This window comes from Artemia sp. Qi Xiang Cuo, chromosome 21, assembly GCF_049724085.1.
Source record: "Artemia sp. Qi Xiang Cuo chromosome 21, ASM4972408v1, whole genome shotgun sequence".
In the NCBI taxonomy this organism is placed as follows: domain Eukaryota; kingdom Metazoa; phylum Arthropoda; class Branchiopoda; order Anostraca; family Artemiidae; genus Artemia; species Artemia sp. Qi Xiang Cuo.
Genome location: NC_142814.1, coordinates 23,679,508 through 23,749,420, shown reverse-complemented (window position 1 = coordinate 23,749,420; position 69,913 = coordinate 23,679,508). Strand labels below are relative to the sequence as shown.

The 69,913-nt window shown below is 35.7% G+C and overlaps 1 protein-coding gene across 2 annotated transcripts; it reads left to right on the top strand.

Annotated features, from left to right (window-relative positions):
• Positions 1 to 12,226: 12,226 nt before the first annotated feature.
• Positions 12,227 to 48,525, top strand: LOC148939357 (uncharacterized). 2 transcript variants are annotated; one of them, XM_089106792.1, is made up of 4 exons: positions 12,227 to 12,375; positions 32,450 to 32,641; positions 34,746 to 35,066; positions 46,839 to 48,525. In XM_089106792.1, exons 1-4 carry the CDS (start codon positions 12,373 to 12,375, stop codon positions 47,010 to 47,012), a joined length of 690 nt encoding a protein of 229 aa, XP_088962918.1. In that variant the 5' UTR covers positions 12,227 to 12,372; the 3' UTR covers positions 47,013 to 48,525. The 2 variants fall into 2 exon arrangements, with proteins under 2 accessions (XP_088962918.1, XP_088962919.1); XM_089106793.1 differs by lacking the exon at positions 46,839 to 48,525 and adding an exon at positions 45,138 to 45,189.
• Positions 48,526 to 69,913: the final 21,388 nt, after the last annotated feature.

Here is a 69,913-nt window from a genome sequence, read left to right as displayed (position 1 = left end):
TGTTGGGGCATTTTTGCTGACTTGACATTGACCTTCTAATTTTTTGAGTTTACTTTGTACTTTGTTTTTGTTTTTAACGTTCTTAAGTATTTGACATTGACTCTTTTATAATTTTCTGTTGTTGTTTGATTGTTTGTTTTTGTGGTTCTTTTTTGCTGTATTTGACGCTAAAGTGCGAATTCGGCCCTTTTGGGCTTGTGATAGCCATTTTTCAGCAATAAATCTTATCTCATCTTATTTGAGGGCAACTAACCCCCCTCTCACGCACACTTTTCCCCAAACACATCCAATCAAAATTTTGAGATAGCCATTTTGTTCAACGTAGTTGATTTCCGGATAGAAAATATATTTTTGAAATATATTTATTTATTTTATAAATATATTTTAAGGTCTGGAAATTATGTCTTTGAGGATGACAACTCCCCCACAGCCCTCAGGGCAAGGGTTTTAAGTTATGCCCTGGAGGCATATAAGGTTTTTATAGAAGGAGTTGTCGTAGAAACTTCAAAACAGGCTCATTCGATTGGAAAGTAAAGGACTAGTGCCCTTTTTAATAGTCGAAAATGATTGGAGGGCACCTAGCCCCTCCCCACCGCCATCATTACCCCCAACACGTCTAATCAACATTTTGAGATAGCCATTTTGTTCAGCGTAGTTGATTTCGAAGTAGAAAAAATATTGTTGAGGAGGACAATCCCCCACAACCCTCAGGGCAAGGGTTTTAAATTATGCCCTGGGGGCATATAAGGTTGTTATAGAAGTCAGTGTCGTAGAAACTTCAAAAAAGGCTCATTCGATTGGAAATTCAAAGGGATAGTGCCCTTTTTAATAGTCAAAATTGATTTGAGGGCAACTAACCCCCATCTCACGCCCACCTTTCCCCCAAATACATCCAATCAAAATTTTGATACAGTCATTTTATTAAACGTAGTTTTAAGTTCTGGAAATTAGGTCCTCAGGGCAAGGGTTTTAAGTTATGCCCTGGGGGCATATAAGGTTTTTATAGAAGGTGTTGTCGTAGAAACTTCAAAACATTCGATTGGAAATTATAGAGCTAGTGCCCTTTCTAATCTTCGAAAGTGATTGGAGTGTAACTAGCCCCCCCCCCCCCCAACGCCCATCATTTCCTCAATCACCTCCAATCAAAATTTTCAGATTATCATTTTATTCAGCGTTGTTGATTTCAAGATAGAAAATATATTTTTGAGGAGGAAACTCCCCCACAACCCTCAGGGCAAGGGTTTTAAGTTATGCCCTGGGGACATATAAGGTTTTTATAGAAGGAGTTGTCGTAGAAAATTCAAAAAATGATCATTCGATTGGAAATTAAAGGGCTAGTGCTTTTTTTAATAGTCGAAAATGATTGGAGGCCAACTAGCCCCCCCCCCACGCCCATCATTCCCCAAACATATCCAATTAAAATTTTGAGATAGCCATTTTGTTCAGCGTAGTTGATTTCGAAATAGAAAATATATTTTTGAGGAAGATACTCCCCCACAACCCTCAGGGCAAGGGTTTTAAATTGAGCCCTGGGGGCATATAAGGTTGTTATAGAAGGCGTTGTCGTAGAAACTTCAAAACACGCTCATTCGATTGGAAATTAAAGAGCTAGTGCCCTTTTTAATAGTCGAAAGTGATTAGAGTGTAACTAGCCCCCTCCCCCCCTATGCCCATCATTTCCCCAAACACATCGAATCAAAATTTTCAGATAGCCATTTTGTTCAGGGTAGTTGATTTCCAGATAGAAAATATATTTTTGAGGAGGACACTCCGCCACAAACCTCAGGGCAAGGCTTTTAAGTTATGCCCTGGGGGCATATAAGGTTTCTACAGAAGGAGTTGTCGTAGAAACTTCAAAACATTCGATTGGAAATTATAGAGCTAGTGCCCTTTCTAATCTTCGAAAGTGATTGGAGTTTAACTAGCCCCCCCCCCCAACGCCCATCATTTCCTCAATCACCTCCAATCAAAGTTTTCAGATAGTCATTTTATTCAGCGTTGTTGATTTCCAGATAGAAAATATATTTTTGAGGAGGACACTCCCCCACAACCCTCAGGGCAAGGGTTTTAAGTTATGCCCTGGGGACATATAAGGTTTTTATAGAAGGCGTTGTCGTAGAAACTTCAAAAAAGGCTCATTCGATTGGAAATTAAAGGGCTTGTGCTTTTTTTAATAGTCGAAAGTGATTGGAGGCCAACTAGCCCCCCCCCCACGCCCATCATTCCCCAAACATATCCAATCAAAATTTTGAGATAGCCATTTTGTTCAGCGTAGTTGATTTCCAAATAGAAAATACATTTTTGAGGAAGATACTCCCCCACAACCCTCAGGGCAAGGGTTTTAAGTTGAGCCCTGGGGGCATATAAGGTTGTTATAGAAGGCGTTGTCATAGAAACTTCAAAACACGCTCATTCGATTGGAAATTAAAGAGCTAGTGCCCTTTTTAATAGTCGAAAGTGATTAGAGTGTAACTAGCCCCCTCCCCCCTACGCCCATCATTTCCCCAAACAAATCCAATCAAAATTTTCAGATAGCCATTTTGTTCAGCGTAGTTGATTTCCAGATAGAAAATATATTTTTGAGGAGGACACACCCCCACAACCCTCAGGGCAAGGGTATTAAGTTATGCCCTGGGGGCATATAAGGTTTTTATAGAAGGCGTTGTCGTAGAAACTTCAAAACAGGCTCATTCGATTGGAAATTAAAGGGCTAGTGCCTTTTTTAATAGTCGAAAGTTATTGGAGGGCAACTAGCCCCCCCCCCCACGCCCATTATTCCTCCAAACACATCCAATCAAAATTTTGAGATAGCCATTTTGTTCAGCGTAGTTGATTTCCAGGTAAAAAACATATTTTTGAGGAGGAAAATCGCCCACAACCCTCAGAGCAAGGGTTTTAAGTTATGCCCTGGGGGCATATAAGGTTGTTATAGAAGGCGGTGTCGTAGAAACTTCAAAACATTCGATTGGAAGTTAAAGAGCTAATGCCCTTTTTAATATTCGAAAGTGATTGGAGTTTAACTAGCCCCCCTCCCCCCCCCACGCCGATCATTTCCCTAAACACATCCAATCAAAATTTTGAGATAGCCATTTTGTTCAGCGTAGTTGACTTCCAGATATAAATATATTTCTGCGGAGGATACTCCCCCAAAACCCTCCGGGCAAGGGTTTTAAGTAATGCCCTTGGGGCATATAAGGTTTTCATAGAAGGCGTTGTCGTAGAAAATTCAAAACAGGCTCATTCGATTGGAAATTAAAGGGCTAGTGCCCTTTTTAATAGTCGAAAGTGATTGGAGTGTAACTAGCCCCCCTCCCCCCACGCCCATCATTTCCCCAAATACATCCAATCAAAATTTTCAGATAGCCATTTTGTTCAGCGTAGTTCATTTCCACATAGAAAATATATTTTTGAGGAGGACACTCCCCCACAACCCTCAGGGCAAGGGTTTTAAGTTATGCCCTGGGGGCATATAAGGTTTTTATAGAAGGCGTTGTCGTATAAACTTCAAAACTGGCTCATTTTATTGGAAATTAAAGGGTTAGTGCCCTTTTTAATAGTCGATTATGATTGGAGGGCAACTAGCCCCCAAAGCCCATCATTCCCCCAAAAATATCCAATCAAAATTTTGAGATAGCCATTTTGTTTATCGTAGTTGATTTTCATATAGAAAATATATTTTGGAGGAGGATACTCCCCCACAACCCTCAGGGCAAGGGTTTTAAGCTATGCCCAGGGGGCATATAAGGTTTTTTATAGAAGGCGTTGTCGTAGAAACTTGAAAACAGGCTCATTCGATTGGAAATTAAAGGGCTAGTGCCCTTTTTAATAGTAAAAAGTGATTAGAGTGTAACTAGCCCCCTCCCCCCCCCGCGCCGATCATTCCCCAAACACATCCAATCTCAAAATTTTAAGATAGCCATTTTGTTCAGCGTAGTTGATTTCCAGATAGAAAATATATTTTTGAGGAGGACATTCCCCGACAAACCCTCAGGGCAAGGGTTTTAAGTTATGCCCTGGAGGCATATAAGGTTTTTATAGAAGGCGTTGTCGTAGAATCTTCAAAACAGGCTCATTCAATTGGAAATTAAAGGGTTAGTGCCCTTTTTAATAGTCGAAAGTGATTAGAGTGCAACTAGCCCCCCTCCGTCCCCGACACCCATCATTTCCCCAAACACATCCAATTAAAATTTTGAGATAACCATCTTGTTCAGCGTAGTTGATTTCCAGATAAAAAATATATTTTGAGGAGGACAATCCCCAAGAACCCTCAGGGCAAGAGTGTTAAGGTATGCCCTGGGGGCAAATAAGGTTTTTATAGAAGGCGGTGTCGTAGAAACTTCAAAAAAGGCTCATTCGATTGGAAATTAAAGGGCTAGTGCCCTTTTTAATAGTCGAAAATGATTGGAGGGCAACTAGCCCCCTCCCCTCCCGCCCATTATTCCCCCAAAAACATCCAATCAAAATTTTAAGATAGCAATTTTGTTCAGCGTAGTTGATTTCCAGATAGAAAATATGTTTTTAAGGAGGACACTCCCCCACAACCTTCAGGGCAAGGGTTTTAAGATATCACCTGGGGGCATATAAGGTTTTTACAGAAGGCGTTGTCGTAGAAACTTCAAAGAAAGCTCATTCGATTGGAAATTCAAAGGAATAGTGCCCTTTTTAATAGTCGAAAGTGATTAGAGGGCAACTGGCCCCCCATGCCCATCATTCCCCCAAACACATCCAATCAAAATTTTGAGATAGCCATTTCGTTCAGTATAGTTGATTTCCAGTTAAAAAATATATTTTGAGGAGGATAATCCCCCACAACCTTAAGGGCAAGGGTTTTAAGCAATGCCCTGGGGGCATACAAGGTTTTTATAGAAGGTGTTGTCGTAGAAACTTCAAAACAGGCTCATTCGATTGGAAATTAAAGAGCTAGTGCCCTTTTTAACAATCGAAAGTGATGGAAGGGCAACAAGCCCCCCTCACGCCCGTCATTCCCCCAAACACATCCAATCAAAATGTTTAGATAGCCAGTGTGCTCAGCGTAGTTTTTTTCCACATAGAAAATATATTTTTGAGGAGGACATTCCCCCACAACCCTCAGGGCAAGGGTTTTTAGTTATGACCTGTGGGCATATAATGCTTTTATAGAAGGTGTTGTCGTAGAAACTTCAAAACAGGCTCATTCCATTGGATATTCAAAGGGCTAGTGCCCTTTTTAATAGTCAAAACTGATTAGAGTGTAACTAGCAAACCCTCCCCCCCACGCCAATTATTTCCCCAAACACATCCAATCTCAAAATTTTGAGATGGCCATTTTGTTCAGCGTAGTTGATTTCCAGATAGAAAATATGTTTTTGAGGAGGACATTCCCCTACAACCCTCAGGGCAAGAGTTTTAAGTTATGCCCTGGGGGCATATAAGGTTTTTATAGAAGGTGTTGTCGTAGAAACTTCAAAACACGCTCATTCGATTGGAAATTAAAGGGCTAGTGCCCTTTCTAATAGTCGAAAGTGATTGGAGTGCAACTAGCCCTCCCCCCTCCCTCCCCAGACACCCATCATTTCCCCAAACACATCCAATTAAAATTTTTAGATAGCCATTTTGTTCAGCGTAGTTGATTTCCAGATAGAAAATATATTTTGAGGAGGACAATCCCCAACAACCCTCAGGGCAAGGGTTTTAAGTTATGCCCTGGGGGCATATAAGGTTTTTATAGAAGGCAGTCTCGTATAAACTTCAAAAAAGGCTTATTTGATTAGAAATTAAAGGTCTAGTGCCCTTTTTAATAATAGAAACTGATTGGAGGGCAACTAGCCCCGCCCCCGCCCATGATTCCCCCATAAATGTCCAATCAAAATTTTGAGATAGCCATTTTTTTCAGCGTAGTTGATTTCAGGATAGAAAATATGTTTTTGAGGAGGACACTCCCCCACAACCCTCAGGGCAAGGGTTTTAAGATATGACCTGGGGGCATATAAGTTTTTTAAAGAAGGCGTTTTCGTAGAAACTTCAAAAAAGGCTTATTCGACTGGAAATTCAAAGGAATAGTGCCCTTTTTAATAGTCGAAAGTGATTGGAAGGCAACTGGCCCCCCCCATGCCCATCATTCCCCCGAACACATCCAATCAAAATTTTGAGATAACCATTTTGTTCAGCGTAGTTGATTTCCAGATATAAAATATGTTTTGAGGAGGACAATCCCCCACAACCCTCAGGGCAAGGGTTTTAAGTTATGCCCTGGGGGCTTGTAAGGTTTTTATAGAAAGAGTTGTCATAGAAATTTCAACAAAGGCTCATTTGATTGGAAATTCAAAGGGCTATTGCCCTTTTTAATAGTCAAAAGTGATTTGAGGGCAACTAACCCCCCTCTCATGCCCACCTTTTCTCCAAACACATCCAATCAAAATTTTGAGACAGCCATTTTATATGACGCAGTAGGTTTTAGGGTTATGCAGTGAGGCGATACCCAAACTCTTGTTAGTAGTTATTTTTATTCGATTCAAACTTGATTTGCATATTCAATTTTAGTTTCACTCGTTTTAAGATTTATTCATTCATTTACATTAATATATATTGTATGTTTGTTCGCATTGATTGTTATTTAATTTCTGTTCGTTTTAAGTTTCATTTATACTTTAATAGCAAAATATTTGTTTTCGTTTTTAAGCTTAATTTTCATATTCAATCTAAGCATTACTCGCTTTAAGATCTATTTATTCATTTATATTATTACTTGTTGTATGTTTTTAAGCTACCTAACTTAACCTAACCTAACCTAACCTAACTTAACCTAACCTAACTTAACCTTACATAACCTAAACTAACCTAACCTAACGTTACCTTACGTAACGTAACCTTACCTAACCTCTGGCCGTTTTGAGTTTTAATTTTAACAGGTATTTGTATCTCCTGAGGTTAAGTTTAAAATGGCCTTTACTTTTCTTTGAAAAACTTATTTTTCGGGAAGTTTTTTTAAACTAATTATTAGTAAAGACGGCGGGAGCAGTGAAGATGTTAAAACTGGAATAGCCAAGGCTAAGGGTGTCTTTTCACAGTAAAAAAAAGTTTGGAAGAATATGAAGATCAGTCTGCAAACCAAGGATATTGGAAGCCGTTGTGATGGCAGTGGTCAAATACGGCTCTGAAGCATGGGTGCTCCACGCATGATGTTTTCCAGAGAAATTGCCTGCGGAATATTCTGGGGACCAGACTGATTGACCGTTTTTCAAACAGTAGGCTGTACGAAAATAGGGGTTCAATGCCGCTATAGTGAGAGAAAGGTTGAGATGGCTAGGGCACGTTCTGCAGAGATTGTCAAATCTCTGCGATGACAGCGATGACAGATTGTCAAACATTGTCCTTTTCGGCCAACCGTCTAGGGCTAAATGGGAAGGTCCTCTGCGGTTGGGGTGGGAGGATGTTATAATTAAAGATTCAAAGGAAATTAAAACTTCCTGGGAGGGTGTAAAGAGGGAGGCTTTGAAGATATTGGGATGGATGAGGAGCGAGCGTAGCTGTGTAGGCTTCAGGTGGCTTGGTGCTGCGATGAGTTCTTAGCAGTAGTAGTAAGTTTAATGTTATCCTTCAAAACTACAAACCCGAGGAGAATTACCTGATTTTCGAAAAAGGGGGAAAGATCCCTTAAAACTAAGGAATCTTATTCAAAATCTCACCATCAGGTTCAGTATATCAGAGAACCCTAGTGTAGAAGTTTTTTGTTCTTCCCACAGGTGAGTGTATCAAGCCAATTGTCCTAGAAGATCGGGCGAGATCTCATTTTAAAGGAAATTTGAAATTCTAGTGCCCTTTTTAAATGACCAAAAATATAGGAAGGAAACTAACCACCCGCCTACGCCTCTTTGTCCCTCAAAGTTGTCTGATACAAAAGTTTGAGATTACCATTGTATTCAAAATACTTGAAATGTCCAATAACTATGCTTTTGGGGATAACAAGACCCCTCACAGCCCTGAGGAGAGGGCTGCAGGTTAGGAAAATCACCCATTGTTTATACATAGTAGCCTATTTGTTCATGGGAAGTATACAGATATTTTAGGGGCACCTTCCTACGGGGAGAATTAATCGTTAGGGGAGGGGGGGGGGAGGTCTCCGGAGGTGGACTTTCCATGGGAAACTTTACTCGGGGGTAATTTTCTAGAATTCATATACGAAATTCGGTTTATTTTTTTACTTTCTCTTTGGTGACTTAATCTTATATGTGGAGATGTTCTGAGGAAATTATCAGGGGAAAATTTCAGCAGGGTTGGAATATTCTTGGGGACTTAGCTGTGGGGGGGGGGGTATTCCGCGTAAGAAATTCTCCATTGGGGAGTTATCACCAGGCAATGGGGGGGAGGATTTCCGGGATAACGTTCTACATAGGGGATGGGGGATTCTGGCATTACTTAAAAAAAACAATCCGGAAAAAAAAATAAAAAGAGATCTTTTTTGAAATGAAAGGATGGTAAGGAGAATTTTTCAGGCGGAATTATCCGCAAGGAGTTTTCTCGCGGGAGTCAACAAGGGGCAATTTACCGGGAGGGAGGCTGTCGGAGGAGTTTTCTTTTTTTTTTGGGGGGGGGGTTCCATGTAGAGGGATGCAGATTTCCCAGTATTATTTGAAAAACGACAAGAAATAAAATAATAATAAAAAAAAAGGTTATTTTGAATTGAAAGCAAGGAGGAACCTTAAAAATTAAAATGAACAGAAATTATTCCATGATATAAAAGGGGATGCCCTTCTTCAATAACCCACTCTTTACGCTTAAGTTTGACATTTTGTCCCAATTCCTTAAGAGCAACTCATGAAACACAAGGGCCGTTTAATTAGAAACAGAAGCCTTTTTAAAAGTACTGAAAAACTTCAGCGTAAAAAGCGGAGCATTGATGTGGGTGGGTGGGGGGCTTTTTTGTATCCAGAATAATTTCTGTCCGATTTAAGTTTTAACACTTTTCCTTACTTTCAGTAAAAAAAGAAAAACTTGTTTTTTTAGCTCTTGAAAGATAGGAACGGGGCCCTAATTAGTGATAAGAAAATTGTTTAAGAGAGGTGGGCAGAACATTTTGAGAATTTGCTAAATTTTGACAAAGATATAGGAAAAGATATGGCAAAAAATGAAAAAGTTTGTGACACTTTGGATATGAAAGCAATCTTTACTTAAAATAATCTTTAACCAGGATTAATTACAGTTATCTTAGTTATTATGGTAATTTTCTTTCCGTTTTGTTGTTGCTGATGTTTTGATAAATCAAAGCAAATTGCTCAAAATAAAGATTGTTCTCAATAAAGTGCAAACGAAGCTATCAAGGAGGCACACTTGTGCCTCTATAAAGAGGCGACCCACCACAATCTTAAGCGGTTTCAGGTCCTAGAGGTCGCAGAGAGACGGCGGTAACCGCATTTTGTAGCTCAAGCTCAAACTAAAAAAACTTGCAAAATTTCATCCTCCTCCGACTTTATCTTCATGGGGTAAACTGGGCCGGAAGTTTCGACCCTCCCACCACAGCCCCCCTTTAACGTTGTCCGATTGGGCTGAAATTTAGAGGTTAAGATTTCCTAGGGCCCGGGAGCTTATCCTCGAAATTTCAGCTCAATCCAATCACTCCTTCCCTGTTTTCAAAAAACCAAATATAGCCACTTAAAATTCATTTCTCTTTTTTTTTCTTATCCACGCCTACAGGCCACAGTTGGCAACTGAACGCCTCGCTCTTTACGATAAAGTTTGACTTAATCACAACTCTTTTTTTTAAACAATAAAAACTTTAGCGTACAGTGCGAGGCGTTGCGGAGGGCACAGCCCCTTTCATATACGGAATAATTTCTGTTCGTTTTAAGTTTTAATGTCGCTCCTTACTTTCAGTTTAAAAAACTTTTTTTTTTTTTAATGGCTGCTAACGCGGGGGTTTGGGGGGGCGGCCCCCCCCCAACTGTGCCTCCTAATCCCTGTACGTTTTAAGGTTCGACCTTTTAACTCAGCCTCTTTAACTCTTTAGAAAACGTAGTTTTTTTCAAATAATAGCCTTAATAAGGCATAATATATAAGGATATTATATAAGGGATACTATCTCTGCTCCAGTGTGTGGTTATCTCTGTTCGTCTAAGGTTTGATTTGATTATTAATTATAATGTTTTGCTTCTTTCTTTTTTTATCTAATTCATTTATAGATACTGATTTCTGTTCATTTTTCTATTTGACTTGATTTCTGCTCGTCTGTGATCTCATATAGCTCTTTACTTTTCTTTGAAAGTTTTCTTTTATAGATATGTTTCCAATTTATCACCATGTAAAAGTTTCAATTTATTACTCCACCAGACACTTCAGCTATATATAGCTGTTATAATCCTTCTGTCTAAAACAAAGGGCGTGTTCTCGGTCCAACGAAAAGTTAATAATATTTAATAAAAATTTAATTAAATTAAAATTACTATTTGAATTTATTTCTGCTCATCTGTGATCTCATGTACCTCTTTACTTTTCTTTGAAATTTTTCTTTTATAGATATTTTTCCAATTTATCACCATGTAAAAGTTTCAATTTGTTACTCAACCTGACATTTCAGCTATGTATAGCTGTTATAATCCTTCTTTCTAAAACTAACTGGGTGACCAACGTAGCGGACTTGCAATCCTAAATCCGTAGGCGCAGGGGTTTAAGTCTTGGCGTCGCTAATTGTTTAGTTTAGAATAGTGTTCAGCGTTGTGACTTTGTAAGTTCATCCAGAGACCTCCCAGCTCAAATGGGTGCACGGCGAAATCCAGGGAAAATACGGGAAGCGTAGAATGATTTGCCTCCAGCCACGCATTGAACTCTCAGCTGAAGGGAGAGAATCAGGAGGTAGGTATATGCGCTATGTGGACCATTGTCTACATGCGAAAATATTTTTTTAACTTTCTTTCTAGATTAATAAATATAATTTGCTGCATAGAAATCTCTAAGATTTTGACATTTCTGCTTTCTAGATCATATGAATCATATACATTTTCTTCGTTGCATATAATGTCTAAATTTCTCGCTTTTGTTGAATTAATTTATTATAACTATTCAATTACAATAATTAACATTGTGTTTAATTATTTGTAAATTTTTTATTCTAAAAATTTCAATGAAAAACCTGTTGACCGATGCAAGAAAATCGTTGGTCAATTCTCGCCACGCCGCTTTGTTTATGGATGGTATTAATCAAAAACACATCGATAAAATATAGTATTTATAATCATCCTATTTATAATCAATTTACTTCTGCAGAAAATTAGCGGTTAAGATATGCCATGTTTCGACAAATTCAAAAACTTCGTAAAAAAATTTTGAATTCTGATTTTAAAATATCATCCTAGTTCTTTTTGTTTTCCGGTTTTACCCTATGTTTAGGGTAAAACCGGTCTCCACAGGGCATAACTGGTGTCCACAGGGCCCAGTTTGAATTGTAGATAGGGTGACATGCGATGCTACACTTATATTTTTGTTCAATTTTGGGATAACTTTTTTTGTGTTCTCATGAGCTGCTGATAGTTTCTAAGTCAGGTCAAAAGAATGCCCTTTTCCTTGAAACTAATTAAAATACAACATTTTCTGGTGGAAGCAAAATCGCTTGATTTCTTTTCTGAAAAGAGCAGCCTTGATTTCCGGACTCAAAATCTCTAAAAAACGTGTCTATCAATGACTATAGCCTTTTCCCTGATTGTTTTAATATCTGTTCTTTACTGAAATTGTGCCTGCGCAAAGTCGAACTGATGACTACTAGGATTTTCATTTGCATTTTTTTTTCATCGTTGCATAACTGGTTAGATAACAGGTCTTGTAGTACAATATAATTTCAGCTATACAGCTGCGATTATTTGTGCAAATAAATATTTCTTTTTCTCTCTTATAAGGGCTTAGATTTTGTAATTATATCTTTTAAAGTATTTTTTTTATGTCTTCTAAGCGTTCTCACTGGTGCCTGGATCCTTCCAAACTTGAAACTTGACTGCAGCCCTGCCTCCTGCAGAAAAGAAAAGGCACCGTAGTCTACTAAACGTGACCTTGATTATCATTCCTATATACAGTCCGGGTTTGATGTATGTGACGCAATCTAAATTAAAGGCTAAACATAAATTATTCCAAAAATCAATTGAACCGAAACAAAATATCATCTCAAGGCGTGTTACGAAAAAAGCCATTTCAATTCAAACCCAAGGAACCATGACAGTATAATGGGAAGTGACATGGTAACATTTTTATTCAAAGTTTTATCGATGTTACTGTGTTAAGCGCTATTGAGAAAGAACAATTTTTCTATCACGGAATCTTCTAATTACGCTTATAATTGTTTGCTTTGTAACCCAAGGATTTTCTTGTTATTTTTAGTGCTGTTTTGAAGGTTTAGTTTACCACTCGGGAAGTATGGTAAGTTGTTTTCTGCATTATAAATATCTGCTCTTTTTTTATGATGTAATAAAACAACAAATTTTCAAATAAAAGTAAGGAGCGACGTAAAACTCAAAACGAACAGAGACTCTTTTGTATGTGAGGGGGGCTATCCTCTTCACCTCGTTCCATACGCTACAGTTTATAGCTGTTTAAAAGTGCTTCTTATTCCAATTTAACGGCCCCACGTGTTTGAGAAGTCATTCTTAAGGAGTTGGGACAAAAAGTCAAGCTTTAGCGTAAAGAGCAGAAGGGAGAGGGAAGAGGGTTCAGAATACGGGCAGCTTTCATCATGCAAAGTAGTTTATGACCTTTTAAGTTTTAGTGTCACTTCATACTTCCATTAACAAAAAGCGTTTTATTCAATTTAATTTTTTTTTATTATTTTTTTTTATTCATTTGATATCTGATCGTTTTTCAAACCATGCCCAGGCCTTTCTAAGGGTTCCATTGTAACTGAACCACCGTGTAACTGAACCCCAAGCAACTGAACCACTGTAACTGAACCACCATGCAACTGAACCCCCGTGCAACTGAACCACCGTGCAATTGAACCACCGTGCAACAGAACCCCCGTGCAACTGAACCCTCGTGCTACTGAACCCTCATGCAACTGAACCTCCTTTAACTGAACCCTCGTGCAACTCAACCCCCGTGCACCTCAACACCATTTAACTAAACCCCCGCGTAACTGAACCACCATGTAACTGAACCCCCGTGCAAGTGAACCACCGTACAACTGAACCACCTTGCAACTGAACCACCGTGCAACTTAACCACCGTGCAACTTAACCACCGTGCAACTCAACCACCGTGCAACTGAACCCTCGTGTAACTGAACCCTCGTGCAAATCAACCACCTTACTTACATTGAGTAAAACACAAGTTAGAATCTTTAGATGTTCAACCTTGTTGCAATTGCTTGCTTTTTTAAGTCTTTGTATAAATTACTGTCAAGATGATTTATAAAAAAAGCTCTGCTTTGTTGTCTCAAAAACAAAGAAAATCGGACATCACAAACTCTTAAATCCAGGTTAATTTCTCTTTTTTATGTCTGTTAATGGGGGTTCCCTTCACCCTGTCCCTTTCTACGGGTCTAAGCGTTTTCCCCTCTGCCCCGCAGAAAAAGTCCCCTCTTCTACACCTGAGAACCTTATCACCGTGAAAATACCCCCCTTGCGGAAATTATGATTTTAAAGATGTAAAAATCTTCTTTGAGTCGTGTTATTTTTCATTTTAACTTAGAAGTTCCAAGGGGAGTGTCAAAGAAGAATTTATATGTGCATCTTGCCCACCCCTCCTCCGTGCAAATACTTTCTTCTCATGAAATATCCTCCAGAAAACCCCCACACAAAAAAGTTCCGTATGTTTCCCAATGACAAATACTATCTGTAAGCAATAGACAAATCAAAAAGCTTAAAAAGGAACTGAAACTCCTGCAATGGGGTTATCTGATTGTTTTGTAGCTGGGAAGAGAGGAATATACCTCTAAGGATGCAGTTTGACGCCAAAACATCTCAGCTCTCATTCAGCCTTCAAATAAATACAGAATTATCTCTAAGGGAGAGATGAAAGGAGGACTGAGGTAGAAATTGTTTGATCGTCCCCCGGCATTTCTAGCATTTTTTATAAGCCGAAAGTGATTGGAGACTAACCAACCGCAAGAGGTATTTTTTGGGGGGGGATTTTCCACGGGTAGGTATTTTCTGGGAGGGGGGTATTTTCTTTGAGGTGTTATTTTCATCGGGGTATTTTCCTTAAGGGATGTTTTTGCGGGGGGGGGGGGGATAAACGGCGGCTCTCACCGTCTACATACTGTAATTTTATTTTCCCACTTTGCTTATTTTGTTGTTTTCATTTTGTGGTATTTTCTACGCTCGTAGTTGTTTATCGTTTGGTTTGAAGAAGGTTAATTACTTGCTTCTATGGAGCCGACACAAAAGCTACTTTCTCCTTGTGTTTGGAACCCTTTGGTTTGATTTTTTTTCTTACGTAGATGAATCAGGTCTTTCCTGAACGATGAGTAATAAGAATCTGTGCTGAAAATGTCGGAACTTTGAGAATTTAGATAACAAAAAAATCACTTTTTGTTGCGCCTTCTTTAAATTAATTAAAAATATTCTTTCGAAAAACAATTTTTTAAATAAAAATAAAGACCCATATTAAACCAAAGACTAGCATAAATAAATTCCTATAATAATTCAAACCCAAAATGATAAGAAATTACGGTACTGTTTCGCTTAATGGCACACAACGGCAATAGATAGTCGAATGAATGCCGTGATGGAGACCCGTAAGCGGGTAATTGTTATCTAAATTAATTAAAAAGAACTTTAAGAAAAATAAGTGTTTCAAAGAAAAGTAAAGGTCATTTTGAACTTAAGCTCAGCAGATACAAATACCTGTTTATATTCTAACTCAAAACGACCAGAAATTACTATTAAAGAATAAATGAAACCCAAAACGAACAGAAATTAAATAAACAATCATAGCAAAAACATACAACAAGCAATAATATAAATGAATAAATAGATCTTAAAGTGAGTAATGCTTAGATTGAATATGAAAATCATACTTAAAACGAAAAAAAATATTTTCATATTGAAGTATAAATGAAACTTAAAACGAACAGAAATTAAATAAACAATCAATGCAAACAAACATACAATATATATTAATGTAAATGAATAAATAAATGTTAAAACGAATGAAACTTAAATTGAATATGCAAGTCAAGCTTGAAACGAAACAAAATCACTGCAAACAAGAGTTTGGGTATCACCTCCTTCTCTCACTGTAAAAGTCTAAAACCTACTGCGTCATTGGTGCTATACTGAACACCAATTTTATGACAAATATTTTCTTTTGTACTTAATATAGAAAATAAACATTGAAATTATAGTAACATTTTAAACTGCTGAGCTTTCAGCAATTATTATCATTATACATCAAATATTCAGTTTAATTTATTAGCTCTTTTTAAAGTTGTTCAAGACGAATATAGTAAAAGCCTACTGCGTCATTGGCGCTTAACTGAAAATTATATTACATTACAAATATTTTCTTTTCCAGTTCTTACAGCATTGAAAATAAAAATAAAATTATAGTGAAATAAATTCTTGAACTGATGGATCTTTCAACAATTAATATCATTATACAACAAATATTCAATTTGATGTTGTTTATACTTTCAAAGACTGTTCAAGACGCATATAGTTTTCAGTAAAGCGCAAATGACGCAGTAGGTTTTAGACTTTTACCGTGAGAGAAGGAGGTCATACCCAAGCTCTTGTTTGTAGTGATTTTTGTTCGTTTCAAGCTTGATTTGCATATTCAATTAAATTTTCATTCGTCTTAAGATTTATTTAGTAATTTAAATTAATATATATTGTATGTGTATTTGCATTGATTGTTTATTTAATTTCTGTTCATTTTAAGTTTCATTTATACTTCAATAGGAAAATATTTTTTAGTTTTAAACTTGATTTTCATATTCAATCTAAGCATTACTCGCTTTAAGATCTATTTATTCATTTATATTATTACTTGTATGCTTTTTGCTATGATTGTTTATTTAATCTCTGTTCGTTTTGGGTATCATTTATTCTTTAATAGCAATTTCTGGTCGTTCTGACTTTGAATTTTAAAAGGTATTTATATTTTCTGAGCTCAAGTTTAAAATGGCCTTTACTTTTCTTTGAAAAACTTATTTTTCGGAAATTTTTTTTGAAATTAATTTTTGTTCGTTTTTGATTGCAAAAAGTTTCAAGCTTTTAAAAATTCCTTATTTCAAATCAAACTTAAAAAAAAATCAAATATTCATCAAAGTATCAAAACTGGTATCAAAGAAACAATATCAAAGTGAAAAAATTGATTTGTGTCAATCTCGGAGTTTTTATTATCTGATGTTTGAACTAATTTTAACAAAATGGCTATCTCAAAATTTTTATCGGATGGGTTTGGGGAAAAAGCGTGTTGGGGGGGGGGGGCTAATTAACCTTCGGTCTCTTTTGACTCTTAAAAAAGTGAACTAGAACGTTCTATTTTCAATCAAATGAGCCCTCTCTGAAGTTTATACGAGTATCCCTTCTATAAGAACCATATATATCCCCAGGGTATAACTTACAGCGCTTGTCCCTGGGCCCTGGGGGGTGGTGTCGACCCCGGAGTTTTAATATCTGATGTTTGAAATATTTTTAACAAAATGGTCACCTCAAAATTTTTATCGAATGGGTTTATGCATCCGATAAACCCAACGGTGTGGAGGGCGGGAGGGTCTAGTTGCCCTCCAAAATTTTTTCACTCTGAGAAAATGAACTAGAACTTTTAATTTCCATTCAAATGAACCATCTTGGAAGTTTTTACGAGCATCCCTTTCATAAGAATCACATACAGCCCCAGGACATAGCTTACAATGCCTGCCCCCGGGCCCTTGGGGGACGTGTCTACACTGGGGTTTTTGTTATCTGACCTTTGAACTATTTTGAAAAAAACGGCTCTCTCAAAGTTCTTATCGGATGGGTCTGAGGAAAATAGGGCGTGGAGAGGGGGGCTAGTTGCCCTCCAATCTCTTTTTACTCTTAAAAAGTGAAAGAGAACTTACAATTTCCAATCATATGAGCGTCCTCCGAAGTTTATACGAGAATATCTTCCATAAAAACCATATATGCCCCCAGAACACTACTTACAACGCCTGCCCCGGGCCCTGGGGGGGGGGGTTGTGTCGACACAGGAGTTTTTGTTATATGATCTTTGAACTATTTTTAACAAAATTGCCGCCTCAAATTTTTTTTATCAGATGTATTTGCGGAAAAGAGGCTTGAGGGGGGCAGTTGCCCTCCGATCACTTTCGACTCTTAAAAAGGGCACTAGAACTCTCGATTTCCAATCGAATGAGCCCCCTTTGAAGTATATACGACGACCTCTTCTATATGAAGTGCCTCTGGGAAAAAAAATAAATGGTGTATGAAGGGAAGCTAACTGCCCTCCAATCACTTTTGACTCTTAAAAAGTGAATTACAACTTTCAATTCCCAATCAAATGAGCTTTCTATGAAGTTTATACGAGTATCACTTCCATAACAACCATATATGCCCCCAGGGCATAACTTACAACGCTTACCCCCGGGACCTGCGGGGCTGTGTCGACACCGGAGTTTTTGTTATCTGAACTTTGAACTTTTTTAACAAAATGTCTATCTCAAAATTTTATCCGATGCATTAAAGGCGTGGAGGGGGGGGGGTTAGTTGCCCACCCATGTCTTTTGACTCTTAAAAAGTGAACAAGAACTTTCAATTTCCAATCAAATGGGCCCTCTCCGAAGTTTATACGAGCATCCCTTCCATAAGAACTATATATGCCCCTAGAGCATTACTCATAACGCCTGCCTCCGGGCCCTGGGGGGTTGCATCGACACAGGAATTTTTCTTATCTGACCTTTGAACTATTTTTAATGAAATGGATATTATAAAATTAGTATCGGATGGGCTTGGGGAAAAAAGGATGTGTGGGGGGGGGGGCTAGTTGCCTTCGGATAAAGTGATCGGCGGGCTTCCACCCCACCCTTTTTTTCCCCAAACACATCCGATCTAAATTTTGAGACGGCCATTTTATTTAAAACAGTTCAAAGGTTAAATAACTATACCATAGTTATATAACTACGGTTCATAACCCTCTGGTACAATGGCTGTAAGTTATACAAGTTGCCTATTGTTAACATATAAGTTTTTTTTTATAAAGAAAAGATGGCATGTTTGATCCTATAAATAAAAAAAAAAAGCATGCAGGATTAAGGTTAAACCTTAGGGAAATGTCAAGAAGAATGCCAAACACAATCAGATAGCATTTTTTCCTTTACTGTTTGTGAAAAAGAAATACCAGCAATATTAACAATGGCTGATGGTATCAGCTATCACATTGTTTGGAAAATACTTAGGAGCATCTTCAACTATATTAAGAGGTACAATGTGCATCCAGTTTTAAAAGACGTTGTATCTGCAATGTGTCGAGAACAGCTAAGGGTATAAACCTGAGGATATGAAGTTAAAACTTTCAGGGCAAGTTGAAGGATTGTTGAAAAAAAGGCCGGAGTGCAACCAGTACCCCTCCCATGTCCTTTTTAGTGGCAATTTACTCAAGGAAATCTGATCAAAATTCGTTATCTAGATTCACAAAAGTCAAATATTTTCAGCACATATTACGTATATGGACGTTAAGTTTTTTACTTAACGTCGAAAGGGTCTGATTCATCTGAAAAACAGAGTACTAAATCAGCTTTAATGGTTTTTGACATCGGATCTTCTTTTTCTTTTGCAAAAATAAAACAAAGCTTTTTTTATGAATAATTTTGACAGGCGTTTATATCATGAATGTAAGAAACAAACAATTTCAACAAGGTTGGACATGTAAAAATTCTAACTTGTGTTTTACCCAAAGATATTGCCTAATATTTTTAGAAAACTGAAAATATGAGTTAAGTGGCTCAGTTGCACGGTGGTTCAGTTACACGAGGGTTCAGTTGCATGGTGGTTCAGTTGCACGTTGGTTCAGTCACACGGTGGTTCAGTTGTACGGTGGTTCAGTTGCATGGTGGTTCAGTTGCACGGTGGTTCAGTTACATGGGGGTTTAGTTATATGGGGGTTCAGTTAAATGGGGTTGAGTTGCACGGGGGTTTAGTTACACGAGGGTTAAGTTAAACGGGGTTCAGTTACCCGAGGTTCAGTTACACGAGGGTTCAGTTGCACGGGGGTTCGGTTATACGGGGGCTCAGTTGCACGGTGGTTCAGTTACACGGTGGTTCAGTTAGAGGGGTTCAGTTGCTTGGTGTTCAGTTACACGCACACCCTTTCTAAGATACGATGGTGGCCGAATATCATTATCTATATAAGTTTGATTGTTTCTTAGCAGTTAGGCTACCTATTTTAAATAGTTTATGGTAATGGACTATAACTAAACAAATGGTATAGTGACCGAAAATCTTAAACAATGTTTTGATAATAATTTATCAAACAGTTCGTGGTAAGGAATTGTAAGGAAGGAGTAACTCGGTTCAACGGTAACTGAAACTCTAAAAAATATAATTTTTATATCAATAGATGCATCAGTGTTTCCACTTTTCTTTTCAAACAATCTGTAAAATCTTGACGATTTTCGGGAGAAAATCGGGAGATCTTTCTCAGGATTCGGGAGAAAATCGAGAGATGGCTCTCAGGATTCGGTAAAATTTTCTGTAAGAATTCTTTTATTTTGTGTTAAGTTTTTGAAGGTGTTCGAGCGATTTGCAAATAAGGTACCATATTCTAAAAGTTCAGAGCGCAGGTTTACAGGAGCCAGCTGCGATTCCGGAAAAAAAAATTCGTCGATCAATTTTGTCAAACATAACAAAAGGAAGCAGCTAGAAGCTTGAAATGTATTTAATTTGAAACCAAGTACAGTTATATTTCATTAAGACTCTAAAGCTGTTTAATTAAGACATTTTTTTTCATTGACCCCTACTTTTCTCACCCTTTCGGGCTCCACAAGACAGCCCGCTAAGTTCAGGACGATGACAGAAAATCTGGACGAGTTACGAACATCAGGTCTTTATTGTCTAGGATTTCAGGAAGAGAGTACCCCCCAATATTTAAATAATGAATTACCTATGTTATAATATCTTATTTTAAGATAATTTCTTATAATCTTTATAGCCTATACCTACGTTTGGTCTATCTGAACGATTTATTCTTCTTATGACTAAAACTGAATATACTATATAGATCTAAATGCTGTCTGGCGTCTGGCCCTGGCCTGTTTGTCTCTAACCTGTCCTGTAATGTAATAATGTAGTTGAAATGAGCGTCTTCAGCATCACTAGACAAGAGAAAAATCAATTAATGAAGATGCTAACTAGTATGTTATGCGTTACATCCTGTTATACGAATGTCTGTCAACAGAATTACCGAAAATAGTTTATTTTTTAAGAGGAAAGAATACTTTTTTTTCGGCAATTAAGTTTTCTGGAGATTTTCGGGAGATTCGGTATCTTCTTTTTTTGTCGGGAGATGGATTAGAAATTCGGTAGATCTCCCGAAAAATCGGGAGAAGTGGAAACACTGAGATGCATCCAAAGAATTAGCTTTTTAAGATTTTGCGCTTGGGGTGGCTTTCAGTGGGAATAATCCGCTTAGAGGGAAATTTTCGGGAGTAAATTTTGCAGGGGAAATCTTACACTGGGGGATTTAACAGAATTCACATCTAAAATTTTTTTAAGGTTTCAAGTTCAATATGCAAAAAATTTGGAATTTTTAATTTTTGGCCAGAAGAAAGATCACAGATGCGTGTTAATTTTATTTAATTCTTCCCCAGGGGTAATCATATTGCACAAATGATCCTAGAATATCGACAGAAGGGTCATTTGAACGAAAATAGAAATTCTAATGTCCGTTTTCAAGGACCGAAAGTTTGAAGGGCAACTAGACCCCCTCTCACATCCCTTTTTCCCACAAAGTCGTCCTATCAAATTTTGAGACATCCATTTTTTCCAGCATAGTTGGAAGGTCCAATAACTACTCCTTTGGAAATAAAATGACCCCCCACAGCCCCTGGGGAGAGGGCTGTGAGTTATGAAATACGTTCATTGTTTACGTATAGTATTTGTTAACGGGAAGTATAGGAGATTTTTCAGGGAGGGTATTTGCTGCTGGGGGGATTGTCTACGGGGAGAATTTTTCATGAAGAGGAAAGTTTCCGGAGGTGAATTTTCCAAGAGGAATTTTACACTGGGGGAATTTGCCAGAATCCCTATACGAAAGTCTTTTTATTTGTCTTATTTTCTATTTGCCAACTCAATTTTACTTATGGAGATATTCCGGGGGAATCGCTTGGGGAGATTTTCAGCAGGATTGGAAGCGTCTGGATGATGTTTTCGGAGAAAAAATTTCCAGGATTTTCCAGGGAAACTTCTCCATGAGGGAATTTTCCGCGGAGAAATTCTCCATGGGATAATTTTTAGCTGAAGCAACTTTCCACAGTGGGGGGGGGGATCCCCAGCAAGAGTTTTCCACGGTGGGGGAGAGGATATCCGGTATGACTTGAAAAACGATCAGAAATTGAAGTTTTTTTCAAATGAAAGTAAGCCAAGGAGAATTTTTCAGGTGGAGTCGCCCGCAAGAAATTTTCCAGGGGGAACATATTCAGCAAGGATAGAATTATCCGTAGGAAATTTCCCAGGGGAGGGGTATTTTACGTGGAAGGAAGGTTACTTGAAGGAGTTTTTCTTGGGGAAGGGAATTTTCTATGGAGAGGGAGCCGAATTTCCCGGTATTATTTTAAAAACTAAATAGAAATTAAACAAAAAAAAAATTTTTTTTCTATTGAAAGTAAGGAGTAATATTAAAATTGAATCCAAATAATAAATTTTTATAAAAGTACTAAACAATATGCCGTGAAGAGCGAAATATTGAGGAGAGGGCCCCCCACCCCATATACGGAATAATTTATTTTAGTTTTTAGCTTTAGTGCTGCTCCTTACTTTCAGCTGAAAAATTGGTTTTTTATTTATTTAATACATCCAAAGAATCAGTTTTTTATGGTGGTCATAAAAATATAAAATTCATCAAATTTAAAGTAACCCATGGAATTCTACGACCTGGAGAAAATTTGCCTGCTTTTCAAAAAGTCACCCAAACAGGAGAGCAATATTTATGAAAATTAAACCTTTCGAATTCAACCTTTTAGAGAGCCTTATTTTAAAGGTTAAAAAAGGACAAATTTTTTTTCTAAGAAAGATGATCTCAGATGTGTGTTTATTTGATTATTTTTGAGTTTGTTTTCCCAGTGGGGGTCTTATCGAGCCACTTGTCCAAGGATTTCCAGAGATGACCCAGTAAAAAAGAAATTCAAAGTTCTAGTTCCCCTTTTCAATTAGCAACAGAGACTGTGTCTCAAAACAATGGTGCTTTTTTGCCGTTTTGTAGCACAAAACAACAATTTTGGTGAAAAGACCCCCACCCCCGCAAAAAAAATCAACTGAAAATTCTGAGACTTTATATCGACTTAGAATTATCTAAAAATTGTATATTGAGAATTCTATTTTCAGAGCCAGTAATACCTCGGGGTGGCACATTCGTCCTCAAAGATGGAAGTAGTCCATACAAAATAAATAGTTAATATGGACAATCATTGAAAAGTATCAACTAATTAAATTGATTTATTTGATAATCAATAAAATTATAGTTAGTGACAATGCACGTCAGCTGTTATGGAGGAGACTCTGTGGCTGAGGTGGAGTCTGCCTAAAGCCTTAAAAAATTTGTTTTTATGCCCATATTTTTGTAATTCTCAGTGAAACGCTGGATAAATATAGAAGCAGGTTCGGAGGGGGGGAGTATACGTTAATTTGTGATATACCTTCATTCCCGAGGACTTTTTTTTTTAACGAAGCCTGTTTTAGGTGCTGTGGGGCAATAGATTCCTTCTTATTACAGAAATATTTTCTTCTGTATAAAACAAGGCATTACATTCATATGATCGTCGACGCAGAAGGGGAAGAGGTGAAAAAGTAGAATAACTGCCACCGGGAAATATCCAAAAGGGAAGAGGAGCAAATGCCACCAAGAGCTTTGTTTTTGCCAAGATTTAAGTGTGAATATTTCTCGTTTTCCTACTATATGCATTTTTAATATCTTTTTATTTCCCTCAGAATATGTGCACTGCCCCCTATGGCAAACCTGCTGGGGTCCATAACGGACATCCTTATAAAAAAAAACTTTTGTAGGAACGCTTTAACAACAGCTTAAGTAATTTTCCTATAATTGATTTAAGACGCTTCAGACCCCCATCTCAGGAAATATTTGAAGGGATTGTTTTCTATGGATGATTATCATTTTCATGGCGGGGGAGCGAGAGGGAAGTAGTAACTCACCTTACGTTTCAGAGAGCCTTCTATAAAACTGCTCCTAGGAACGAACTGTAGACTAAGAAAAGAATGGGCCTTCTAAATAGAACCTGGGATTATAAAAAATGAAGTTTTTATCATTATATATTCAAAAACAAAATCTATTATTTATGCGGATACTAAATTTTACAATTTTTTTTCTAAAATATTTCATAGGCAGCGCTCGAGCGCTGTCTAAGTAAAGAACGGTGGGGGCACAATGTGTTTTTTTTTCTCCATACCCGGGCACTTAGTATCGAAGGAGTTGTCGTAGAAAATTCGAAAGGGGCTCATTCAATTGGAAATTGGAGTGGCTAGTGCCCTTTTTAATAGTCGAAAGTGATTGGAGGGCAACTAGCCCCCCCCACGCCCATCAGTCCCCCAAACCCATCCAATAAAAATTTTGAGATAGCCATTTTGTTCAGCGTAGATGATTTCCAGATAGAAAAAATGTTATTGAGGAGGACACTCCCCAACAACCCTCGGGGCATGGGTTTTAAGTTATGCCCTGAGGGCATATAAGAACGATGTTGGCACACTGTACTGTTTATTATTTTTTTTTCTTTAGAGCAGGGCACTTCCTATGGAAGGGGTCTTCGTAAAAACTTCAAAAGGGACTCTTTCGATTGAAAATTGAGAGTTCTAGTGCCCTTTTTAATAGTCGAAAGTGATTGGATGGGGTACTAGCCCCCCCATGCCCATCATTCCCCCAAACACATCCAATCAAAGTTTTGAGATAGCCATTTTGTTCAACGTAGTTGATTTTCAGATAGGAAATATGTTTTTGAGGAGGACACCAGTGGCGCCAATTCACGAAAATGTAGGGGGGGGGCAAGGATTTTTTTTTCGATTTTTTTTTTAATTAAGATGCAAAAAAAAGAACAACATTTAGCAAACATACCTAAAACAGGGGGTAGCGGCGAGGTCGCTGCTTGGCAAAATTGTTGACTAATCTATCCAAATCCAGTTTCTTTACCTCCTCTTTTTCAACGGCCATTATCATGAGATCACTGAGTCTGTCGTTTCCCATCGTCGATCGCAGATAGTCTTTCACACGCCCTAATGCCGAGAAGAATCGATCATTACTGGTAGTGGTCACAGGCAAAGTAGCAACTAGCTTCATCAGTTTTAGCACTGCAGAATAGGCAACTGGGAGGTCGGATAAGATTTCGATAGCTCGAAGAAGATGCATTTTTGAAATATCACCTTTTGACAGATGCAGCTTCGCAAGAGAAAGCTGGGATTCTATGGCATGGTCGTCAACACCGAGAATCTCTTGATAATGACACATAACTCTTTCCACTTTTGAAATTTCAAGAAAATTGGAACTTGAGGGGTCGAAGGCAGATAAAGCGTCAAGCAGAGGCATATTCTGCATGAAACGTTGGTCCATCTCACTCGTGAAACGATCTATTACCTCAAAGTACAGAAGTTTACCGCAATCTGATTCAACTGGCTGACTGATATTGCGTTTACCGGTTGTTGAGTTTGAAAGAAAGGCTTTGAGACGAATGGAAATGGCTTGACTTCTCTTGTTTCGAGCACTGGTTTTAGATTGTGGAGATTTCGATTCCTGGATATCGTTTAAAGCTAAGAATTCATATATGTTTTTGCTTAAGTTGTTCCAATCGTTATCATTTCTCAGCTTTTTGAGTGTCTCGTGTGTCCCAGAAATCAGTGCAAGTGCCTTATAAATCAACAAACTTCCGGATTGAAGTTGATCTGATAAACAATTTACAATGACTAATACTTTTTCCATTATGTGTAAAGTTGAAACAAAAGAGGCAGAGTTGATTTTGTCCAGTAGTCCTTTTGCTTCACACGCTGCCTCGCCTTTGGAACTATCAGAGACTGCGGCAAGCACAGAAACAATACAATCAAATCTGGCCTTCACCTTCGAAATAGAGCGGACTGCGTAAAACCAGCGAGTCTGGACGGTCCTCTCTAGCTCCAAGACTGTTTGCCCGCTAATACGCTGGGATTCCACAAATAGCTCGTGACGAGTATCGCTGCATGATATAAATGCGTAAAGTCTTTGCACCACAGAGAAAAACTCAGAAAGTTCACTGATATTTTTTAGGCAGTCAGTCAAAACCAAGTTCAATCTGTGGGCGTGACAGTGTACATAAACTGCATGAGGCACCTTCTCCCTAAACTTTGCTTGAACTCCGTTAAATTCCCCACTCATAACAGATGCGCCATCATAACATTGGGCAATACACAGCATCGAATCTACACCAAGCTTTTCTATAGTTTCACAAATCGAGTTGGATAAGCTCTCGGCGTCTAATTTGTGCATGTGATAGCAGCCGATTGGTCGCTCCACTACTTTTCCATTTGATATGTACCTGAGTAGGATCGCTAATTGTTCTTTTCTAGAAACGTCTTTTGTCTCGTCGACAAGAATAGCAAAGTAATTAGCTGATTTTACTTCTGAAATAATATCTTGGCGCAAGGCATTTCCTGTCAGTGTAACTGCCTCATTTTGGTATTGATGACTGCAATAGTGACCATATCGGCGCTGTAACTTGGCCTTCAGCTTTTCGTCGCCTTTAGACATTTCCTCCATCAATTCAACCAAATTACCCCGGTTTGCAGATGTTTCTGATTCGTCATGACCCCTCAAAGCAAGACCCTGGCGGCCAAGAAAGCAAATAACGTGAAAAATGTACTTCACATGATCTCTATTTTCCTGAACCTCTTGAGATCTGGACTAAATTAGGGCATTCGCTATAGATTTCGACGTATCAGTACTCATTATCTTAAATTCTGTCCATGCTGACAGGAAATGCCTTTGTCTTTCAGAATCATCATGTTGCTTTAATAGAGCAGAACTGTCTTTCCACTTGCAAAATCCTGACTCAATGAAAGCCCTTTTTCCTGCAGTTTCTCAAGCTCTTAGAGTCCCCATAGAAAAATGGCGGCAAGCAAAACAAAACACGGAATTCAAGTTTTTTGAGTATTCAATCCATTCATAAGTCTTATAATAATGTGCACTGAATTTCCTTCCGTTAGAAATGGAAGCCGGATATCTCTCAAGAATAGGTTGAGCTGGTTTGTCGTGACGCGTCCTAGAGATATCTGAGAGAATTTCTTGACTGCTACTGGAACCCGCAAGGGGTTCAGCGATGCAGACCAAACTTTCATGTTGATCTGAGCCATTTATTGTTCCGCTTGTTTCCGAAATTCTGTCACAGGTGGTGGAATTTATCTCATCTAACCCGAGACTTTTGGCACTGACACTATTACCAGTTTCTTGCATTAAAGTGTCTTCATTTTTCTTTCTCATTTTCACCGAAAAAAAAATCCAAAGTTTGTTGGTGCTTTTTAATAATATTTAAAAGAGCAGTAGACAAGGACTTCACACAGACACGGCAAGAGAAGAACTGAAGAAACACGTAAAAACTCACATAGAAAATCACTCCCATATTCCACGGTGACACTACCCCGCTTAGAAACCCCAAAAACCAATCACTTACATTTCCTGTTCACGACAGTCCCATACACTCCACTGGGACTAGTTATCCCATAAACTATTCAACAACGTCAAGAATCTGCTGACCAAAACCCCTTGAAACCCTAGAACACACTTCCTTTCCCAGCTACTAAAAAAGGCAATATACAAAACTCATAGTTTACAACGAATTCTTCACAAGAACAATAACAAACGGGTACTGACCACATGAAGCTTAGTTTTGAATGAACCCTACTCGGAAATAAAATAGTGTAGACACGCTCGCTCTTAGACATTTCAAAACAAGATTATATAATTAGGGCACCAGTTTGTTGCTCGTATTTATTGGACCAGTTGCTGGTTTAATATAGCACATAGCTAAAATAGAAAATAGCTGTGAATTATAAATAAGAAGGTACTTTTCAAAGTGTAGGGGGGGGGGGCCATGGCCCCCCCTGCCCCCTAATTGGCGCCTCTGGAGGACACTCCCCCACAACCCTCAGGGCAAGGGTTTTGAATTATGGCCTGGGGGCATATAAGGTTTTTATAGAAGGCGTTGTCGTAAAAACTTAAAAACAGGCTCATTCGATTGGAAATTCCAAGGGCTAGTGCCCTTTTTAGTAGTCGAAAGTGATTGGAGGGCAACTAGACCCCCCCCCCGCCGCCAATCATTCCCCCAAACACATCCAATCAAAATTTTGAGATAGCCATTTTGTTCAGCGTAAATGATTTCCAGATAGAAAATATGTTTTTGAGGAGAATACTCACCCACAACCCTCAGGGCAAGGGTTTTAAGTTATGCCCTGGGGGCATATAATGTTTTTATAGATCGTGTTGTCATAGAAACTTCAAAAAAGGCTCATTCGATTGGAAATTGAAAAGGCTAGTGCCCCTTTTAATAGTCGAAAGTGATTGGAGGGTAACTAGCCCCCCCCCACGCCCATCACTTCCCCAAAAACATCCAATAAAAATTTTGAGATAGCCATTTTGTTCAACGTAGTTGAAAGTTTTGGAAATTAGGTCTTTAAGGATGACACCCCCCTCCACAGCCCTCAGGACAAGGGTTGTAAGTTATGCCCTGGGGGCATACAAGGTTTATATAGAAAGCGTTGCCGTAGAAACTTCAAAAGGGCTCATTCAATTGAAAATTGAAAGGGCTAGTGCCTTTTTTAATAGTTGAAAGTGATTGGATAGCCCTCTCACGCCCACCATTTTCCCAAAAACATCCAATCAAAATTTTGAGATATCCATTTTGGTCAACGTAGTTGGACGTTCTGGGAATTAGGTCTTTTAGGATGATAGCCTCCTCAGAGCCCTCAGTGCAAGGGCTGTAAGTTATGCCCTGGAGGCATATAAGGTTTATATAGAAAGTTGTTGCATAAATCATAGGCAGTTAGGCAGCGATCGCGCTGCCTAACTAAAGAAAGGGGACACTCGGGAACGGAACAAGAAATGGGGACTAAGTAAAGAGGAGGATACTCCCCCACAACCCTCAGGGGAAGGGTGTTAAGTTATGCCCTGGGGGCATATAAGAACGATGTTGGCACAATATATTATTTATTATTTTTTTCTTTAGAGCAGGGCACTTCGTATCGAAGAAGTCGTCGTAGAAACTTCGAATAAGGCTCATTCAAATGGAAATTGGAGTGGCTTGTGCCCTTTTTAATAGTCAAAGTGATTGGAGGGCGACTAACACCCCTTCCACGCCCACCATTTCTCGAAAAAAATCCAATCCAAATTTTGTTCAGCGTAGCTGATTTCCAGATAGAAATTATATTTTTTGAGGACAGTCCCCCACAGCCCTTAGGACAAGGGTTGTAAGTTATGCCCTGGGGGCATAAAATGTTTTTTATAGAAGGCGTTGTCGTAGAAACTTCAAAAATGACTCATTCCATTGGAAATTCAAAGTGCAAGTGCCCTTTTTAATAGTCGAAAGTCAAGAAAGGGCGACTAACCCGCCTCTCACGCCCACCTTTTCCCAAAACACATCTAATCAAAACTCTGTGATAGCCATTTTATTCAACGTTGTTTTAAGTTCTGGAAATTAGGTCTTTGAGGATGACAACCCCCCCCCACAGCCCTCAGAACAAGGGTTATAAGTTATGCCCTGGGGGCATATAAGGTTTTTATAGAACGTGTTGTCGTAGAAATTTCAAAAAGGGCTCATTCGATCGGAAATTGAAATTGCTAGTGTCCTTTTTATTAGTCGAAAGTGATTGGAAGGCAACTAACACCCCTTCCGCGCCCACCATTTCCCCAAACACAACAAATAAAGATTTTGAGATAGCCATTTTTTCCACGCAGTTCAAAGTTCAGGAAATTATACCTTTGAACAGGACACTCGCCCCCCCCCCAGTCTTCAGGGCAAGGGTTATAAGTTATGCCCTGAGGGCATGTAAGGTTTTTATGGAAATCTTTGTCGTAGAAACTTGAAAAAGGGCTCAATAGATTGGAAAGTCAAAGGTTTAGTGCCCTTTTTAAAAATTAGCAGTTATTTGAGGGTAACTAAAAACCCTCCCACCCTCTCCTTTCCCCCAAACATATCCACTCAGTATTTTAGACAGCCATTTTATTCAAAGTATTGGTATGTTTTGGATATTAGGTCTTTAAGGATGACACTCCTCCCCCCCGCAGCCCTCAGGGCAAAGGTTGTAAGTTATGCCCCGAGTGCATATAAGGTTTTTATTGAAAACCTAAAAACCTCAAAAAGGCTCATTCACTCCGACATTGAAAGGGTTAGTTCATTTTTTAATAGTCGAAAGTGATTTGAGAGTGACTAATGCCCCTCTCAAGCCCACCATTTTCCCAAACACATCTAATCAAAATTTTGAGATATACATTTGGTTCAACGTAGTTGAAAGGTGTTGAAATTAGGTCTTTTAGGATGAAAACCCCCTCAGAGCCCTCAGTGCAAGGGTTTTAAGTTATGCCCTAGGGATATATAAAGGTTATATAGAAAGTTGTTAAAGAAATTTCAAAAAGGGCTCATTTGATTGGAAATTGAAATTGCCCTTTTTAGTAGTCGAAAGTGAGTGGAGAGTAATTAACCCCCCTCTTACGCCCACCATTAACCCAAAAACAATCAATCAAAGTTTAGAGATAACCATTTCGTTCAACGTAGTTGAAAGTTCTGGAAATTATGTATTTAAGGATAATAAACCCCCAGAGCCCCAAGGGCAATGGTTGTAAGGTCTGCCCTGAAGGCATATAAGGTTTTTATAGATAGAGTTGTCGTAAAACTTCAAAAAGGATTAATTCAGTTCGAAAGTAAGAGGGCTAGTGCCCTTTGTAATAGCCGAAAGTGATTGGAGGGTAACTAACCCCCCTCTCACGCCCATCATTCTTCCAAACACATCCAATAAAAATTTTCAGATATTCATTTTGTTCAACGTGGTAGAAAGTTCTAGACATTAAGTCTTTGGGAATGTCAACCCCCCCCCCTCCAGCACTCAGGGCCCGGGTTTTAAGTTCTGCCGGGGGGACCTGTATGTTTTTAATAGAAAGGTTGATCGTATAAACTTCAAAAGGGCTCTTTTGATTGGAAACTGAGAGGGCTAGGGCCATTTTTAATAGTTAAATACTTTCTAATACCACACTGGCTATACATGACGTATGAGTAGGGCTCAACACCCCTATGCCTTCCCAAGGCCAGAACACAATTTGCACCTTACTGAAAAAAATACAAATGAATGTGCATTGTCAGTTTAATATACACACACTGATATTTAGTAATCAATATGTTAATATTATTTGATTTATTAACGTTATAAAAGTAAAAACATTTATATTTTTTCAGTAACGTGCAAATTATGTTTTGGCCTTGCGAAGGCATAGGGGTTTTGAGCCCTACTCATGTTAATTTTTGCTCGTTTTGAGTTTGACTCGGTTAACTATTGTGATTTCTGTTCGTTTTGGGTTTCATTTATTTATCGATGCCGATTTGTGGTAGTTTCACGCTTGGTAGACTGTTTGATTTTATTTTTGCTCATTTTTTGTTTAATGGTGTTTTTTACTTTTCTTTGAAATACTTATTTTGTGGAAAAAGTTTTTTTAATTAATTCGAAAGAAGGATGGTCATGCATATGCGGGCAATCATGTTGAACTATCAGTCTTGGCTTATTGAAAGAGAGTTCATTGAAATGGAAATCCAGCTATCTAGCGCCCTTTTAAAGCAATGAATTAAAAACTTTTTACAAAGAAAATTTCGCGATAGGGGAACATCCTACAGATATGTAGGGTACCTCCATAGGAGGCACGGACCAAGGGGGACCTTGTTCCAGGGGGCCCATAATAAAAACTGGGGCACCCTCACCCGGGGCCGTAAATACAAGTGGGGGAGGAAGAAGGCCCCTCAAATGTACACTCAACAGGGCCCACTAGTGTGTGCACACGTGCCATGTGTTACAAAACCTCTCCCAGTAATGGGTGAAATTGCATGGTGACGCAGAACACCACCTTGGGAGGATTCTCATACCCCACCAATTAATTTCGAAGAAAACCTTTGGGGAAAATATATTTAATAATACGGAAAACAACGGTTTCTCTTTTTTTTATTCTTATCAAATTTAATAATAAAATCAAGTTGTCACCGAATTTTGAGTACGAAAGAACTAAATTGCCTCAGCCAATTTCGCTACCAAGAATTGATTGTTCCCTTAAGAGCTTTGGGTAAATAATTTTATAGATTCAAATCAATACGTGAAGAAAGAGAATTGGGTACTGTAAGTTGCTCCAAGTCTGCTTAAGGCAACAACCTTACGTTAGAAAGGGGTGAAAGAGCACGCCTCCTGTTTACCTCTATGTTTTCCTTGTCCTCAGAGAGGGCAGCCTTATAGTTTCTACTCGTTTTTCGTTTTTTCTGGTTATTTATGGTAATTTCTGTTTGTTTTCTGTTTATTTATTCAGTCATTTATCGTAACTTACGCTTGAAAAAATTATCTGATTTTCGCTTTGCTCATCTTTGGTTTAATGTAGCTCTTTACGTTCCTTTGAAAAATGTCTTTTATGTCTAAGTTAATATAAATTAAACTCACGGAATAGGCATTCAGTTAACTTGTGTTTAACATAATATTAAGATAACGAATCTTTTATAAACTGAAGACTAGCAGAACGAAAACAAAACTAGGATTTGTATGGATAGTTTTTCGGTTGGAGACATTTTGTATTTTCCAGAAAAATGTGAGCATTTCTTTGAAGTTTGACTCGTTTTTAGTTTGACTTGGTTATTTACGGCAATTTCTGGAATCAAAACAAAACACTATGATATGTATGTATAAGTTTGATATTTTGTACGATATTTAGTACAAGATATTTTATAATTTTCAGAAAAATGTGAGCATATCGTTGAAGTTGCTGCAGTGAAACTAAGTTTATTTTTAATGGCTACTTTGCAAATCAGGGTCTGCTTTCAAGTGTTTATGAAGCTTGGATTTTGTGTGATAAATGGATAACAGGAAGGAAAAAGCCTTCGACTTTTTGTAAACTGTTGTGACACCAAGAGTCTTTCAGTGGGTTTGACTTCATAGTTACTTCACAAAAGATGGGGACGTTCTATAAAGGTTGAGAAAATTAATGTATTGGCACATTTAAATGAAAAGCAATTACACCTTTTTTTAAGCAATTAAATCCTTTAATTTTTCGACACTATTCTACTGCTTGAGTCAAAGTTAGTTTTTTAATTTTCCAGACGAATTCTGGAATTTCTGGCAGCTGGAGCTCAACGAGTTTGCACTTCTCCAGCAATAAAGATTTCCGAAGGAAAAAACTGCCAGATTTCTTGCAGCCTCAAAGCTACTACAAAACTAACTGTTGTAGAGGTTCCATTGATAGAAGTCAAGATGCACCCTGTAAATCTTTACAGACATCAGGACATACTGAAGTGAGTATTCCTATGGATATCTTCTTTGTTTATTTCTTAAAACCGTTTGTAATGGTTGAGTTATTTTACTAGTGAATCGTTTATTCTGCATGCAGCTATAACAGATATTCAGGCACTTGGTAAGCTGTGGGCCTGAACTTTGAAACAGAAACGTCTGCCTGAGTATAAGTTACTTACTGCAACGCTTGAGGCATCAGTAAAAGTTAACAGTTTTGTTCTAACTCATCTGACGATCAGTATGTGACAACTCTCTAAACATGTCCCCCTTCAAACAGAAATGTCCCTAAGAAATAAAATAAAAGTTCAAAATAGGGATAAAATCCTTTTTAATAGACAGTGTATAATAAATTTCACAAAAAATACCACATATTTCGGTAACATATACAGAGACCGTCATCATTAGTAAAACTGTTTTACTACTGATGACGGCCACTGTATATGTGACCGAAATATCTGGTATTTTTTGTGAAATTTATTATACACTGTCTATTAAAAAAGGATTTTATCCCTATTTTGAACTGTTATTTCATCGTCATGGAAAGGCAGTGTGGTCTCCGAAATTATCTAAAAATGTCCCTTAAAAACTTAAAAGACACAAATTATAAAAAAGCTGTAATCTCGCAACATAAAGATTGCAACCATGTTTCTCTCCCGGGCGAAGTTCATTCCATGGTAAATTATTACCTATATATTATGGAATTAATTAAGTTTTCCTCTAGGCCCTTTCTACACCATTACGAGCTCAAATTGTAATTCCTAGTTAAAACTCCTCGTACTTGTAAAAAACATTAAATCATTTTGTAATCATCTTTATGCACTGCCTCCAAAACGTAATCAAGATAGTGAATGTGCGATCACAAATGCGTTATAAAGGCGATCCAGTACAGGATGGTTATAGAGGCCCTTAGCTCTTATAAGCGTCTAACAGCGCTTCTCATCTTAAAATTAAAATGGTTAAAAAGTGCAGGACGAGAATTTTTTAAAACAGACGAAATCAGTAAATCTAGATACCGCGTAATAGACACAAAATCAATAGGACTATTGCCTTGTGATGTAAACTTAAAGGGTGACCACATCAAACTCCATGATCATCACTTCAAATTTTTTTTACTTTTTTTCATGTCTTAAAAAGACATTGCTTATACTTAAAAGAAAAGAAATTCTGTAATGATATTTTTCTATCAACGATTTCAACTAAGCTTCAAACTTTTGGTTTTCTTTTTTAATGGTATTGAATTGTTGTATACCCTTGTTAAAATTTATATAAATATTTATGCAATTACTAGTTTTTTGCTCTTTACAGTTTAATGTCTTTTCATACTGTTCTCATACTGTTTTAAGGTTTTTGAATTGTTGTAATCCCTTGTAAAAATATGTGCAAAGATTTTTGCAATTACTAGCAATTTAATATCAAATTCTCCTTACATGAAAATCTTCAATTTTTCCACATAAGCGTGACAAGGGTGATGTCATTGCAATACTGATGTATATAAAAATGACGTCACTAATATAATTTTTTTCTCCAAAATTAAGGCTCTTAACAAACTTTCTCAAACTTTTGACCCATTTAGATCGCTTTTTAGGCCATAATATCCCAGGATGCCAGTTTTCCCGAAAAAATATGGAGCTGTTTCGAGAAACAATACATACAGAAATATCAAATTATTGCTCGTTTGTAAAGATAGTATATATATATATATATATATATATATATATATATATATATATATATATATATATATATATATATATATATATATATATATATATATATATATATATATATATATATATATATATATATATATATATATATATATATATATATATATATATATATATATATATATATATATATATATATATATATATATATATATATATATATATATATATATATATATATATATATATATATATATATATATATATATATATATATATATATATATATTGACTTATAACGTACTGGGATTTTTGGGAGATAGCCAGACCGTATTCCATTAGTAAGTTGGGATGATAATAGATTTCTTGCAGATTAATACAGTAGTGAGTTTGTAGCAGGATTATGTTATTCTAGCCAATAATGTATAACTTTTTTAAGATCCAAAGAACGTTTTCAACTCCCTTGGCAACAGGAATAAAATCCACTAAAGCACAGAGATCAGCAAACGAATATAAAGCACCCCCTAGTTCAAGTGATAAAAGAAAGTGGTTTAGTAATGGAAATCGGACAAAGTCTATCCCTGAAGTATTGTACTTAAAGATGACACAAGTACCCACATCACAAATTACAAGTTATAATCACCTATCAGAAATGAGACTTCAAAGATCAGAAGTGGGCAGTAACAATTCACCACTTTTGAACAGACCCACGAAAAGATATATAGAAGGACCTGGAAGGGTTGATCATATTAAGGATATTGTGAGTATTGCTTTTCTTTTATTGAAAATTCTGCATGGCTTCTTATTTTTCCAGTTCCCAGGCTCCAGGTGAATGACAAGAACTCGAAATTGTTTTATTGTTGCAGTTCATGCCCAAGTATATACTATAATAGATGTAAGTTCTGGATGGAATAACAAAGAGTTTACACAGACTTGCTTTGATATGTAAATGAAAACATGTCACACACCTCCTCCATGTCTTTAAAATTAAATTGATTTTAGTAAAGTATAACAAGAGACAGTATTCAGTGGCATTCTGCTTCATCTTGAGTAAACAAAACCTTTGAAAAGAACAATCACGCTTCACTTTATATTCAACTATGTGGCATGGTAGTTTTCTTTAAGGAAAATATGTTTATACTGAAACGTAAAATTTTGCACCAAGACTACAACTGTCTCCTTTAATTAAAGGACAAGATTCTTATTTAATTGGCTTTATAGGTGGTACCCAGATATGTCACTACCCAGAATGATTTTTTTGGGGGGAGGGAGTGGGGTGGATTTTAACGTCTGGCCGGTCATTTTACCGACTGGTTTGGGTTATATTTCTATCAAGTTTATTTCATTTTTTTTTACCGACTGAGAACAATATTCGGGCACATTGATTTTATGTCATTTATTTATAGAAAAACTTTAAGCTATCGAGAGTGATGGCAAAATTTTTCGTTTTACGTTGAGATATTAAACCGTAAGACCGCAGTAAAATATCACGCCAGAGCTTACGCAGGAAACATAAACCTAGACACCCGTTAACTGCAGCGAACCCGGTGATTGCTGTCTGGATAAAGAACGGAGTGCTACCATTTCGACTAACCGTCACAAGTACTAAACATCATAAGATCTAAAAGGAAAATTCGTCAGAACCACTCAGAACCCAGAATACCAATCAAAACTTTCCCCTTTTCCTAATGATAAATCCTGCATGTAAATAATGGTAAACTGCGTAATTTACAAGCATTGACCCAAGGCTGTAGGGGAGTATGGCATCACTGGTGGAATACCAATTAGACTGGGGAAAAGGTGGGCACGATAGCGGGGTAAGTTGCCCTCAAATCACTTTCAACTATTAAAAAAGGCACTAGCCCTTTGAATTTCCAATCGAATGAGCCCTTTTTCAAGTTTCTACGACAAAGCTTTTTCTAAAAACCTTATATTCCACCAGGGCATAACTTACAACCCTTACCATGAGGGCTGTGGGGGGGGGGTTGTCATCCTCAAAGATATAATTTCCGGACCATTCAACTACTTTGAACAAAATGGCTATCTCAAAATTTGTATTGGATGTATTTGGATAAAAGCTGTTAGTTGCCTTTTCAATCAATTTCGACTACCAAAAAGGGCACTAACCATTTCAATTTCCAATCAAATGAGCCCTTTTTGAAGTTACTACGACAACGCTATCTATAAAAACCTTATATTCCCCCAGGGCATAACTTACAAATCTTGCCCTGAGGGGTGTGTGGGGGGGGGTTGTCATTCTCAAAGACTTAATTTCCAGAACTTTCAACTTCGTTGAACAAAATGGCTATGTCAAAATTTTTATTGGATGTGTTTGGGGAAAAGATGGGCGTGGAAGGGGTGTTAGTTGCCTTCCAGTCACTTTCGACAATTAAAAAGGGCACAAGCCATTTCAATTTCCAATCAAATGAGCCCTTTTCGAAGTTTCTACGACAACTCCTTCGATATGAAGTGCCCTGGTCTAAAGAAATAAATAATACATTGTGCAACATCGTTCTTTACTTAGGCGTTCTTTACGATTGCACTGCCTATGAAAGTTTTTTTTACATTAACTACACTTTGTTTTAATGCATACTGTTATTCGTTTAAGTTTATATTGACTTAATTCCCCGGTCAAATATTCCCTTAAATTTGCAGCTGAGTCTCTCTTAAGTTGTTCATTTTCCTTAGGTATAAATGATAAATTAGGTATGCCAATGCACTCATTTGACAACCCGGATATACAGTGTCTTTCGATTTAGTTCAGTATCACCCTCACATTCCCTGAAAGTTTCAGCCGAACCCCCTTAACCGTTCCTGAGATGTAGATGATACACCATTTATAAAGAGACCTGGGGTTTCCCCTCTGGAAAATTACCTCTGGAAAACCCCCCGCAGAAAATCCCCTCAGAAGATTCCCTCCGCAGAAAATTCCTCCATATATAATTCCCCACGGAACCCCCCCCCCCCCCAGGGTATCTCTCCCCCCCCCGAAAATTCACATTAATATACTTGGTATTTCCGGACGCACCCAGAATCAAAACTTTCCCCTTTTCCTAATGATAAATCCTGCATGTAAATAATGGTAAACTGCGTAATTTACAAGCACTGACCCAAGGCTGTAGGGGAGTATGGCATCACTGGTGGAATACCAATTAGACTTTTCCCAATTAGACTTTCTAATTGGAATACCAATTAGACACATCCAATCAAAATTTTGAAATAGCCATTTTGTTCGACGTAGTTAAAAAGTCCGGAAATTATGTTTTTAGGATGACACTCCCCCCACAGCCCTCATGGCAATGGTTGCTAGTTATGCCCTGGGTGTATATTATTTTTTTTTTCTAGAAAGCGTTGTCGTAAAAAATTCAAAAAGTAATTTCAAAAAGGAAAATTCAAAAAGTCGAAGGTTATTGAAGGGCAAGTAACCCCCCTCTCACGCCCACCATTTCCCCAAACACATCTAATCAAAATTTTGAGATAAATATTTTGTTCAACGTAGTTGAAAGGTCTTGAAATTATGTCTTTGAGGATGACAGCTCCCCCCCAAAACCTTCAGCGCAAGGGTTGTAAGTTTTGCATTGGGCATATAAGGTTTTTATAGAAAATTTTATCGTAGAAACTACAAAAAAACCTCAATCGATTGGAAATTTGAAGGGCTCGTGCCCTTTTTAATAGCCCAAAGTGATTGGAGTATAACTAACATCCCTCTGAAACCCACCATTTCCCCAAACACATCCAATCAAAATTTTGATATAGCCATTTCGTTCGACTTAGTTAAAAGCCAGGAAATTACTATTTTGAGGATAACACTCCCCCCACAGCCCTCAGGGCAAGGGTTGTAAATTATGCCCTGGGGCATATAAGATCTTTTTTTTTATAGAAAGCGTTCTCGTAGAAAATTCAAAAAGGAATCATTCGATTGGAAATTGAAACGGCTAGTGCCCTTTTTAATAGTCGAAAGTGATTGGAGGGCACTTATCCTCCCTGTCACACCCACCATTTTGCCAAACACATCCAACAAAAATTTTTAGATAACCATTTTGTTCAAAGTAGTTGAAAGGTCCGGAAGGTATGTCTTTGAGGATGACAATCCCCTCACAGTAGTCAGGGCAAGGGTTGTAAGTTATGCCTTGGGGCATAAAAGGTTTCTATAGAAAGCGTTGTCGTAGAAACTTCAAAAAGGGCTCATTCGATTGGAAATTCAAAGGGCTAGTGTCATTTTCAATAGTTGGAAGTGATTGGAGGGCAACTAACCCCCCTCTCACGCCCACAATTTGCCCGAACACATCCAATCAAAATTTGATATAACAATTTTCTTCAAGACAGTTGAAAGTTCTGGAGATTAGGTCTTTGAGGATGACAACCCCCCCCAGCCCTCAGGGCAAGGGTTGCAAGCTATGCCCTGGAGGCAAATAAGGTTTTTATTGCAAGCATTGTCGGAGAAACTTCAAAAGGGCTTATTGGATTGAAAATTAAAAGGGCTAGTGAATGGAATGGAGTGAATCTTGATCTTTTTTAATTTGATGGTTGCTAATGATCTTTTTCCCCTAGCTAATATTCCAACACGGGAAAAGTAAAGAACTTTACTTTTCTTTGAAAAACTTATTTTGTGAAAAAAGTTTTTTTAATTAATTTCTGTTCGTTTTTTATTGACATAGTCTTTTCAGGGAAAAAGAAAATAAAACTTTAAATCTTTTCGTTTCTTTCCAGACTTTATAGTTTGGCCTGTTATTTGTATGCTGGAGAAACATTTTCAACAGTTTTTAACAACATAAACCATTTTAAAAATCTGGACACAAATAGTAGTGTTTAATTTAGTTTTATACCTCCTCTAGTTGACCTGAAATTGAAAACTTGATAACATTCGCAAAAAAAATCTATTTACTTTCTTTGGTAACTTGGATATACTTACGCTATTTTGATTTGGTTAAATTTTAAGAGCAGAAGTAGCCCCGAAAGTTTGAATATAATACCATTAGACGTTCTTGGGATAATACTAAGTTGCCTAATTGGGAATTAGTATTAACACATTTTGATTTAATCTTAAGGCAACATTTAGTTTTTAAACATAATGGGCAAATGGGAGAGTGGGTGTGGAATGGGGACTAGCTGCCCTCCAGTCACTTTCGACTATTAAAAGGGCATTAGCCCTTTATTTTTTCAATCGAATGGGCACTTTTCAAAGTTCCTACGACAACTCCTTCGATACGAAGTGTCCTGATCTAAACAAAAAAAAAAAATAATAATACATTGTACCCACATCGATCTTTACTATAAAAATTTCAAGCCTTCCAATCACTTTCGACTATTAAAAAGGACACTGGCCCTTTCAATTTCCAATGGAAGGAGCCCTTTTTGAGTTGCTACGACGACACTTTCTATAAAGACCTTATATACCCCCAGGGCATAAATTATAACCCTTACCCTGAGGGCTATGAGGGGGGTTGTCATCCTCAAAGACCTAATTTTCAGAACTTTCAACTACATGAAACAAAAGGGCTATCTCATAATTTTGACTGGATATGTTTGTGAAAATGGTGGGCGTGAGAGTGACGTTAGTTGCTCTCGAATCACTTTCAACTATTAAAAAAGGCACTTGACTTGACTTGCTTTATTTACTACTAATTACAAAATAAACTATATACAAGCAACCGCCCGGGGAAGGCTCAAAAAGCCTGATGAAAGACGGCTGCAATCCTCTAATTCTCAACCTTTTACAAATTTCATTAAAAAAAAAAAAAAAAAAAAAAAAAAAAAAAAGAAAAAAAGAGACCTGAACACTCTCTCTCTCTCTCAATTAACCATTAAAACCAAAATCTATGAAGAAAAAAAACTAAGACATTAAGAGTAATAATGACAATAATAATAAATTATCTCCCCTCTCCCAATAAATGTTTTTTTATTTTTACTTTAAACGACCCAATGTGTTCAGCTTCCCGAACGCCAACTGGGATATCATTCCAAATAACTGGAGCTAAACACTGAATTTCGAAACCTGCACGTGTGGTGTCTCGATACTCAACCGTAAAATTTTCCGCCTCTCTAGTCGCATACCTGTGGAGTGAACTATTTACGCGAAAATAATTTGTAAAAACTGGAGGACATACATCATTCCAACATCTATAGGCAAAAATAGCAGCTTGGTAAACACGAATCTGACCAATGTTAAGCACTCTTAATTTTTTAAAACATGACGCGGTATCATTCACATTTTCTATATAATTCCCAAGAAGACGTACTGTTTTATTTTGTAAAGTCTGCACTCTTTTGAAATTTGCATACAAATTGCTAGACCAAATGACACAACCATAAGAAATATAGGGCGCAACAATACTATGATACAATAATAAAAGAATCGATAATGGTAAAAATGCTTCAAACGACGCAAAATTCCCAGACCTCTAGCAACTTTAGCTGCAACAAGATCACTATGGTGCTTCCAAGACAAATTACAATCTAGCTGGAAGCCCAAATAACGCACCTCATGCACCTGTGACAAAGGCTTACCATTAAAAAATATCACTCCATCAACACTTGGCGGCTTACCAACTCTCCAAAAAATCCTAAAATAAGTTTTTTTAACATTCAGTGACAAAAGTCTGAAACTCGTAAATACATAAAATGACTTTAAAACCCTATTTACTTTCAACAATAGATCACCAATCATTCGACTAGACATAGTTAAAGCAGTATCATCCACAAAAGTCGTGATAAAACACTCCGGTAAGTAAACACGCATTGAATCAATATACACAAGGTACAGTAGTGGTCCCAAGACAGATCCCTGAGGTACGCCACACTTCACTTGATAGGGAGAAGAAAAGGAATCATTTAAAACAACTTGAATAGATCTTCCACTTAAAAAGCTATCAAACGATTTCAGATAATTACCACGAACTCCAAGGGACTGTAGACCTTTGAGTAAAATTTTAAAATCCACTGTATCAAACGCCTTTCTAAAATCAATAAAAACAGTCAAAGGGATTTCACCACGTTCAAAGCATCTATTTACAATATCACAGAGATAATGCACGGCGTCCGACGTCGAGTGACCATTCCTAAAGCCGAACTGAGTTTCACTTAACATCCCTGTTTTCGTACGGTAATCATATAGCCTTTTATGCACAATTTTTTCAAATATTTTTGAAAACAGGGGAAAGATTGACATAGGTCTATAATTTTCGATTTCTAGTTTAGACCCACCTTTATGGAGAGGGATGACTTTTGCCCTTTTAAGCGCATCGGGGAATACCCCAGTTTCCAGGGAAAGATTGATTATGTGGGCGAGACATGATATTAAGTAACACATCACTGATTTAAAAGCCTTCAAATTAATTCCATCTGTCCCTGCTGAATTAGATTTGATTGTTTTCACAACCTTCAGAATTTCATCTCGAGTACACGGTTGAAATTCAATTTCATTTCCAATTCCTCTTTCATCCAAAAATTCGTCCTCCAAGGAATCATTATTAAAATTCACTAACCCTTCCGCCTGCACATTTTGACCAATACTTGAAAAGAACTCAGCAAATTTATTAGTAATAATCGTTTCATCACTCACTGCTATATGCCCCCAGGGCATAGCTTACAACCCTTACACCGAGGGCTCTGAAGGGGTTATCATCCTAAAAGACCTAATTTCCAGAACTTTCGACTACGTTGAACAAAATAGATACCTCAAAATTTTGATAGGATGTGGTTGGGGAAATGGTGGGCGTGATAGGGGGGTTAGTTGCCTTTCAATCACTTTCGACTATTAAAAGGGCATTAGCCCTTTCATTTCCAAGTGAATGAGCCCTTTTTGAAGTTTCTACAACATCACTTTCTATAAAAAACCTTATATACTCCCAGGACATAACTTACGGCCCTTGCCCTGAGGGCTGTGGGGGTGGAGGGGTTGTCATCCTTAAAGACCTAATTTCCATAACTTTCAACTACGTTGAATAAAATGGCTATCTAAACATTTTGATTGGATGTGTTTAGGGAAAAGTTGGGCGTCAGAGGGGGGTTAGTTGCCTTCAAATCACTTTCGAGACTATTAAAAAAACACTAGACCTTTGAATTTTCAATCGAATGAGCCCCTTTTCAAGTTTCTACGACAAAGATTTCAATAAAACCTATTTTCCTGAGCTGCGTGGAACAAAATGGCTATCTCAAAATTTTGATTGCACGTTTTTGGGGGAAAAGTGGGCATGGAAGGGGTGTTAGTTGCCTTCCAATCACTTTCGACTATTAAAAGGGCACTAGCCCTTTGAATTTCCAATCGAATGAGAAATTTTTGAATCTTATATGCCCCCAAATAACAACTTTATATGCCCCCAGGGCATAACTTAAAACCCTTGCCCTGAGGGCTGTGGGGGAGTGTCCTCCTCAAAAACTTAATTCCTATCCGAAAGTCAACTACGCTGAAAAAATGGCTATATAAGAACTTTGATTGGATGTGTTTGGGGAAAAAATGGGCGTGAGAGGGGGGTTAGTTGCCCTCAAATCGCTTTCGACTATTAAAAAGAGCACCAGACCTTTGAATTTCCAATCGAATGAGCCCTTTTTCAAGATTTCAAGAAAAACTTATATGCCCCCAGGGCATAACTTATAACCCTCGCCCTGATGACTGTTGTGGGAGTGTCTTGCTCAAAGGTATAATTTCCTGAGCTTTAAACTGCGTGGAACAAAAAGGCTATCTAAAAATTTTTATTTGGGTGAGTTTGGGGAAATGGTGGTGCTTGGAAGGGGTGTTAGTAGCCTTCCAATTGCTTTCGAACATTAAAAAGGGCACTAGCCCTTTGGATTTCCAATCGAATGAGCCTTTTTTGAAGTTTCTACGACAACTCTTTCTATAAAAACCTTATATGCCTCCAGGTCATAACTTACAACCCTGTCCCTGAAGGCTGTGGAGGAGTGAGCTACTCAAAAACATATTTCCTATCTGTAAGTCAACTATCCTGAACGAAATGGCAATCTCAAAATTTTTATAGGATGTGTTTTGGGAAATGGTGGGCATGGAAGGGGTGTTAGTTGCCTACCAATCACTTTCGACTATTAAAAAGGGCACAAGACACTCCAATTTCCAATTTAATGAGCCGTTTTCGAAGTTTTTCCGACAACTTCCTCGATACGAAGTGCCCTGGTCTAAAGGAAAAAAAAAATGATACATTGTGGCAACATCGTTCTTATGCGCCCCGAGGGCATAACTTAAAACCCTTGCCCTGAGAGTTGTGGCGGAGTGACCTCCTTAAAAATATATTTTCTATCTAGAAATCAACTACACTGAACAAAATGGTTATCTCAAAATTTTGATTGGATGTGTTTGGGGGAATGATGGGCGTGGGGGGGGGGGTGCTAGTTGCCCTCCAATCACTTTCGACTATTAAAAAGAGCACTAGCCACTCCAATGTCCAATCGAATTAGCCCTTTTCGAAGTTTCAACGAAATCTCCTTCCTTACGAAGTGCCCTGGTCTAAGGCAAAGAAAAAAAATAATACATTCTTCCAACATCGTTCCTTACGCGATTGCGCTGCCAATCATTTTTAAATTTTAGAACTTTTCTTTTGAAGTTTCTGTGACAATGCTTTCTATTAAAACCTTATATGCCCCCAGGGCATTACTTAAAACCGTTGCCCTAAGGGGTGTGGGGGAGTGTCCTCTTCAAAAAAACAATTTTAATCTGAAAATCAACTACGTTGAACAAAGTGGCTATCTCAAAATTTTGATTGGATGTGTTCGGGTAAATGGTGGGCGTGGAAGGGGTGTTAGATAAATTCCAATCACTTTTGACTATTCAAAAGGGCGCTAGCCATTCTAATTTCCAACCGAATGAGCCCTTTTCAAAGTTTCTACGACAACTCCTTCGATACGAAGTGCCCTGGTATGAAAAAAAAAATAGTGCATTGCGCCAACATAGTTCTTTACTTAGGCACCGAGATTGCGCTGCCTATAATTTCTATTCGTTATTGGTACCATTTATAGATCATGGCAAATAAAGAAAATACTGCTCGAAATTTAAATTGTTTTAAGTAAAGTTTGAATGACCTTCTGGCCCTTAGAAGGCCTACTCCTGTTTGAAGTGTTTTCTGTTGCTTTTCAGATTTGAATTGATCATTCATTTACTTTTTCTTCGTTATGGCGCCCATTTAGAGAACATGACAAATAAATAACATACTTCTGGAAATAAAAATTGTTTTAAATAAAGTTTGAATGACCTTATGGTCCTTAGAAGACTGACGGTCTATTAGCCCTACTCCTGTTTGAAGGGTTTTCTGCTGCTTTTCATATTTGAATTGATCATTCATTGTATTTTCTCTTCGTTATGGGTCTGAGTTATAGAACATGACAAATAAAGAACACACTGCTCGAAAAAAAAATTGTTTTCAGTAAAATGTGAATGACCTTCTGGCCTTTAGAACATTGACGGTCTATTAGCCCTTTTCCTGTTTCTACTATTTTTGTTCCTTTTCTGATTTGATTTGATTATTCACTGTAATTTCTCTTCGTTATGGGTCCCATTGATAGAACATGACAAATAAAGAACACACTGCTCGAAATAAAAATTGTTTTCAGTAAAATGTGAATGACCCTCTGGCCTTTAGAACATTGACGGTCTGTTAGCCCTTTTCCTGTATGTACTTTTTTTTGTTCCTTTTCTGATTTGATTTGATTATTCACTGTAATTTCTCTTCGTTATGGGTCCCATTTATAGAACATGACAAATAAAGAACACACTGCTCAAAATAAAAATTGTTTTCAGTAAAATGTGTATGACCTCTCTTGCCTTTAGAAGACTGACGGTCTGTTAGCCCTACTCCTATTTGTAATGTTTTTTGTTCCTTTTCAGATTTGATCTGATTATACATTGTAATGTCTCTTCGTTATGGGTCCCATTTATAGAACATGACAAATAGAGAACCCACTGGTCAAAATAAAAATTCTTTCAGTAATGTGTGAATGATTTTCTGGCATTAAGAAGACTGAAGATCTATTAGCCATACTCCTATTTGTAATTTTTTCTGTTCATTTCTAGATTTGATATGATTATTCATTGTAATTGCTCTTTGTTATATGTCCTATTTATAGAACATGACAAATAAAGAACACACTGCTCGAAATAAAAATTGTTTTCAGTAAAATGTGATTGGCCTTTTGGCCTTTAGAAGACTGACGGTCTGTTAGCCCTACTCCAGTTTGTACTGTTTTTTGCTCCTTTTCAGATTTGATTTGATTATTCATTGTAATTTTTCTTCGTTATAGGTCCCATTTGTTGAACATGACAAATAAAGAACACACTACTCGAAATAAAAATTGTCTTCATTAAAGTGTGAATGAGCTTCTGGCTCTTAGAAGAGTGACTATCTATTAGCCCTAGTTCTGTATTTAGTGCTTTCTGTCCCTTTTTCAGATTTGACTTGATTTTCTTTGTAATTTCTCTTCGTTATTGGTCCCATTTATAGAACACGACAAATAAAGAACACACTACTCGAAATAAAAATTGTTTTCATTAAAGTGTGAATGACCTTCTGGCCCTTTGAAGAGTGACTGTCTATTAGCCCTAGTTCTGTATGTAGTGTTTTCTGTTCCGTTTTCAGATTTGACTTGAGTTTTCATTGTAATTTCTCTTCGTTATTGGTCCCATTAATAGAACATGACAAATAGAGATCACACTGCTCGAAATAGAAGTTTTTTCAGCAAAGTGTGAATGACCTTTTGGCCCCAAGAAGACTGGCGGACCATTTGTCCTACTCCTGAATGTAACGTTTTCTGTTCCTTTTTCAGATTTGACTTGATTATTCATTGTAATTTATCTTCATTATGGGTCCTATTTATTCATTTATTAAGTTTTAATTATTATTTGACTTTATTTCTACTTGTCTTTGGTTTAATGGACCTTTTAATTTTTCTTTGGAAAACTTCATTTTTACAAATGAATGGAATCAAAACTATTAGGTCACAGAAATTACCATCAGAAAAGAAAAGAAAGTAAAAGGGCTTTTGGTGAAAACTCAAACGTGATGACCGTACTCCGGCTGCTGTTAAAATGTACGCTACAGCTACAAAGTAAAATGTTAAGAATTGTAGACATGCTTAAGATATTGTTAACTATTGTTACATGGCGTTGATATCTATTTCTTCTCAAAAACTACATTAATCTTCCAATATTATCAGTCACCAATAAATCTTGATTCTCGTTTTGAACATTCAAGTTTTTTATTTCTCCTTGATGATTGAGCTTTGCTACGATCGAATATTTTTCTGTTTTTGTATTTTCATACTGTAATGTTTTTCAGGCATTTAGGATTTTTCGGCATGTTTTTTTTTAATCATGTTCTTTTTCGTTGCCCTTTTTTGTCACATATATAAAGGCAAAATGCACGTCGTCTACATTTTTTTTTTGGCTTTACTGGCTAGGATATTTTCTTTTTTTTTGTTTAGGTCAGATTATCTTTTGAACCGTTTTGAACCGGAGAGTATGTGTTTGAAAAGAAAATGTTCTCAAAGAGTATGTTTACTGAGATAGCTAATTTTTCTCCTTTTTTTATAGATATCCCCAACAAAAGAGGTTGAGTTCAAATTTTTGCGTCAAAATCAGCCTCAAGATAGAGATAAGCTGAAGTCAGAACTCCAGGACTATTTCACAAAATGTCCAGTTCCAATCATCTCCAATTACTCTCATCAGAGACTCAAAAAATCTATCTCAACAAGTATTTCCTTGTAAATTGTTCAAAATGCATAGTATTTCGAATGTGCAAGAATCTATTTGGAAACAACACCAGTTAACGACACCCAAAAATGTGTTTGAACTTAAATAAAGTTTGTTTTAGAGTCTATTAACATATAAGAAACATGCAAAATTGTAAACTGCGCACATTGGAACTGTCTAAATTTAAAATTTACTACATAAATGATATTGCCATCCAATTTCGACACTGCTCCCAAGTAGTTGCTCTCATTAAACGCGATAACGGCAATCACTGAAAACAAGAAAAAACTAACGATAATTTATCGGGAACTGAAACGCCAATAACATAGTGCCGGTGAGATGATAGCCGGGCAGTAAAAATACATTACCTTTACTACTAACCTTATATAAAGGCTATTAAACTTTGAGGCTCGATTTGCCTCAAATCATTATCACACCAACTTACATCATTTTAGAAATGTTTCTGGCTAGCCAGGATCTGGTACATTTGTTGTTCGACTGGTGAAGCCCAGCTCAAAATTGCTCAAAATTGAAAAAAAGGAGTAACTCTGGTGTATAAACACAAAACACAGTGTATACACAGTGTAACTCTGGTGTATAAGCTCAAAACACAGGACACACAGGGTTACGGCTTACCCTAAAGAAAAGAAATGATTGACGGAAAACTTAGAAATGAAGAAATTACAAGACCAAAAAAAAAAATTATAAGCTTATAAACTTATAAATGGAATAAAAAAAATGCCTCAATGTACCATGAAAACAATTTTAAACGAGCGCAATATTTAGCATATTTTTTTTCTATAACTAATATGAGGTAAAACATTCATTCATGCAATGATTAGCAAGTGCACTTTCGCCTGCATACCTGCTTGAGCTTTTTTCTCAGCATTCTCGATATCTGATTGGAATTAATCTTCAGTAGTATGTCCTACAATATCCCTCTGACTTTTTAACTATTATTATTATTTACGTAAGCATTTAATTGACTATAGGAACATTAATTCTTTTTCCATAAAATATATTTTGGAAATACTTCACTATAATAAGTCCTTATGTATCTTAAGCTGATCTACATTAGACTATTTTTTGAATAAACTAATAATTTAAAAAAGAAGAGCCAAAAAATTTAATTTTTGTAACTCATTCTGTTTATATACTGAGTGTCTAGATCGTCTGCAATTTAAAATTTTTTCTTGATAGCTCAATTTTTCCTGTTAAATAGTGCTTAAATGAGTCCAGATTTGAACTTAAAAAGTAATAGTCCCAATTTGAATTTATAACATTTTTAAAAATGACAAATTATGCCACCCTGTCTTTTTGGGTCTATTTATTTGATTGTTTTAGGATATATTCCTTGATTTTGTCGTTTATCTTTCTTATTCGCATTTCAATTAATTAATTTTATAGAAACAAAGTGTACTTTAATTTAGTTATCTAGATTTATATTCAACTGACTAATCATAGTTGATGTAACAATTCAAATTTAATCTGAGTTACAACTTATTTGATGAATTACGAACCATTTATTTTTCTTAAAAGAAATTAAGGGCGAATCATGTTAACAATTAAATAAAAAAACAATTTTTTTCAACTGAAAGTAAGGAGCCACATTAAAAATTAAAACAAACAGAAATTGTTACGTGTATGAAGGGGGTTGCCCCCTCCTCAACACCTCGCTCTTCATGCTAAAGTTTTTTTTAGTGCTTTTAAAAAAGCGTCTTATTGTTCTAATTAAATGGTTCTTGTACTTCAGGAGTCATTATTAAAGAATTGGGACAAAATTCAAACTTTAGCGTAAAGAGCGAGGTGTTGAGGAGAGGGGCAACCCCTTTCATATACGTAATAATTTCTGTTCGTTTTAATTTTTAATGTTTTCCTTACTTTCAGTTGAAAAAACTTGTCTTTTTTAAATTGAGCTTCTGATCGTTTTTTAAATAATGCCAGGTAATCTGGCCCCACCTCCACGGAGAAACTCCCTCCCCACGGATAAATTCTCTACACAATTCAATCCCTTTGAAAATTTACCCCGGATAATTACTTTTAACCACTACGCGCGTAAAACTGAGACAGAAAAGAGAAGGCAAGACATATAACAAGAATTTTGGATAGGAATTCTGGCAAAGTCCCTCAGTGTATAATTTTCCCTGAAAAGTTCGCTCCCTGCGAACTTCCCTTCCCATGGAACATTTCCCCGTGGGAAAACCCCCAACAGAAAATTTGTCCCCCTACCTGAAAATGTATGCATGCATCCTAATATCAAATACTATGCGTACAATGGACAAATTTTATAACTTAAAGACCTTTCCTCTGGGGCTGTGGGGGGGGGGTCGTGTTATACCCAAAGGCATAGTTATTGAGCCTTTTAACTATGATGAAAAGAATGGCTATCTAAAAATTTTGATCCGATGATTTTGAAAAAGAGGGGTGGGGAGGGGGCCTAGTTGCCTTCCATTTTATCGGTCCCTTAAAAAGGGTACGAGAACTTTTAATTTCCGTTTTAATGAGCCCTCTACTAAGATTCTAGGGCCACCGGGTCGTTACGATCACCCCTGGGGGAAAAAAACAACAAATAAACATGCATCCGTGATTTTTCTTCTGGCAAAAAATTAAAAATTCCGCATTTTTGCACATAGGAGCTTTAAACCTATGCAGTCGGGTTCTCTGATATGCTGAATCTGATGGTGTGATTTTCATCAAGATCACTTGACTTCTAGTGAGTGTTTTCCCCTTTTTTCGAAACAAAATTTTCACGCGCTCGTAGCCTTTGATAGGTAAGAATAAACTTCATTAAATTTATACATCTAAATCAGCATAAAAAGCCAATTGTTTTAATATATCTATTGGTGTCAAAATTTCGTTTTTTAAATTTCGGTTCCTATTGAGCCGGTTCGCTCTTTACTTACAGTTTGTTACCACTAACTGTTTGACAACACAAAGTTGTAATATATTACAGCACAAACACACCAATTATAGCTACAGCACCAAACAGCACATCAGAAGTCTGTTGAAATATTAAATCCTTGACATTTTTTCCGCTTATTCTCTATAAGATCTTTTTGCGTTGGAAATGGAGCTTTCTGTGTTAAGGTGCAGGTCTGACATGCATATTTATTTCTGGCAATAGTTTTACCTTTATCACTTAATTTATCAAAATGTTTTATGTGGTTTAAGCCCTGAGAAATTTATTTAAAGACGAGACAGTTTAGTTAAAGACAACCAGTGGTTGGATCAAAAATTTGTTTATCTATACAATTATAAGTATTTTTTCTGGTGTTTTGGGCTAACTAAAAGAAAAAAGATTTTAGGTACCATATTCTCTATCTGCAACAAAGTTTAGAATGTTTTCTGTATTTTCATTTTCATTTTGTCAATATATTAAATTGACGCAATTTCTATGATCATGTTTAATGTCTTTAAATAACCAATTTCAGAAAATAGTTTCCAGTCTTTACATGTGGCATGCTTCAGACTCTTTCATTCTGAAAGAGACTAGAAGAGTCTAGATTTCCCTATGCTCTGACGTTTCCCTAACAAGCCTTTTCTAAAGATGTCTAATCACCTACTAAATTACAAAAGATCATTGTAATGCTATTTATTGACTGAATTACCTTTCATCGACTGAATCTTACTTTAAAAAATCTATGGTCTCATAAAGGTCAAAAGGAAAAAACCAGAATTCAGGATTTTTCTAAGCATAATATTAAATATAGTTACACACCAGTTTGACATCTAAGGAGAGATGGCAGAAATTTTTTTGGAGAAGGGGGATTCCGCAACCCTAGGCGTGTGTACTTGGGCCGCACAAATATTTTTGGACCATTCAGCCAATCGTAGAGCCTGAATTTATTTCCACTCCATACGTCTGGTTTGACCGATTACATAGTTGAGCTTTGTTTCAGAAAATCGAAAATGATTTTGCTTTTGAACCTGTCTTATTTAGTTTTTTTCTTTGCCTTATTTATTTTTTTGGCTTTGAAAAGCCAGCTTTTTTCATAAAGGATCTAAAATACAGGAATTATCATTCTTAACTGTAATTATATATGCTAGAAATTTGACTATTGTTTATATTTTGTTAGGAATAATGCGGCACAAAGAAAGTATCTGTTAGAAGCAAAAGTTTATCCTGAGAGACCTTTCTCGTGAAAAAGGAAAAACTGTTCAAGCGGCTTTGTTTTTTGCCAAAAACATATAAATCAATTTTTTTCGTAATCGAGAAAACATTTATACTGTTTCAACAAAAAAATTACGTAATATTTTATTTTCCCATGCACTTGTCTTTTTATAATACTTCCCTCCCATTGGTCTCTAAGGAGCTACGAAAAACAAAAAAAAAAAACAAAAAACAAAAAAAAAAAAACCCAAAAAAACAAACAAAAAAAAACAGTTTTAATACCCTATCAAACCCCTTTGATATAGTGCGAGGCACTAGTCCTAGCACGGCTTGGTTAGTCAAGCTGGGTGCTCTGATATTATCCTGTTTATGTAAAATATTTTTCATATTACACAATAAAACAGTAAAAACCAAAAATTAAGATCTTTGAGCCTGAGACATTGACACTTATTAGTGCTCAAAAAGATTATCATCCTAGGCATTTCACTTTTAAGTTGCGCCAAATTAAAATGGTCAATTCTGGTTTAAGCCGTTTTCAGTAGATTCATTACCTACTTTTTTAAAACTTAACTTTAAATGTATTTAGAATTTCATATGAAATTTTATAGAGACAGTTGTTTTGTACTTGATTTATTATGCTTTAAAGTCGATTTGCTATTATAGTTGAAACAATACATTTATGGTAATTTACAGTGAATTGTGTTAAATTTTATTGTTAAGTTTTATTGTTGCACTATAATTCTTGCTATTTAATAAAGTTGTACATGATATGTCGACTATTGACGCTGAATATTGACGGATTAGACACAGCTAATTAGCTTGAATTTTATGAAGCATGGCTACAGTGTTGCAGCCAGGTGGCTAGGACTGAAATATAAGAATGTTCTTTACCTTCTTTCTTTATTCGTTTGGGTTCTTCTGATCACTTTACAAGAGACAGAGTCCCGCCAGTTATCTCGGTGTTTAACCGAGATTTTTCTCGGTATAAATTTTGGTCAATTACTGGTTAGGCTGTATTTATAATGCAACATTTTTTTTTTTTTTTAGAGAAAAAGTATCAATAAGGTAGCACATAATGAATTATACTTGTAATACCTATAACAGACAACTTTAATAGATTAAGAAATTTGCTACACAATTTTGACAAAATTATTGAAACTGTTGAATAGTTCTAGTGGAAAAACTCAACATAACAGAGCTTTCCTTATGCTATCTTTAGAAAATTGTAACATTGTTTTTCCAACGAAGATGGCAGCAAAACTTTACGGTGGAGGCGTTATGAAGATACAAAAGTTGTATGATATATAAGTCCAACTGAGGAAGTATTTGGTAACTGATAAATTTGGTGCTTGTGCTCGTTGGTCTTCATTTTCATCCAAAAATGTTTTCACGAACACTGCCTGTTAAAACAAGTTTATTTAAAACGTATGATGTTTACATATTATTAAAAAAACATTTTCCGAAAAAGGAGTTTATCAAAGAAAAGGAAAGGCCATATTAAACTTTATATCAGCAAAAATGAAAGTCTATAATAGTTCAAACTCAGAATAACTAGACATTAATATTGAATAACGAATGAAACTCAAAATGATCAGAAATTAAATAAACAAACATAGCAAACAAAAATACAGCAGGTGCCCTATAAATGAATAGTTAAATCTTACAACGATTTAAACTTAAGGTTCAATATGCAAATCAAGCTTTAAACAAACAAAAATCACTTCAAACAGGAGTTTGGGCGCTGCCTCCTTTCCTAACTGTAAAGGTATAAAACCTACTGAGTCATTGGCGCTTCACTGAAAACTATATGGGTCTTGAACAGTCTTGGAAAGAGCTAATAAAATTAAAGTCAATATTGGATATATAATATAGTAGCGGCTGAAAGATCAACAGTACAAGATTTTTTTTCGTTATAATCTTCATTTTATTTTCAATGTTTTAACAACACAAAGGAAAATATTTTGTAATATAATTCGTTTTCAGTAATACGCCAATAACGCATTACAAAGTTTTATACTTTCACAATTAGGAAAGGGGGGAGTAGCCAAATTCTTGTTTGTAGTGATTTTTCTTCGATTTAAGCTTGATTTGCATATTCGATTTTACTCGTTTTAAGATGTATTTATTCATTTATATTAGTGTCTGTTGGATGTTTGTTTGTATGATTGTTTATTTAATTTCTGTTTGTTTGTGTTTTATTTATTCTTTAATATTTTCAATTTTGAGTTGGAGTTGAATATCAGCTTTACTTTTGATACATTATAAGCTCATTATTAGTTTTATTTCTTATTAAGTCTAATATATCTTTCTTTTGAATTTTATACCGTATCTGTCTTTTAATATCTGTTTTTTTTGTACAACTAGGGCACAAGGGGGATGATTTCCAAGTTCATATATATATATATATATATATATATATATATATATATATATATATATATATATATATATATATATATATATATATATATATATATATATATACATATATATATATATATATATATATATATATATATATATATATATATATATATATATATATATATATATATATATATATATATATATATATATATATATATATATATATATATATATATATATATATATATATATATATATATATATATATATATATATATATATATATATATATATATATATATATATATATATATATATATATATATATATATATATATATATATATATATATATATATATATATATATATATATATATATATGATTTCTGTCTTATTTTCTCAAATATACATACCTATGTATATATATATATATATATATATATATATATATATATATATATATATATATATATATATATATATATATATATATATATATATATATATATATATATATATATATATGTGTGTGTGTGTGTGTGTGTGTGTGTGTGTGTGTGTGTGTGTGTGTGTGTGTGTATATATATATATATATATATATATATATATATATATATATATATATATATATATATATATATATATATATATATATATATATATATATGAATTTCTGTCTTATTTTCTCAAAACATACCTTATTTCTGTACTTGAGTTAAAAAAATGTTTTTATATTTATTCTGTGCTTGTTTTTGATCCATTTCTGTAAAAATGAAAGATAAAAAGACAGAAGAAGAACAAAAAAATGTCTAGAAGATAATGATTGAGAAATTCATAATTTTATTGGAAGGCCCCAATTGAATGAGCAATGAATAGGCTATTGATATGCCACTAAGGGACCAAATTAAAAGAAAAAAAAATTCAAGGTATTTTTAAGTCCTTGTAATATTTAGTATGTAACGTGTATTTTTAAGTCCTTGTAAGAAGTTAATTTAGAAAAAACTTTCCGGAAAAGAAGTTTTCTAAAGAAAAGTAAAAGCTGTATTAAACCTAAGATCAAAAGAACCAGAAACCTATAATAGCTCAAACTCAAAACAACCAGAAATTACTATTAAAGAATAAATGAAACCCAAAACGAACAGAAATTAAATAAACAACCATAGCAAAAAAACATACAAGTACCAATATAAATGAAAAAATAAATTTAAAAACGAGTAAAGCTTATCTTGAATATGTAAATAAAGCTTAAAACGAACAAAAATATCTTGCTATTGAGGCATAAATGAAACCCAGAACGAACAGAAATTAAATAAACAATCATAGTAAATAATAATTACTAATGTAAACGAGTAAATAAATCTTAAAAAGAGTGAAACTTAAATTGAATATGCAAATCCAGCTTAAAAAGATAAAAATCTCAACAAAGAAGAGTTTGGGTTTTGCCTCCTTGTTTCACTGTAAAAGTCTAAAACCTACTGCGCCACTGGCACTTTACTGAAAACTATATGTGTCTTGAACAGTCTTGAAAACAACAAATAAAAAAAAACTGAATGTTTGATATATAATGATTGTAATTGCTGAAAGATCATAAGTCCAAGATTTTATTTCACTGTAATCTTATTTTCATTTTCAGTGCTGCAATAGCTGGAAAAGAAAATATTTGTAATATAATTCGTTTTCAGTGAAGTACCAGTGATGTAGTAGGCTTAAGACTTTTACAATTAGGGAAGGGGGCAGTGTCGAAACTCTTGTTTGTAGTGAAGCTATATTTGTTTTGAACAGTTTTGGATAAAACTAATACAATTAAAGCAAATGTTTCATATATAATAATATTGATTGCTGAAAGCTCTTCAGTTCAAAATTTAGTTTTACTGTAATTTTTATGTTTATTTTCAATGTTGTAATAAGTACAAAAAGAAAATATTTGTAATATAATTTGTTTTCAGTAAAGCGCCAGTGATGCAGTATGTTTTAGACTTTTACAGTGAAAGAAGGAGGCAAAACCCAACCTCTTCGTTGGTTTATACTTGATTTACATATTCAACCTAAGCTTTACTTGTTTTGAGATTTATTTATTCATTATATTAGTACCTGTTGTATGATTCTTTGCAATAATTGTTTATTTAATTTCTGTTCGTTTTGGGTTTCATTTATTCTTTAATAGCAATTTCTGGTTGTTTTGAATTTGAGTTATTATAGGTTTCTATTTATTCTGATCTTAAGTTTAGTATGGCCTTCACTTTTCTAGAAAAAACTTCTTTATAGGACAGTTTGTATAAAAGTTAATTTCTGTGGATTTTTGATTGCCAAAGTTTCAAGTTTTTCAAAATTCTCTTTTTCAAAATATTTTTTTATTCCAAAATAAATTAACAGTTTTAGCAAGAGCTAAATTAAACTGAATATTGGATATATAATTATATTAATTGCTTTAAGCTCACCAGCTCAAGATTTTGTTTCATCCAGGCCGGATTTAAAAGTTTTAGGAATAATTCTGGGAAATTCCCAAAAACCTCGGAAATAGGGAAGCCGCACGGCCTAGTTGGCCTAATGGTAAATCCTGGTCTGGTTTCACTACAATGTTCATTTTATGTTCAACGTTGTATTAAGAACAAAAGAAAATATTTGTAGCATAATTTTTTTAGTAAAGCGCCAAATACGTAATAGACATTATACTTTTACCGTTAGAGAAACGGGCAGTATCCATACTCTTGTTTATAGTGAAGACACCATTCAGTAGAAGGACATAACCTGTACTCCCTGAAAATGACCGCGGTATAACAACCAATCCTTAATCCAGTTATCACTTGTGTTTGATTCGTGTTCTCCTAATTATTATCATAGGCAGCGCGCTAGTACTGCCTAAGTAAAGAACGATGTGGGCAATATATGTTTTTTTTTTCTCCACCCGGGCACTTTGTATCGAAGGAGTTGTCGTAGAAACTTCGAAAAGGAGCTCATTCGATTGGAAATTGGAGTGGCTAGTGCCCTTTTTTATAGTCGAAAGAGACTGGAGGGCAACTGGCCATCCCCACGCCCATCCCTCCCCAAGCACATCCAAATAAAATTTTGAGATAGCCATTTTGTTCAGCGTAGTTGATTTCCCGATAGAAAATATGTTTTTGAGGAGGACACTCCCCCACAACCCTCAGGGCAAGGGTTTTAAGTTATGCCTTGGGGCATATAAGGTTTTTATGGAAGGAGTTGTCGAAGAAAATTAAAAAAGGCTCGTTCGATTGGAAATTCAAAGAGCTTGTGCCCCTTTTAATAGTCGAAAGTGATTAGGGGGCAACTAGCCCCCCCCCCGCGCCCATAGTTGATTCACAGATAGAAAATATGTTTTTGAGGAGGATACTCCGCCACAGCCCTCAGGGCAAGGGTTTTAAGTTATGCCCCGGGGGCATATAAGGTTTTTATAAAAGGTATTGTCATAGAAACTTCAGAAAAGAGCTCATTCGATTTGAAATTCAAAGGGCTAGTGTCCTTTTTAATAGTCAAAAGTGATTAGTAATATTTCTTGTTGTTGTTGTTGTTTAGACCAGGACACTTCGTATCGAAAGAGTTGTCGTGGGAACTTCGAAAGGGGCTCATTCAATTGAAAATAGAAATTGCTGTTGCCCTTTTTAATTGTCAAAAGTGATTGGAGGGCAACTAGTTCCCCTTCCACTCCCACCCTCCCCTCTGCCCCTTATTTTTATAAACTGAATGTCTCCTTGATAATAAACCATAGTGCACTGTGATAAAGAATATTCCCAATATAGTATATCAGCAGTATTTCAAGGACGACTTAAGGTATTATGTTCAAACTTTTGAGGCTACTTCTGCTCTTACAATTTAGCCAAATCAAAATAGTGTAAGTGTATCCAAGCTATCAAAGAAATTAAACAGATTTTTTTGCGAATGGTGTCAAGTTTTCCATTTCAGGCCAACTAGAGGAGGCATGAAACTAAGTTAAACAGTACTATTTGTGTCCAGATTTTAAAAAGGGTATATGCTGTTAAAAATTGCTGAACATGTTTCTCCAACCTACAAATCGCAGACAAAATTGTAAAATCATAAAAAACGAAAAGATTTAAAGTGTTATTTTCTTTTTCCCTGAAAAGACTATGTCAATATAAAACGAACAGAAATTGATTTAAAAAAACTTTTTCCACAAAATAAGTTTTTCAAAGAAAAGTAAAGAACTACATTAAACATGAGCAAAAATAAAATAAAATCATCTACCAAGCTTGAAACTACCACAAATCAGCATCGATAAATAAATGAAATCCAAAACGAATAGAAATTAAAATAAATAACCGAGTCAAACTCAAAACGAGCAGAAATTAACATAAGTTGGGCACAAAACCCCTATGCCTACCCAAGGCCAGAACAAAATTTGCACTTTACTGAAAGAAAATATAAATGTTTTTTCTTTTATAACTTTAATAAATCAAATAATTTTAACATTTTGATTACTAGATATCAGTATATGTATATTAAACTGACAATGCAAATTCATTTGTATTTTTTTCAGTAAAGTGCAAATTTTGTTCTGGAAATTATACTTTTGAGCAGGAAACTCCCTCCACAGTCTTCAGGGCAAGGGTTATAAGTTATGCCCTGGGGGCATATAAGGTTTTTATTCAAATCTTTGTCGTATAAAATTGAAAAAGGGCTCATTCGATTCAAAATTCAAAGGGCTAGTACCCTTTTTAATAGTCGAAAGTGATTGGAAGGCAACTAAACCCCCTCTCACGCCCACCTTTACCTCAAACTTATCCAATCAGAATTTTCAAATAGCCATTTTATTCAACGTAGTTGAAAGATTTGGAAATTAGGTCTTTAAAGATGACAATACCCCCCAACAGCCCTCGGGGCAAGGGTTTTAAGTTATCCCCTGGGGGGCATAGAAGATTTTTATAGAAAGCGTTGCCGTAGAAACTTCAAAAAGGACTTAGTCGATTGGAAATTGAAATGGCTAGTGCCCTTACTAATGTTCAAAATTAATTGGAGGGCAACTATTCCCCTTCTCACGCCAACCATTTCCCCAAACACATACGATCAAAATTTTGAGATAACCATTTATTTCAACGTAGTTGTTAGTTCTAAAAATTAGGTCTTTGTGGATGACAAACCCCCACAATCCTCAGGGCAAGGGTTTTAAGTTATACCCTGGGGCATATGAGGTTTTTATAGAAAGAGTTGTCGTAGAAACTTCAAAAAGGGCTCATTGGATTTGAAATTGAAAGGGATAGAACCCTTTTTAATAGTCGAAAGTGATTGAAGAGCAATTAACCCTCCTCTCATGCCCATCTTTTTCTCGAACACATGATTTTGAGATACTCAGTTTGTTCAACGTAGTTGAAAGTTCCGGAAACTAAGTTTTCGAGGATGACAACCCTCCCCCCTCCAAACCCTCAGGGCAAGGGTTATAAGTTATGCCCTGGGGGCATATAAGGTTTTTATTGTAAGGTTTATTATTTGTATACTGCCACCGCTACAATTACCACTAGTCCCGGGCGTTGCACCTATAAGAGAATAGATTTGAACCTCCTCAAATCTCATTTTTATTTACAAGATATTCTACCTAATCATGAGGTATAAACTTTGTGAGTCGATGGCTTGGCACTGGTCTTCTTCATTATTCATCAAGAGAAGTAGAGGTCTGGTAAAAACGATATGGCTGTGGCATTTCAGAAGCCTTGCAGGATAGTTGAATTATCTAAGAGCTATGTATTCCTAACAGAATTAATGATCAAAATTAGTAGTATTTTTATTCCTCAAAAATTACTGTGCCTTTTTTAATCGTCGAAAGTGATTGGAAGGCAATTAACACCCCTTCCACGCCCAGAATTTCCCCAAACACATCCAATCAAAATTTTAAGATAGCCATTTTGTTAGGCGTAATTGATTTCCAAATAGAAATTATGTTTTTGACACTCCCCCACAGCCCTCAGGAGAAGATTTGTAAGTTATGCCCTGGGGGCATATAAGGTTTTTATAGAAAGCGTTGTCGTAGAAACTTCAAATAAGGCTCGTTCGACCAAAAATTCAAAGAGGTAGTGCCCTTTTTAATGGTCGAAAGCGTTTGGAGGGCAACTAACCCCCCTCTCACGCCTACTGTTGGAACCCTTGGTCCCAGTTTGTTCAGAAAAATGTCCCTCCCAGATTCTTTTCTTTTGGACCCTTAATTATTTTCCTTCCACTAGTAATAATTATTAATTTTCCTTTAATTTTGGTGGTCCCATTTTCTGTCCTTCTAATTGCGTAGTTGGTTACACAGACCACGAGGTTAAGTGCACAGTTGGGAATGTTTGACCAGTAATTTAGTAAGCCCTCGGATTGGCTTGAAAAATTCACTACCACCCCATCACCCCGTTGCAGACACGCGTCTGGCTGAGCGGGCTGGGGAAAATAGTTCCTTTTTGTTTTAGTTCCTTTTTGTAGCGTGACTGATTACAGTAAGATTTTTTATACTATATAATCTTTGACTTTTTAGCTTAGGTTGAGTCCAAGGAGATAGTTAGAATTATTACCGATAACCCTTGGCCTTAAAGTGGCCCCTTGGGCTATTCGATCACGCTATAGTACCCCAAGGGAGGGTATATTGTAAATCGGGCACAGACGCTTACCCGATAGACACGGAACTGTTGGAGTAAGCGCGGGAATCCCACTAACATTTGGGCCGGCATGGGGTTCTCCCCGTCAAGTAAGTGGCATAGCAACCTTTTTGCGCCATTTTTGCACCAATAAGTGGTGACCCCCGTACCTTACACCACAATAAGCCTATACCTTTTCCCCAAACACATCCAATGAAAATTTTGAGATAGCCATTATGTTCAACGTAGTTGAAATTTCTGGAAATTAGGTCTTTGAGGCTGACACTCCTCCTACAGTCCTAAGGGCAAGGGATGTAAGTTATGCCCTGAGGAATATAAGTTTTTTTTTATAGAAAACTTTGTCGTAGAAACTTAAAAAAGAAATCATTCGATTGGAAATTGAAACGGCAGGTGCCCTTTTTGATAGTCGAAACTGATTGGATGGCAAGTAACCACCCTCTCGTGACCACCATTTCCCCAAACACATTCAATCAAAATTTTGAGATAGACATTTTATTCAACGTAGTTGAAAGCCTGGAAATTATGTCGTTGATGATGACAACCCCCTCACAGCGATCAGGTCAAGGGTTGTAAGTTGTGCCCTGGGGCATATAAAGTTCTTATAGAAAGCGTCGTCGTAAAAACTTCAAAAAGGACTCATTAGATTGGAAATTAATAAGGCTAGTGCCTTTTTTAATTGTCGGAAGTGGTTGGAGGGCAACTAACCTCCCTCTCACGTCCAGCATTTCCCCAAACAAATCCAATCAAAATTTTGACATAGCAATTTTCTTCAACATAGTTGAAAGTTCTTGAACTTAGGTTTTTGAGGATGACAACCCCTCTCCCACCCCTCAGGGAAAGGGTTGTAAGCTATGCCCTGGGGGCATATAAGGTTTCTATTGAATGCGTTGTCGTAGAAACTTCAAAAGGGCTAATTCGATTAGAAATTGAAAGGGCTGGTGTCTTTTTAGTAGTTGAAAGTGATTGCAGAGCAGCTAACGCCCCTCTCACGCCCACCATTTCCTCAAACACATCAAATCAAAATTTTGAGATAGCCTATTTTGTTTAACGTAGTTGAACGTTCTGGAAATTAGGTCTTTGAGGATGACTACCCCCTGACAGCCCTCAGGGCAAGGGTTGTAATTTATACCCTGTGTCACATAAGGTGTTTATAGAAAGGGCTGTTGTAGAAACTCAAAAAGGGCTCATTCGATTGGAAATTTAAAGGGCTAGTGCCCTTTTTAATAGTCGAAAGTGATTGGAAGGCTTGAAATTTTATAGTAAAGATCGATGTGGGTACAATGTATGATTATTATTTTTTGTTTAGACCAAGGCACTTCGTATCGAAGGAGTTGTCTTTGGAACTTCGTAAAGGGCTCATTCGATTGAAAATAGAAAGGGCTAATGCCCTTTTTAATATTCGAAAGTGATTGGAGTGTAACTAGTTCCCCTCCAACGCCCAACCTCCCATTTGCCCATTATGTTGAAAAACTAAATGTTGCCTTAAGATTAAATCAAAATGCACTGTGTTAATGCTAATTCCCAATAAGGCATCTCAACAGTAACGACTGAAGTTATTAAGTTCAAACTTTCTGCGCCACTTCTGCTCTAAAAATTTAACCAAATCAAAATAGCGTAAGTGTATCCAGGCTATCAAAGAAAGTAAACAGATTTTTTTTTGCGAATGATATCATTTTCTATTTCAGTTCAACTAGAGGAGGTATAAAACTAATTTAAACACTACTATTCGTATCCCGATTTTTAAAAGAGTATATGTTGTTAAAAATTGCAGATAATTTTTCTCCATTGCAAAAAAATTGGAAATTTTTTTTCCAAAAAACGAAAAGATTTAAAGAATTATTTTCTTTTCCCTGAAAAGACTATGTCAATGTAAAACGAACTGAAATTAATTAAAAAAACTTTTTCCACAAAATAAGTTTTTCAAAGAAAAAGAATCCCATTAAACCAAAAATGACCAAAAATAAAATCAAATATTCTACCAAACGTGAAACTACCACAACTTAGTATTTATAAATAAATGAAACCCAAAACGAACAGAAAGTACAATAAATAACCGAGTCAAACTCAAAACGAGCACATATTAACATGAGTAGGGCTCAAAACCCCTATGCCTTCCCAAGGCAAGAAAACAATTTGCACTTTACTGAAAAAAAATTCAAAAGAATGTGCACTGTCAGTTTAATATACATATACTGATATGAAGTAATCAAAATCTTAATATTATTTGATTTATTGAAGTTATAATAGTAAAAACATTTATATTTTTTACCAAGAAAAAAATGTTAATTATTATAAATTAACAATAACTAACTTGCACAATTTACAGCCCTTGCACCGTAAATCAAAGTTACTACGTTCATCACTAAATCCAAGCATCAAAGTAAACAAAGTATCAAAGTAATAATAATTAAGTTCTGTAACTCTCAGCTATTTCCCCAGGACTGGAGGGGGAAGGGGTCCCGGGTACTATGGAGGATTTCTCAACCACAAATTTATAGTAATTTGAATTTTTGAACAAAATGGCTATCTCAAATTTGTTTTCGGATGTAATTGGGGAAAAGGCATTGGTGAGGGTAGATACCCTTTGATCACTTTTGATGACTCTTAAAACGGTAACTAGAACTTTCTTTTTCCAATCAAACGAGCCATCTCTTAAGCTTATACAACCGCCCCTTACATAGAACCTAACATGCCCTCGCGGAATAGCTTACAATACTTGCCTCCGGGCTCTGGGGGATATGTCGACCCCGGAGTTTTTACTATTTAGTCTTTCAACTGCTTTGAATAAAATAGCTACCTCAAAATTTTGATTGGGTGCATTAGAGGAAAAAGGGCCTTGGGGGGGGGTAGTTGCCCTCCAATCACTGTTGACTCTTGAGAAGGGCACAGGAAATTCCGATTTACAGTTGAATAAGCCCCCTCCTAACTTTACACGACCATCCATTTCATGAAAACCTTATATGCCCCCAGGGCACATTTTATAACACTTGCCCCCGGATTCTGGGGGGGGGGCAGTTTTATCCCTGAAGATTTGTTATACTATTTTTTTCTATATTGAACCAAATGGCTAAATAAAAAAATCAATTGGACGCATTTGGGGCAAAGAAGGTTGAGAGGGATGAGGGCTAGTCGCCTTTGAATCACTTTTTACTCTTAATAAGTGAATTAGAACTTTCTATTTCTAATCATTTGAGTTCCCTCCAAAGTTTATACACCTGGCTATGGGAGGGGGGGGTTGTGTTGACAGCAGTAGTATAGCTATACCGATAGAGAGCGCACCGTCCCCCCCTATAGCTATAACGATAGACAGCGCACAGTCCCCCCATATAGGTATAACGATAGAGAGCGCACAGTCCCACCATATATCTATAATGATAAGTAGTGCACAGTACTCCCGACATACAAGCAGACAATGTAATGACCGGATTCAACCACCATGAAAATTCGTGCTTTTCACGAAACAATGGTTTTGGAGTTAAATAAAGTTTTTTCTGATAGAGTCCTAGCCGTTCATATATTTAATGTTAAGCAAGATTCTTCATTTTGGTATGATTATAGGCATTGACAGAAATGAAAATGGTAAACCATCTGAGGGAATGCTAACTCCTATTCAGATATACATATTTTTTTTTATTTGGGCGATTCTCAACTGTGTTAGGTATAATACACAATTACCATTTGGACAGTGTTGTTAGGTCCCCTACCGCAACCCCAAGGACCCCCTCCCTCCCAACTTTTTGCCCCTCCACCTCCAACTTTTTTCCCCTCCCACCCCCAACTCCTGCCCCTAACTCACCCCCTCCCCCTCCCTCAAACCCCCCTCCTCCCTCCCTCCCCCCAACTTTTTTTTTAACTTTTTTTACATCTCTTAGAATGTCATGAAACACACTTAAAACACAAAAAACTCATATTTAATATTTTACAACTTCAAAATAGAAATGATATACATATATGTGTCGCAAATTTTGCTATTATAAAAATAATGATTGTAGTAACCAATTTTTATTTTTTTAAAACTTTTTTTTAACTTTGTTTTTAAATTTTTTTCAACTTTTTTTTACATCTCTTAGAATGTTATGAAACACACTTAAAACATAAGAAATTCTTTTTTTATTATTAAATGATTTCAATAAAAAAAAGGGAGAATTTTCAAAGAAAAAGAAGACATTTAACTGGAATCTCCTGAAACCTAGATCTCAGAAGCCTTTTATATTATATTTTATGATTATTAAGCAATTTCAGTCAAATAAATGAGAATATTCAAAGAAAAAGATTTCAGTAGTGTTTTGTCGTGGTTTACCTTGTCACAGTTACTTTCTCTTGATTTTTCAAAGTTCATTTTGGATTTTTACATTCTCTTGATTTTTCAAAGCTCATTTTGAATTTCTTTCATTGAAATGCAAGAGTTTGAATATTTTACTAGTGTTTTTGTCTTGGTTTAACATGTCACAGTTACATTTTCATGATTATTCAAGAGTTCATTTTGAATTTCTTTCGTTGAAATGCAAGAGTTGGAATATTTCAGTAGAGATTTATCATAGTTTATCTTTTCAGACTAACATTGTCTTGATTTTTCAAAGCTAATTTTGAATTGAAAACGTTGAAAATCATGAGTTGGATGATGTGAACATTGGTTTGTCATGGTTTAAATCAGCACTGTTACAGTCCCTTAAGTTTTAAAGACAATTAGTGATTTCATTCATTGAAAATCTAGATTTGAATTTTCTAAGTTTGAGTTTGTTATGCTTTACAGTGTCACAGTTACATTCTCTTAATTTTGCAAAGCTCATTTTGGATTTCTATCCTTGAAATGCAAGAGCTGGAATATTTCAGTAGTGTTTTCTCGTGTTATACCTTGTCATAGTTACATTTTCTTGATTTTTCGAAGTTTATTTTGTATTTCTTTCCTTGAATTGCAAGAATTGGAATATTTCAGTAGTGTTTTGACATGGTTTATCATGTTATAATAACATTCTCTTGATTTTGCAAAGTTTATTTTAGGTTTTTAAATTCTCTTGATTTTTAGAAGTTCATTTTGAATTTCTTTCGTTGAAATGAAAGATTCGGAATATTTCAGTAGTGTTTCTTCATTCTTTACCTTGTCACAGTTACATTCTCTTAATTTGTCACTGTTCATTTTGGTCTTCTTTGGTTGAAATTCAAGAGCTGGAATATTACAGTAATATTTTGTTATGCTCCTTCTTGTCACTGTTAGAGTCTCTTGGTTTTTCAAAGTTGATTTTGAAATTTTTTTGTGAAATTCAAGAGTTGGAATATTTCAGTAGTGTTTTGTATTGGTTTACCTTGTCACAGTTACATTCTATTGATTTTTCAAAGCTCCTTTTGGATTTCTTTCCTTGAAATGCAAGAGTTGGAATATTTCAGTAGTGTTTTGTCGTGGTTTACCATGTCACATCTACATTTTCTTGATTTTTCGAAGCTTCTTTTGGATTTCCTTACTTGAATTGCAAGAGTTGGAATATTTCAGTAGTGTTTTATCATGGTATACCGTGTCAAAGTTACATTCTTTTGACTTTTCAACATTCATTTTTTGTATTTCATTCCTTAAAACGCAAGAGCTGGAATGTTTCAGTATTGTTTTGTTATGATTTACCTTGTTACAGTTACATTCTTTTGATTTTTCGAAATTCATTTCGGATTTTTTTAATTGAAATTAAATAATTGGAAAATTTCAGTAGTGTTTTGTCTGGCTTTAACTTTTCCAAGTTAAATTCTATTGATTTTTCAAAGTTCATTTTGAATTTCTTTCATTGAAATGCAAGTGTTGGAATATTTCAGTAGTGTTTTGTTGTGCTTTACCTTGTCACAGTTACATTCTCTTAATTTGTCAATGTTAATTTTGAATTTATTTCGTTGAAAAGCAAGATTTGGATTATTTTAGTAGTGTTTTCTCGTGGTTTACCTTGTCACAGTTACATTCTCTTGATTTTTCAAAGTTAATCTTTGGATTTCCTTCCTTGAAATGCAGGAGTTGGAATATTTCAGTAGTGTTTTGTTGTGGTTTACCTTGTCACAGTTACATTCTCGTGATTTTTCAAAGTTCATTTTTGGATTTGTTTCGTTTAAATGCAAGAGTTGGAATGTTTCAGTAGTGTTTTGTTATAATTTACCTTGTCACAGTTACATTTTCTTGATTTTTCGAAGTTCATTTCGGATTTCTTTCATTTAAATGCAAGAGTTGGAATATTTCAGTAGTGTTTTGTCAGGCTTTACTTTGTCACAGTTACATTCTCTTGATTTTGAAAGATCATTTTGGATTTTTGCATTCTATTGATTTCTTAAATATCATTTTGAATATCTTTCGTTGAAGAGTAAGATCTTGAATTTTTCAAAAGTGTTTTGTCGCGCTTTACATAGTCAAACTTTAATTTGCTTAATTTTCCAAAGATAATTTTCGTCTTCTTTCGTTGAAATGAATGAGTTGGACTATTTCAGTAGTGTTTTGTCGTGGCTTTACCTTGTCACAGTTACATTCTCTTGATGTTTCAAAGTTCACTTTGAATTTCTTTCGTGAAATGCAAATCTTGGAACATTTCAGTAGTATTTTGGCATGGTTTACCATATCACAGTTACATGCTTTTGATTATTCAAAATTTATTATGAATTTCTTTCATGAAACGCAAGAGCTGGAATATGTCAATGTTGTTTTGTAGTGGAGTACATTTTCACAATTACATTTTCTTGATCTTTCAAAGTTCATTTTGGATTTCGTTCCTTGAAATGCAAGAGTTGGAATGTTTAAGTAGTGTTTGTTTTTGGTTTACCTTATCACAGTTACATTCTCTTGATTTTTCAAACTTCATTTTGTATTTCTTTCTTTGAAATGCAAGACTTGGAATATTTAAGTAATAATTTATCATGGTTTACGTTGCCACAGTTATATTCTTTTGATTTTTCAAACTTCATTTTGACTTTCTCTTCTTCAAATATAAGAGTTGGAATATTTCAGTAGTGTTATGTTATGGTTTACTTTGTCACAGTTACATTCTCTTGATTTTTCGAAGTTCATTTTTGGATTTATTTCGTTGAAATGCAAGAGTTGGAATATTTCAGTAGTGTTTTATAGTAGTTTACGTTGTCGAAATTACATTCTCCTTGTTTTCTAAATTTTAAATCAAATTTCCGTATTTTAAGAATAAGATTTTGAATATTTAAGTTAACTTTCTTCATGGTAAAACTTATCAAGGGTAATTGCTTTACATTTTTCGAGTTTCGGGTCTATACTTATTTATTAAGAACCAAATAGTTTCACTATATTTTAGAAGTGTGTTGTCATGGCTTCTATTCTCACATTTAAACTCAATTGATTCTTCAAAGACCATTCCGTATTCTTTTCGTTGAAATGCAAGTTTTGGAACATTTCAGTAGTTTTTTGGAATGATTTAACTTGTCACTTTCACATTCTCTTGATTTTTGAAAGTTCATTTTGGATTTTTAAATTCTCTTGATTGTTGAAAGTTCATTTTGAATTTCTTTCATTGAAAAGCAAGAGATGGAATATTTCAGTAGTTTCTTATTGTGATTTACCTTGTAAAAGCTACATCCTCTTTATTTTTCAAAGTTTATTTTGAATTTCATTCGTTCAAATGCAACAGTTAAAATATTTCATTCGTGTTTTGTTGTGCTTTACCGTTTCACTGTTACATTCTCTTTATTTTTCAAAGTTCATTTTGAATTTCTTTCGTGAAATGCAAGAGTTGGAATATTTCAGTAGTGTTTTGGCATGGTTTACCATATCACTGTTACATGCTCTTGATTTTTTAAAGTTCATTTTTGGATTTCTATCGTTGAAATGCAAGAATTGGAATATTTCAGTAGTGTTTTGTCGTAGTTTGCCATCTCACAGTTACATTCTCTTGATTTTTCAAAGTTCATTTTGGATTCCTTTCCTTGAAATGCAAGTGTTGGAATATTTCAGTAGTGTTTTGTCGTGGTTTACCTTATCACAGTCACATTCTCTTGATTTTTGAAAGTTCATTTTGGATTTTTGCATTCTCTTGATTTTTCAAAGTTCATTTGGGATTCATCTAATTAAAATGCAAAAGTTGGATTATTTCAGTAGTATCTTGTTGTGGTTTACCTTGTCACTTTTACATTCTCTTGAGTTTTCAAAGGTCATTTTGGATTTCTTTCGTTGAAATGCAAGAGTTGGAATATTTCAGTAGTGTTTTGTTGGGCTTTACCTTATCACAGTTACATTCTCCTGTATTTTCAAATTTCATTTTGAATTTCTTTCGTTTAATGAAAGAGTTTGAATATTTCAGTAGTGTTTTGTCATGGTTTACCTTATCACAGTTACATTCTCTTAATTTGTACAAGTTCGTTATGAATTTCTGTCGTGAAATGAAAGAGTTGGAATATTTCAGTGAGGTTTTATCGTGGTTTAAATTTTCAAAATTACATTCTCTTGATATTTAAAAGTTTTTTTTGGAATCCTGTCCTTGAAATGAACGATTTGGACTGTGTCAGTAGTGTTTGGTCCAGGTTTACTTTGTCACAGTTAAATTCTATTGATTTTTCTAAGTTCATTTTTGGATTTCTATCGTTGAAATGCAAGAGTTGGAATATTTCAGTAGTGATTTGTTAGTGTTTAAATTCTCACACTTACATTCTCTTGATTTTTCAAACTTCATTTTACATTTCTTTCGTTGAAATGCAAGAGTTGGATTATTGCATTAGTGTTTTTTTGTGGTTTACCTTGTTACAGTTACATTCTCTTGATTTTTATAAGATCATTTTTGGAATTCTTTCGTTGAAATACAAGAATTGGATTATTTCAGTAGTGTTTTGTTGTGCTTTACTATCTCACAGTTACAATCTCTTGATTTTTCAAAGTTCATTTATTGATTTGTTTAGTTGAAATGCAAGAGTTTGAATATTTCTGTAGTGTTTTGTCATGGTTTACCATGTCACAGTTACATTCTCTTGATTTTTCAAAGTTCATTTTGGATTTCTTTCCTTGAAATGCAAGAGTTGGAATATTTCAGTAGTGTTTTGTGATGGTTAACCTTATCACATTTAAATGCTTTTGATTTTTCGAGTTTTATTTCTTGATTTATTTCTTAGAAACGCAAGAGTTTGAATATTTCAGTAGTGTTTTGTCATGGTTTACCTTCTCACATTTACACTCTCTTGACTCTTCTAAGACAATTCTGGATTCTTTCAATTGAAATGGAACTTATGGAACATTTCAGTAGTGTTTTGGCGTGCTTTACTTTGTCACTTTTACATTCTCTTGATTTTTGAAACTTCATTTTGGATTTTTACATTCTCTTGATTTTTCAAAGTTCATTTTGAATTTCTTTCGTGAAATGTAAGAGTTGGAATATTTAAGTAGTGTTTTGTTGTGATTTACCTTGTCACAGTTACATTCTCTTGATTTTTAAAATGTCATTTTGGATTTCTTTCGTTAAAATGCAAGAGTTGGAATATTTCAGTAGTGTTTTGTTGTGCTTTACCTTATCACAGTTACATTCTCCTGTATTTTCAAAGTTCATTTTGAATTTCTTTCGTGAAATGCATGAGTTGGAATATTTCAGTAGTGTTTTGTCATGGTTTACCATATCACTGTTACATGTTCTTGATTTTTCGAAGTTCAGTTTTGAATTTCTTTCGTGAAATGCAAGAGTTGGAATATTTCAGTAGGGTTTTGTCGTGGTTTACCTTTTCACAATTACATTCTCTTGATCTTTAAAAGTTCATTTTGATTTCTGTCCTTGAAATGCAAGAGTTGGAATGTTTCAGTAGTGTTTTTTCTAGGTTTACCTTGTCACAGTTACATTCTCTTGATTTTTCAAACTTCATTTTTAATTTCTTT

Bases quoted from the DNA above. Each gene is read 5' to 3' on its own strand.
- LOC148939357 (XM_089106792.1), top strand. The intron at 32,642-34,745 runs GTGAGTATTCCT...AACTTTTTTAAG, and splicing joins AGACATCAGGACATACTGAA to ATCCAAAGAACGTTTTCAAC. The intron at 35,067-46,838 runs GTGAGTATTGCT...CTTTTTTTATAG, and splicing joins TTGATCATATTAAGGATATT to ATATCCCCAACAAAAGAGGT.